Source organism: Phragmites australis, chromosome 12, assembly GCF_958298935.1.
Source record: "Phragmites australis chromosome 12, lpPhrAust1.1, whole genome shotgun sequence".
In the NCBI taxonomy this organism is placed as follows: domain Eukaryota; kingdom Viridiplantae; phylum Streptophyta; class Magnoliopsida; order Poales; family Poaceae; genus Phragmites; species Phragmites australis.
In genome coordinates this window covers 19,018,937-19,091,025 of record NC_084932.1, presented here as the reverse complement: position 1 = coordinate 19,091,025, position 72,089 = coordinate 19,018,937, and the positions used below count along the sequence as shown (strand labels likewise).

At 43.0% G+C, this 72,089-nt stretch overlaps 2 protein-coding genes, 1 long non-coding RNA gene and 1 pseudogene across 12 annotated transcripts; all 4 read right to left on the bottom strand.

Annotated features, from left to right (window-relative positions):
• Positions 1–11,416: 11,416 nt before the first annotated feature.
• LOC133886872 (cytochrome P450 78A5-like) lies at positions 11,417–14,090 on the bottom strand. The gene is made up of 2 exons (XM_062326767.1): positions 12,917–14,090; positions 11,417–12,245 (listed from the first exon to the last, which is right to left on the bottom strand). The coding sequence occupies exons 1-2, from the start codon at positions 13,865–13,867 to the stop codon at positions 11,625–11,627; spliced, it is 1,572 nt and encodes a 523-aa protein (XP_062182751.1). The 5' UTR covers positions 13,868–14,090; the 3' UTR covers positions 11,417–11,624.
• A 15,525-nt stretch (positions 14,091–29,615) lies between these two features.
• On the bottom strand, positions 29,616–40,821 carry LOC133886034 (uncharacterized). Of its 5 annotated transcripts, XR_009903320.1 has the most exons (5): positions 40,420–40,821; positions 39,209–39,294; positions 35,982–36,136; positions 34,657–35,864; positions 29,616–29,775 (listed from the first exon to the last, which is right to left on the bottom strand). It is a non-coding gene; the product is annotated as an uncharacterized LOC133886034 (long non-coding RNA). The 5 variants fall into 5 exon arrangements; XR_009903318.1 differs by lacking the exon at positions 40,420–40,821 and having other exon boundaries at positions 39,209–40,056; XR_009903319.1 differs by lacking the exon at positions 40,420–40,821 and having other exon boundaries at positions 35,982–36,127; positions 39,209–40,056.
• A 7,007-nt stretch (positions 40,822–47,828) lies between these two features.
• LOC133887191 (6-phosphogluconate dehydrogenase, decarboxylating 2, chloroplastic-like) lies at positions 47,829–49,934 on the bottom strand (annotated as a pseudogene).
• A 7,254-nt stretch (positions 49,935–57,188) lies between these two features.
• Positions 57,189–66,253, bottom strand: LOC133886948 (bifunctional dihydrofolate reductase-thymidylate synthase-like). 6 transcript variants are annotated; one of them, XM_062326858.1, is made up of 13 exons: positions 66,138–66,253; positions 62,687–62,764; positions 61,767–62,293; positions 61,269–61,668; positions 61,150–61,194; positions 60,585–60,650; positions 59,580–59,641; positions 59,420–59,494; positions 59,174–59,339; positions 58,817–58,940; positions 58,105–58,211; positions 57,860–57,972; positions 57,189–57,525 (listed from the first exon to the last, which is right to left on the bottom strand). In XM_062326858.1, exons 2-12 carry the CDS (start codon positions 62,750–62,752, stop codon positions 57,862–57,864), a joined length of 1,749 nt encoding a protein of 582 aa, XP_062182842.1. In that variant the 5' UTR covers positions 62,753–62,764; positions 66,138–66,253; the 3' UTR covers positions 57,189–57,525; positions 57,860–57,861. The 6 variants fall into 6 exon arrangements, with proteins under 6 accessions (XP_062182842.1, XP_062182844.1, XP_062182847.1 ...); XM_062326860.1 differs by having other exon boundaries at positions 57,189–57,516; XM_062326863.1 differs by having other exon boundaries at positions 62,709–62,764.
• Between the last annotated feature and the right edge of the window lie 5,836 nt (positions 66,254–72,089).

The window sequence follows — 72,089 nt, the reverse complement described above, 5'->3', positions numbered from 1 at the left end:
ACTGCACCAACAGTAAAGTAACATGAGAATTGAAATAACCAACACTTCACATCTAGTAGTATACAAGATATGAACCCGTACCCTTCCTATATGTGCATGTGTGTTAAGTTAAGACTTATTTTGCCTAGAATCTAAAGCCTAAGCTCTGATACCAACTGTAACACACTAGGGACCACAAAACATAACTATTACATAAGCAAGATAAAAAAAGATTATCTATCCCATAGGACATGATATCAACATCAATAATTGAGTTAGGATGTTCTCTAAAAAAAGATTATCTATCCCATAGGTTACCCGAGAGCTAATCGACATAGAATATTCTCTAAACATCCTCTTCATGGGTGCACTCGATGCGATGCAGATCTCTCGATCTTCCATCAAGCCAGTTACTCATGCCTTCCATGGCATAGCACCTAGATCTTCAGCCATACCTATCGGCCAGATATCACTTCCTGTCACCTTTGAGAAGCCTGACAACTTTCGAGCATAGAAAATTCTGTTCGGAGTGGTCAATTTTGAGATGGCATACAATGCCATCTTAGGATGATCTATCGACGATTGGTGAACCGTCAATCTTACGAACTTACAGAATAGATGAGGGGTGCTAAGCTCCCCCCCCAGTACGTGAAATAAAGCTTTGACGAGTTAAGTACTTGACCAGCAATGATAATCATTATGTCTGACCATTTTGTCGAGTAGGACTCAGTTTTCTGATTAGGATGGTACGTCTAATCGGGTTCCCTTGGGATCTCAAACCATCTACTTAGGGTTTTGAATACCTTCGAGTTCACAAGCGAGCCCTCTAGCAGGTCCAAGTGGGAGTGCTGGTGGTGGCGGCGCATTGCAGGCCACATCCCTCGCCAATGGCACAGCGCCAGAGGGTGATGACTGTGCGGAGGTTGACTCGCCGACAGGTGATTCTATGCCTCTGATGCCAATCGCTCGAGCCCCCTTAGCTCCCACCGACCCGGTGCCCTCGAGAAGACAATCAAGATGCAGCGTCCCTCTTGATCCCGATGAAGCCTTCCCTGGCCAAGAAGTGGCTTAGGTATGGCGTAAATTTCTTTCCTATGTTGATAGGAGAACATTGTCCAAACTCATCCTTTTGTAGGAGACTCAGAGCATCGCTGATAGCCCCTAAGCCCTGACCCCCTCAATCCCCAAGTGTCACCTCTTTTGAGGGAGTTAGGAGCAAGCCTAGCGATCCCCCAATATCGTTGTCTAGCAACCGGGAATTGGAGATCATCGCCCCAGAAGCTGCCACAACACTTGTGAAGGGGATGTACGGCATCCCTCCAGACGCCCCCGATCGGCCCAACAGAGCAGCCCAACCGACCTGTCTCCCTCTTCTCCTTCCTCCTCTCACGCACGTAGCACGCGTCGTGCCTACCGCTCTTGTCCGAGTCGCCAGCCACTGAACCCACCGCCAGCCGCTGTAACATCGCCACTCGCCACCAACCAACTACACGTTTAACTTTGCCGTCGCCGCCTCGTACCTCCATCGGAGTCGGCCGTTCACACCGCCCCTCCCGTGCCGCGCCTCTCATTGCCGCCACACTCAGAGACTGCGTCGAGAGCTTCACCGGTCCGGGCACACGCGCAAGGAAAACATCGTCGTCTCGACTACCGAGCCTATCCTTCCGCGCTACGCGAAGTCCGCCGCGCTACACCACCGCTCATTAACTCCATTTGACAAAGCCTCACGCCGTACCACATGTGCATCATTGCCGTGGACCCCCACCGCCGACCACGGTAGCTCCATCGCCCCTCTTTAAAAGTTGGTACACAAATACTGTCACACCCGGTTTTAACGGCCAAAACCAGATGCAGCTTATGTGTGCCCAGGATGTTCAACACACATAAGGACGTCACAGGTGAAGTAACAAAAGCAATACTTCTATTAAATAAACGTTAAACTCTCACAGCAATTGACATATATTGTCTTCTATGAAGATATCTGCAGCGGAACAGAAGCACTGGTGCCCAACAACACCACAGGCAACCGATCGGGAGACACGTGCCTAGAACCTCACAACCTCGTCTTGATAGTCTTCAACATCTTCACTCACTGAGCAGCAGCATACATGTCGCATGGTATAGGGAAAATAGCAAGTGTGAGCACATAAAGTACTCAGCAAGTGGGGGAAGGTAATGATATGCAGGCTTATATCAAGAATAGGCTAACACATGGTATATTTGCGTAAATGCGAGTAATAAAAACATATTTGGACTCAAAAGCATTAAGTAATTATTAAGTGAATGTAACCCATACAGTCCAACACGCAGCATACAAGGCTCCCCACCTTGCACACCATAACCTTCTAGTACTCCCTGTACTATAGCCAAAATCACAACCATCTAGTACTCCATGTACCAGAACCAGAACCACAACCATCTAGTACTCCCCGTACCAGAACCATAATCACAACCATCTAGTACTCCTTGTACCTGAACCATAACCCCAACCAAACCCATAACCACAACCAGACTCATATCCGCAACCCACTAATCATGTGAGGATCCAAGTCTCTCATATCCGTGAGCACGGCTGTTATAACAGTTTTACACTCTGCAGAGGTTGTCCAGCTTTCCCCACAAGTCAGTAAATTCCATGTTGCTGTGTTCGTGAAACACTTAACACACGCCAGTTGTATGCTACCAAGAATCACTGTATGACATTTGCCACTAACCAGAGATTAATCCAGTATGTGTCTGCCCACTAGGTTTCACCGCCAGGCTTTACGCAAGCTAAGCTCCTACCCAGAAACCCTCTTTTGTGCTGACCCAACACACACTGGATAGACTCTAATCAGTATGTCACGCCCCATATCAGCCTCGTGGTTGGTACGTTACTTCTTGGGTTGTCGCTCCACGAACCGGTCCTTAATTAGGTTACTTGAGCAAACACTAAACCAACATCGTAACCACTTTGCTTAAGGCCTAAGGTTCCATGTTTCTATACCATTAACAAATTAACCACTATTGTTCCATATGTTAATTAGTCAAGATTATGATACTTCCCAACATCCCAAAAGCATGGCTAAGCAATCTACCCACCAAAGATACCTAACCATAAACCATCTAGGTTCCAAGGGATGATAAGGGAAAATCTAGGGAAAACCCTAACATAGGTGACTACCCATCATATTGACAGACATTGCATGCAATTTTGTAAAATAAAACATTTAAAAACATAGGTTCAATATGATCAATGACACTTGCTTTTTTTCCCAATGTTGCAAAGTGTTGTTGAAATCTTGGTCTTGAAGTCCCTCGAACTGCTCCGGAATGTTATCAACTAATCGCGAGAACTACCGACAAACAACGCAAAGCAAACACTAAGAACAACATACCAAACATCATTAAAACACTTTAAAAACACTATGGTTGGATAGGTAAGATTTTAGAAACGTTTAGATGCAAGAATCTTCTAAATCGGAGTTAAGATGAAAAGAGAATAGCTTTCGAGAGATGGATTAGACTGAAAAAGAAATACTGATTTTCCAGAATTATCTTCCTATAGGAAAGACTTTATTGCACAATCACTGTGTTAGGCTCAACAATATTATTGCACAAGATTCAAGAAGTGTAGGGCAGACTAGACTTCATTGATTAGGCTAAGGAGAATATTGTGGTGCTGACTTGGCATGCTATGCAAGTACCATTTTGGATTAAAGAAGGGATACGCTGAGATCTAGTATCGAATACCTATGATGGATTAAAAAGGCCGAAGGTTGCGCTTCTAGGTTTAGGATATTACTAGTGACTCTATGTAGCGGTGGTGGTTTGGGTTTCATCAGAGATGGCGATCGGGCGCGTGGCCACAGACATCGATGTCGGCTTCAGTGGTGTTTCAGCAAAACGAGGGAAGCATGGCATAGAACGCGGAAAGACTAACTCAACGGTATGGTTGGTTTTGGAAGGGGTCATCGGAGGTAGCGGCAAAACAGCGATGACTGCTTCTAGGTTTGGTGGTGACCGCGAACAGATTCAGGAACGAAGATGCTCGCGTTCCAGGAGATTGGCTATGAAATTTGGGAAACCGTTTGAATAGAGATGTTCATATAACCCGGGAACACAATGCTACGTCATAGTTTTGGGTAGATCATCCACTGAGAGGAAGGATGATCAGCATAGATGAGACGGGTGATGGCTGCGACATGATGTGGTTGGCAATGGTATCCTGGTCGTGTCGCTGCACAAACGGGGATGGGCTCCTAGGGTAACGTAGAAGACTCCATGGGACACGTCGTGACGTGATTGGTGCATCCATACGACTTTCGGATTGACGAGGGACGCGAATGCAAATCCGGTGCGTGTGCAGAACACGTCCAGAAACCGGGCAGCAGGTATGTCGACCTTTATTTCGATAGTTTGGCTAATCTATTGGCCGAACCGGTTGGTGAGGACGTAGGGAACATCATGGGACATGCACCGGTGAAAAGGCTTGGTTATTTGACCTCTGATCGGTCGGGAACATCGATGCCAATCAGCTATAGCGCGGCTGTCCCGCGGCTGTCCGCGACGGCGACAACCGTGGCGGCGTAGATCGGGCTTTGGACGGGGCTAGGGCTCAGCTAGGGACTTAGTATGATGCTAAAATAGTAGTAAGGGAGGAGAAGAAGGGGTCCTCACGTTGCTTTGGTGGTCGAGGAAGAAAGATTCGTGGAGAAAACGACGTAGCGCATCACGGGCGGCGGCGGCGGCTCCGGCGAACTGCGGCGGCTCTGGCGAACGGCGGCGCTCCGGCGATGCACGGACAGGGCAGCAGTGACTTTTAGAGCTTGGGGGGCGTGCAATAGGGGTAGGAGAGGGCGTGCAACTCATATATATAGGGCTAGGGGCGGCTGGTTGAGGTGGAGTCTAAACCGAACACGAATCGGATTCGAGTTCGAGTCGGTTACGATTTCCTTTTTCGCAGCTCTATATTCCGATGATGATATCTCCCTCGTCCGGACCCAAATTGGATGTTTCTTGATTCTAAATTATAGTACTAGAAAAGATCTACAACTTTGGTAGTCATTGTAACTTCTGAAAACGCCATCTTGATTTCCAAATATGCACCACAAGGTAAACTGTTTAAACTCGGACTTCTCTGCGCAGCACTGATTTCGGGGGCCATAACTCCCAGCTCCATTATCCAAAAGAGGACTTCCATAGGTTCAAATCGAAGCTCTCGACGAGACCTAAAACTTTTGTATTGTCAAGATTTGCATTTGAGGCCATTTTGAACTCCGAAACGTTATGCGAAGATGAGGCTATCCAGAACTCCGCGAAAATTTGCAGATTTCATGGATTCTTTGTTGGGCCATCTACAAGACTTGGCTAAGGATTTGGACTTGAGCAAGATTGAGCCCAAAGACACTTTAGGTATATATAGGGTTCAGAAAAGAAACTTTTACAGAGAAATTTGAATAGGATTTGAATTTGAATTGTGTTCAGAGTGAATTTAAGAGAAACGAAAAAGATGAGGTTGAACAAGAATATGACTAGATAAGGAATTTGGATTTGGATTTAGGTAGAATTTGAGAAAGAGGAGAGATTGACTTTAAACAAGAATTTGGATAAGATTTGAATTGATCTGGAGAATGATCAGGTATAATCAAGGATTGAATAGATGATGAATTCAAAGATTTTGAATTCCAACCATTAAGATCCTTAACTTATTCACTACTGAGTTTTGTAAAAACATTTTCAAATTTTTTTTCACTCAAAACACCAAAGAGAAAGAAAAAAAACTCTAATGCATTTACCTGACTCCTAGCAAAACTCAGTATGCAATGCACACAAAATAATAACCAATATTGATTGATTGATTAAGAAAATAGATTTTAAACCTATACTACTAGTGAAGCTATTCAATACTCTTGAAAAATTTTAGAAATTTGAGAAATCTGAAAATAAGGGTGTTACAAATACCCACCCCGAGCCACTCTCTACAAATATCCACCGTCTTTCCCATCTACGATGAGAAATCATCTCTGTTCCGGCCATCTCTGTCGCTAACACGCCCCACCTTCACCTCCTTCGTGTCGCAAGGATCGCAGTGGGCCATCTCTCGGCCCAATGCATGGCCACGAGCAACTGGCGGCGTGTTTTTCGGCGAGCTCCTACCGCGAGTAGCCTCGCACCGCCGTTCCGGCGCCGCCTGGCAGTTCGACCGTCGCCGCCATCTCCCTCCTCTCTCTATCAACCCGACAGGTGGGCCCGACTTATGACGTCATCAAACGTCGCCGTTACTTCCCGCCAGGGTCAGATTGGGCCGCCTCGGCCTAAAGGCCAGCCCAGTAGCCTTAAAGTCTAGCCCATGCCCGCCGGTGATACAGCCCAAATGCACAGTAACCCAGCACAGTATCTTTCTCTATTTTTTGAAAATCCGATTTTCAAGGAATATTCTAGGAATATTCCTCCCCTTTTCCTTTTTTCAGATTTAATTTGCCGACTGACTTCCGAAGCCCATTTCTCCTCCGTTTCAACTCTGATTTCAACGATTCTTCCGCCGATATTCATCTAAATTCAAGCTCTATCTACTCATACCAATTTCATATGTATTCCAAATTTATTTATATTTTTGTATTTATTTGTGTGTTGTGCCGTTCCAAATTTATTTATACTAAGACGATTACCTTGTTGCTAGTATGCTTAGGATGGTAATCACTACTGTTACTTCATGCTTAAACAAGAATAGTTTTGCGAACTGTGTAAAACTTGGTGAGTGGTGATGCGTGAGTTGTGGGATGGGATAACTTGTCAGATGATGATAACAAATGGGAACCAGTTAGAGCTGGGGCAAATCATGGTTCCATTGGGGACGCCTTGGGAGTTGAAGTGCTGTCTGTGTGGCAGACTTTGTGAGGAGTGCTGTCTATGTGGTAGGTTCCATGTGGAGATGTTTGCCCTGGTTCGCATAAGGACTGAGTTGATGTGATATCCTACCTAGTCTTCACAGTACAGCCACATGACCCTGTATGGGCAGGACTTAGCCTAAACCCCGCCAGCTAGTCTACTGTCGGCTAGAGGCAGTGTGCAATGGGAAATCATGGAACAGGTGCAGTTTTGGTGACCCGGTTGGAGGCCTAATCAAAGGTCATGAACCCCTGATTAGCTCCCATAGGCGGCTAGTGTGATGATGTTGTGGTGGGTAATGGTTTTGTTGAGCCGCACTACCACGATGGTGGTATGTTACCAAACTCAGCTTGTGGGTAAAGTGTACCACTCTGCAGAGGTTAAACTATTTGAATAGCCGTGTCCACGGTTATGGACGAACTATGGTTTGGTCCCAACAACTAGCATGGGTTGTGTGCGTTTCCTTGGAATGTGAGTGGGCAAGGAGTGCCCATTTTTGGAAGATAGGTTCGGCCGTGAGCCGTGGGTTGCCGTGGACAGGGTGTCCAGCAACAGTAAAACTTAGGCCCTGGTGACTTTCCACCGTGGCCCAAAAACCCCCGTCATTCACTAAATGATGCTATGTTGATTTCATAAAACTTGCCTAATGGAAAATAAACCGTGCATGTGTAAACTTAGCCTTTCTGCAAAGTTAACCATACAGCTTTATCCTTGTTGATAGCATATGCATGTATATTTACCTTGCCGTAGGGCAAGGGTTGAGGTTTGCTGAGTACTCTTGTACTCACCCTTGCTCATGCTTTCAGAGGACGATCCGAACTTCACCAGAGCTGATGGTGAGACTGACGAATAGGTCTCAGCCGCGTCCGCACCTGAGTTACCTATGGAGTGGCGTGGTCTCCATGTCGTTCCTGATGTGCTCTCTGATAACGTGGATCCTATTGAACGCTAGAATCCTTTATGTATTTCTGGGATGGTGGGTCATAACCACCACTCCCCACGTATATGACTAAGATATCATCTATTGTAAGACTCTTATTTACCAACGACTGATCTAGGGACTGGTATAATAATGGTTTTAAGCATCGGGGATGACCTGGGGCACTTCATCGTCCCTCGTTAGAAATTCGTGTATATGTTTTCCCGATCGAGCGCTTATCGACGTTCATTGCGTATGTTAGAAGAAGAAGTGTTCAAAGAAGACCCTAAGGACCGGACTACAAAGAAGAAACAGACGAGGACTATAATGAAGGCAAGTCCTACACTGTTGACCATTTTGCACCCATGTTTTCAAACACAACCAATAGAGCCCTATTTTAAACTATAGTAATATGCATGCCTAAGTTATTAACTCTAATTTAAAATGCATAGATAGTTATGATCTAACTTGTTAAAGCCATGCCTTGTTATTGATTACTTGTATTCCATTGAAACCCTAGAAAGTCCCTAACATCAACTATATTGATCGTTTTTTCCTATTAGCATGCTTATGACTGCTTTGCTTAAACAAAGTAATCATTATAACAACCTGAATCTTGTTTTTTGAAATGTGTAAAATATGGTGTGTGTGTGTGTGTGTGTGTGCGCGCGCGCACGCGCTTGGTGGTGTGAGTGAGTGAGTGTGCTAATAAGAAACCCCAAAGCCCAAAGATGATTTGACGGGGGTGAGTAAGATGAGCATGACGCTGGGAGACACTCACCTTAGTCGCATAAGGACCGGTTCATCTCACCTAACGACCATCATGCAACCACACGTCCTGTATGGGTAGGACTTGGCCTTAGACCTCACTAGCACTTGGCTCGGTACCCACTCAGGAGGCAGGGGTTACTGCGGGAACCAGTAGAAGACTCGGTTTGTGCGTAGTCCGAGGTTTAACTGGTGCTATGTTGAAGGCCGTGTTCAAGCCATGTTTTAATGTGATCTAATGCTTTAGACCCCTCGTGGTCTCGTGGGTGGTTATCATAGCAATGTCGGTAGGTATGGACCTCATTATGCCAGTTCCAACCACGGCGGTGATGTGGGTCTATGCATATCATATGGGAAAAGCTGTGCAGCCTCTACATAGTGTAAATCTATTTAAATAGTCGTGTCCGCGGTCATGGGTGACTCTACGGTGTGGTCTTAATGATTATCTCTATGGTGTGGGTATTCCTTGATGTGTGAGTGGGCAGAGTGCCCATGTTTTGAAATACAGGCTTTGAGCCTTGAGTTGGTAAGGACGTGGTGTCCACCAACCATAAAATTTGGGAACTGGTGGGACGGATTGCATCTGCTTCAGGGCCAACAACCCCAAAATAATAAACTCAACTATGGTTTTTCTCAACTTCTTTGAAAAGGTCTTTGAAAATTGAACCCCTGCATCGAAAACTAGCTTTCCTTAAAACCTTAAGACTCTATAGCCTTATTCTTGTTCTACCCTTATGCATCTATTTATTCCCCTTTAAGGTAGGACTCGCTGAGTACCGTATGTACTCACCCTTGCTTTGTTGGAATTCAGTGAAAGATTCTAAGAAAGACTATGTTGATGGCGATGAAGAATAGAAGACTAAGGTTTCGTCCGCACCCAAGTTTCCTGTAGGGCTTGGGTTTACCCATTGAGTTCCGCTGCATTGTAAGACTTTAATTCAGGTATAGTATTCAAAATATGTCTGTGATATTTATTTCTGTTGAAATTATGCGTATCAGCTACTGATCTAGGGCCTGATATTGTTTACGCAGGGAGACACAAAGGTGGGGTATGACACACAATTTTCTGCGCCAGTGTCTTGTCGCATTTAATGCTCAAAATCTATTTTGACACATGCGGGAGCAATTGGAACAGAACCCTAGGGAAGTCGACACACTACCCCGTCGGGCGCGCAAAATTTTCAAACGTCATCATGATCCTCTATTAGGGAGAGATTCTCTTCAAAACTACGCAACTTTTCTGCTGCGACAGTTCAAATTTACGACCCAGCCAGCAAAGAGTCTTTTCTACCCGATGAAATATGCACTCAAGGGCTCACATGATCACCCGGAGGTGTTTGAAATCCCGACTAGATGACTCGAGTACTTCCGGACATCCGGCTGGATGTACAATCATATCCGGGGACCCGAGATATCACTCGAAGCAGCAGTCTGACAAAACGTTTCTCTTTGTTGGGTTAAGTTTTTTATCCGTTGTAGCCTCATTTCACATACCGATTGGGGCTTGATGATGAGTAGTATAAAACTATTGTCTAGATTGTCTTATATGTATATAGAATTACAGATCTCCTGGGGTTTTGTAACAGCCCAAAATTGGAGTACTTAAAACTTTTTTATGTAAAGAAAATCAACAAAACTCAGTACATAAAACCTATATAGGTGTATACCCATATATATATGCACAAAAGGTCACCAAGTTTAGGTAGCAAATGTTTGAATTAGGAGTTGTTTGCATATTCCTTGGTTCATCGAGTACATATGCATGTACGTATATGTATATAAAGGGAAAACAATAAAAAACCTATGATATATATATATATATATACATATATATATATATATATATATATATATATATATATATAAGGTTCCTAATTTTGTTTTTGTTTTGTTTGCAATTGTCTTTCTTTATGCTTACATGATTTTGAATGTATATATATAAACTATGTGTAGTGAATACATAAATATATGTTTGATTTATAGGGTATACTTAATAATATGCCACTGTATACATAAATGAGAACATGCATGTATATAGTGTATATATACAAACATGTATAACATATAAAGTAATACAAGAAAGGAAGAAGAAAGGAAAAACCCTAGGATATTTTGGCCTAAACCCTTCTTGCTTCCTCTTTATTTCCCCCATACCCTCGTAGCCAGAGCTCTCTCTCAGGCCAAGAGCTAAACCTGGCCCAGTTTTCTCGATCGCCCTCCTGTCAGCCCAACCTCCCTCCCTGTCATTGATAAGGTTATTGAAAAGGAATAAAAAATACTTGAGTTAATAATGAAGAATGCAAATTACTTCGGGGCCTTGATCTTGAGTTTGAAGGATTGCTTCACTTTTAACCTCAGAGAAGGAATTCCCAAGTCGGCAGGTCGTACGCTGGACTCAGAAGCAGAGATCGCCAAAATGGCACTCTCCACTTCAGGAACTGACAGTAATAAAGAGCATATAACTGACGATTCATAACACAAACCGGTAAGGATGTTGTATTGCCGGTTCATACCACAAACCGGTAATGATATGCTCTTTATCACTGCCAGTTCCTAGCATAAACCGGCAGCGAAACATCGCTGCTGGTTCATAACAAGAACTGGTACTGATAATAGGTATCACCGTCAGTTCCAATAGACCCAATAATTAATTTGGCAGTTAAAGGTTATGAAATGACGTAGATATCTTGTTAGTACCGGTTCTGTAGTATTGACACTTATCAATCACCAAAAAATGGCTTGAGTGCTTTCTATGTTGTCAATCTAGAGTAGGGAGAGGCGAGTAGTCTACAAGTTCAATTCAGGCCTTTTCTGATTAGATGTCAAAGATCTAAAGAAGAGTGGTCAAATCCAAAGCAGATATGATATTGGTGGTGCAAATTTAGTGACCAAGACTTAAAATTTCCATACAAGGTTGATACATACAATACTACGTACAAACTACTCAGGTAGTCTAGCCACCTATGCCATATGGCTAAATAACTACGTGACATACAACCTTACGTATACAGACACAATTACACAAACACCCCAGGTTAATCTGCACCATTGCGTCGTCCTCCTTGGAACGGCTAAACCTAGGTAGCAGCTATTTCGCATGATCTGAAGCAGCTTCTCCACGACGAACCGCGCGGCAGACCAAGGGCTTCTTCATCTCCATGGACAGGCGGAGGCGCTCCGCGAGCTTGATGGGCTGCGCCGGCGACCATTCGTACTCTTGCAGGAGGCGGCCCAGCCACAGGTGCACCGTGGAGAGTCCCATCATCCGGCCGGGGCATATCCTCCGGCCGGACCCGAAAGGTGCTAGCCTTAGGTCGGACCCCAGCACGCTGACGTCTTCTTCCTCCGCGAACCTCTCTGGCCGGAACACCCATGGGTCTCCCCAGATGGCCTCGTCGTGCGCTATGGCCCACATGTTCACCATCGCCGTGGTCCCCGCGGGCACGAGGTGCTTGCCCACGTGGGCGCCGCGCACCGCGAGACGGGCCCACGAGAGGAGTGGGCCCGGTGGGTGCATGCGGAGAGTCTCCTTGACGACGGACTGGAGGAAGCGAAGGTTGGGGACGTCGGAATCGGTGACGGGCCTGGGGCCCACCACTGCATCGAGCTCTTTGTGGGCCTTGGATTGGATGTCCGGATGGAGTGCGATGCGAGCCAGGGCCCACTCCACAAGTATGGCGACAACGTCCACGCCACGAAAGATCATTTCCTGCATGCATATGCAAGATCGAGTATAGAGCAAAGTTAACATGGGGAACTATATTCCTTTTAATAACGTATAGACTAGTCACTGGCGTACATATAAAGTTCAAATTGATAATGAGGCCTCTTTTGCCATTTATTCATCATGCCATGTTTATAAATCTTAATTTTGGATGACTTGATTTTCTCACGATGGTAATGAGCTTTTCCGGTAGCCGACCGATAAGTCATTAAAAATGGACTTTTTATGGACGTTAAAGATCAAAAAATAATTGACCCTACTGAAATATCTAAACTCCTGAACTTGCAGTGGTCGCTCAGGGGTGAGCCCTAGTTCATCTAGGATCTTTACATTGGGTAATCTAGTCAATATACATGTGGCAAATTTTTCACAAGATATTTGGTGATGAGACTAATTATTAAGCGGTATATTAATGTGCGTCGGACGTTGGTGATGTGATTATTAGATCGTGCATGTGGAAAATTTTGTAGTCACTTTGTGAACAAGTATGAATAATTTAACCACTAGATCAACATCTAATTAAAAGAACGCTAATCTCCACACAAATGCAATTATCAAGAGAAAAAATATTTGATTTTAAGAAAAAAACAAGCAACTAATAATTAGGAAAATAATATATATATATAAGGAAAAAGATATGACATCAGAGTCCTCACCCAAAGCACAGCTATGGCATCAGAGTCCTCCAACCTCTCCTCCTTCGGCAGTGCAAGCATGTAGCTGAGCAGGTCATCCCTCTTTTGGCAGTCCCCTGCCACCCTCCTCTCCTCAATGATCTTCCCAAAGTACTCCCTAACCCTAGCTGCTAGCCTCCTGCACCTCGGCCCCACCCCCCAGAGGTCCATCAGTGGGCCCCACAGTGATGTGTAGTAGTGGTCTCCCAGGTTGAACGTGCCCACAAGCTCGTACCCTTCCCTCACCATCTCAGCCAGCTGCTCACTTGCACCACCCTCGAGGCCCAGCACACTCCCTGCCATGCTCTGCAGGGAGGCGCTCTGAAGCACGGCTCTCATGGCGACCTCCCCGGACCTCTCCATCTCGCTGCGGATGTTCATGGCCATGCCGTCGGCGATATGGCGGCGGAGGCCTTCGAGCGCCGCGATGCGGCGCGGGGAGAGCATGCCGGCGCCCGCGACGCGGCGGAGGCGGCGCCAGTACTCGCCCGCGGGCGCGAACCCGATGGCGCGGCAGAACATGAGCTCCCGCGCCGCGGCCTTGGGCGGGCGGTCGACGAAGGCCGGGCCGGACAGGATCTCCCGCGCCGTGTCCGGGTGGCTGCTGATCACCACGGGCGTGGCGCCGAGGGTGAGCGACATCAGGCGCCGCGCACCATGCGCGTCGGCTAGCGCGGTGAGGCGGCGGTGCATGAGCGGGCCGGACACGGCGGGCAGGGAGCCCAGGAGCGGCCACCCTCGCGGCCCCGGGATGGCGGCGGCGGCAGCGCCATTCCTACGTGCAAGGGCATGGCGATTGGCGACGACAAACGACATGGCTAAGGAGAGAGACAGGAGAGAGAGGAGCCATGGAGGCTGCACACTGGAGTTGATTGTGGTGAAGTGCATGATGAAGACACAGGAGATCATGGTGGTGACCAGTTCAGTCCTCATGGCTATAGTTTACCTAACTACACTCTCTCTTGTGTGTGTGAACTATGTAATTAACCTTAACTCTTGTGATTAGCGACTAATGCAAGTGCTATGATGGTTGCTAATTATGCAACTACTACTTGTGGTCAGGAGGGGACAGAACAGAAGAAGAGTTGTTATAATTAGTTGGATGAAGAAGTGGGCACAAGGAATTGTTTGGGACAAAAGAGCCTATTTATAATGAGGGAGGGGGCTTGTAGTTGGCTGGGAGAAAGTATGCATTTTGCTAGTGCTTTCCTCTTTTTTATGCCGTTCATTGTTGTTCTAATGGCTAGGTAGTATATGTTAGGATATGCTCCCTTCGGATATAAATATTTGTCGTTTTTTATTTTTTATTTTTATCTTCGATGTGTAATTTTGATTATTATTTTTTATTAAAATATAATTATATTATCTAATAAAAATATAATATTATGAAAGTATGGGTTTAGTCCAATATATTTAAGTACAAATAAATCTCAAAAGTCCAACAAGTGAAGGTGGGTGTGTATCTTTTAGTCCTAGCTAGTGGAGGTGGAGGGAGATCAAGTTATAAGGAATTGTTTTATCCACTCACTTAGTATGTGTGAATGAGAGAATTAGAAGAACGCACACGCTCGCTCGCCGGGCCATGGCGGGGGCGAGGGGTGCGGACGCACAGCACCTAAGTGAATGGTCCGTCAAAATCGCGTCTAGTTGCTTGCGCAGGTACAACCTCTTCAGATAAATATATGGAAAATGTGTCGATTAAGAATCCTAATAAAGTCCGATCGTGGTGTGTCTCAACCGCACGATGCTCCCTCTATATATATGACAGCCGCTGCCGCAAAAAAAAACACACATTAGGGTTTTGCCTATTTTCTCTCTGTTGCACCATCTCATATAGTCTACTACATCCCGCTGCATTAGCGTACACCGACAAATGGGAGAGCAGATCTCCGGAACCCGTCGCTCTTGGGATCCTGCATCGGGAGAGAGCGAATAAGCTTTTTGAAAAGCTCTCGGCGTGGCTGCTCACAATCCGCTTCCTCTACATCATCGTGATATACATCGTCTACGATATCGTCATTTGCTGCATCACCATCACAGGGGCTTCTGCATCTCACGCTTCTGTCGCGTGCGTACACTGTGATCTATTATATATTAGGTACCTTATCGAAATTCTTCTCGTAAACTAGTCGGATCTAATCTAGGTTTGTCGGAGCTTGTCAGTATTCTATTCAGAAATCTAGTTGGGACTTATCGGAACTAGTCAAGAACCTAATCGGAATTGATTTTTTACATCTGTTCTTATTCATTTATATTAGAAGTTGAATTAAATTAAATTTGAAAGTGCTAATTTTCCAACAGTATAGGCATAGATTAGCCAGCCTCTAAGCTTCGACTTATGTGGGCATGGATATCGTCTAGTGTCGCATACCTGCAGGCAGAGCTACAAGATGCAGGACAGCTTTATATTGGGATAGAGTTTCTATGGCATTTGTTTGTTCAGTATATTTCACTTTGGTAAATGTACTTTACTTTTGATATCTACGTAATTGTCTTACTTTTAAGAGCTGGTATTCTAGTCAATATATACTACTACACATAAAAAGATGTTGCAATTAGCTAAGATTTACCTTTTGACGGGAAATTAACTAAGATTTATTGAGATGCTCCTTACAAATCATATGGCAAAATTAAAGAACCTTACAAATTGATCATTCTCCTCATAGAGACTTCACATTAATCTCTTAAAAACTCTTTCTAATAATATTTAAAGATTAGTGGCATCACAAGCAAAGATTTGGTCTCAAAAAGAAGTTTGAAACTGCAAAAGGTAGCAGCTCTATCGTCATTTGTGGCAAGGTACGTACGTAGGGTCTATTTCAACAAAATTGCTTGTGCTGCTCTTAAAAACTGGTTAAAAATATGTGGCTGATAAACGGGACCAAGGCTAACTAGTTTTAATTAAAACCATGTCTTAAGTTTAGATCATTAACATGTGACCAGTCAATTTCGGTTTTAAAAAAAAAAACAGAATGTCTTGCCTAGATAGTCCCATTATCTAGAGAAACATTCTTCCCCTTACCATTTTTCTTGTCATTCTCCACTACTACAGAACCGATCAAAAATAGTGGCTCATTAGTGTCAGTTGCTCAAGAACTGGAACTGAAAATGTATCAGTGCCGATTTTTAATCTCCCGTGCGTGAATAATGATTGAGCCGCTAAGAACCGACACTGATAATCTGTTTCAGTGCCAGTTCGAGCCACCAACCGTCACTGATGTGTACAGACCCAAAATTTTCCTCCAATGCAATTTTGACTCACGTCCGGCTCCAGCTTATTTCTCCCTTATCTCTTTCCTCACCACAAGCTTCTCTCTCCCTTATCTCTTTTGCTCCCGCCGCTGAAAGTGCATTTAGGCCCCCTACGTGGGTTTTGGCTAATTGATGATAAACAATTAAGGACTAATGAGTTTACTGAAGTTATGAATAGGTTTTAAGTCTCTTTCGAGAAGTTAAACGACGTTGACATACCTCTAAAATATAGAGAAACGGTAGTTGCTCAATAGGGTTTAATTCTTTTATTTTTGAATTGAGTTTAGAAATATCAACATATTTCTCAGTGCTTAAAGTATCCTTTTAGAACAAAAAATGAGAGACACAATCACCCACAAACACTGAAAAAAAGAGAAATGTTTTTTGAACCCGGAGTCTCCGGGTTAGCCCGGATACACCAGATTCTGGTGTTTTTCCCAGAGTCTCCGGGTAGAGCTCCGAGAGGGGGCTCTCGGTTTGGATTTATTTTTTATCCCGGAGTCTCCGGGTTAGCCCGGATACTCAGGGTCCTGGAGCATCAGGACTCTACGGGTAGGTTCTAGACTGTGCTTTCGGCTGGTGCTAAGTGTTACCCGGAGTCTCCGGGTAAATCCAGATACTCCGGGTCAGTTCAAAAAGGTACAATAACGGTTAGTTTTTGAGAGGGTGGGTATAAATACCCCTCACATCTCTATTCATTTGCTGTTGAAGAACTCGTGGACAAACGCATCTATTGTCATTCAATAGACCTCCTAACTCCTTGAGAGTTTTGATTCTTGCAAGATTTGGGGATTAGGGTTGCGAGAGTGAGATTAAGTTCTATAAAGCTTAAATCCCATCCTTGAGCACTTGAGTTCATCATCAGGCTTTTGATTTGCATTCTTTACTCTTAGAATTTTAGGCTCCTAGTCGGTTGGCATCGCTCGGAGAGCACCCAAGCTTGTGGAGAGTCCTAGGAAGTTTGTATTACCATTAATTTGAGTAAGCAACCCTAACTCGATTTTTGTGGTCGCTTGGGTGAGGAAAGGTTTGAAAGAAACCTGGCTCTTTGTGAGCTCCTCAACGGAGACATAGGCACTTCTTTGTGGAGTGGCCGAACTTGGGAACAAATCTTTGCTCGTGAGTTTGTGGCTGCAGGTTGTTGGTGAAAAGACTTTTAGGCATCTCTTAGAACTTGTGGTAACATATAGATCTATCTAGACTTGCTCAAGTTCTCTTTGATTTTGAAGTTCCTATATAGGCTGGATAATTTGGGTGAACTCGGAGACTCCAAACCCTGGAGTATCCGGATTGAACTGGAGTATCCAGGTACTGTTTAATCTGCTATAAAGTTTTTTTTAATTTTCTGAAAACACCTATTCACCCCCTCTAGGCGACATCAAGTACTTTCAATTGGTATCAGAGCCTAATCTCGTACAAGGCTTCGCCGCTTGGAGGATTTGAAGATGTCGGCAGTCGGGGAGAAGAGCTCGAAGAATCTGAAGGATGAAACTTTGGGTGATGGCTCAAGAAGGCCCATCGAGTTGGGTGATGCTTCAACAACAATTGGCTCCAAATATAGAAGGGGAGTCGAAGTTGCTTTTGATTATAATAAATTAAATTCTCATTCTAACAACTTCATCTCCGTGCCTTCCGGGCATGCACCATTCTTTAATGGTACACATTACGCTGCTTGGAGGCACAAGATGAAGATGCATCTAATCTCGCTCCATCCGAGCATTTGGAAGGTTGTGTGTGTAGGTCTTGATATTCCGGTGGAAGACATTGAACTCACACTAGAACAAGAACAAGCCATTCGTCGAAATGCTCAAGCTACAAGTGTTCTTCTTAGTGCTTTGAGCCCCGAGGAATTCAACAAAGTAGACGGGCTTGAAGAGGCTAAAGCAATATGGGACATATTCCAAGTCTCACATGAAGGTACTATGAGTGTGAGAGAATCCAAGATAGAATTGCTTGAAGGCAAGTGAGGAAGATTTGTGATGGAGGATGATAAAACCTCTCAAGCCATGTATGACCCAATGATGGTGCTAGTGAACAAAATAAGAGGGCTTGGAAGTGAAGAGCTTGATGACCACAAGGTGGTGAGAAGATTGTTTAGAGTTTTTGCACCAAGAAATCCACCTTGGTCACACTCATCTAAGAGAGAAGGGATTACAAGAGGCTCACACTAAGTGATAGACTTGGGAGAATTCTTGCTCATGAGCTTATGGAGGAAGAAGCAAATGAAGTCAAAAATCTTGTCAAACAAAACTCCACCTCCAAGAACAAAAGTCACATTCAAGGCAAGTAAGAGCAAGCAAGTTGTAGAATCAAGCTCAGGTGAAGAGAAAATCTCGGATGACAAAGAGATAGCCTTCTTTGTGAGAAAATTCAAGAAATTCATGAAGAAGGGGGGCTATAGCAAGTACAATAGGGATATGCCAAAAAGAAGAACATCCAAGAGGGTTTGCTATGAGTGTGGTGAAGTTGGTCACCTCATCGTCGAATGTCCTAACAAGAAGAACAAGGAAAAGGAAGAAAAGAAGAATAAGTTTTTCAAGAAGGACAAGTACAAGACCAATAAGAAGAAATATTCGGGCCAAGCTCATATTGGCGAAGAGTGGGATTCCAACTCCGACTTTGACTCTGACTCTGATGGTGAAGGAGTCGCCACCATCGCCATTCGCGCCTCTACACCGACAAAGTCACTTTTTGGTGACATAAGCGACGACGACACTCCAAAGTGTCTTATGGCGAAAGGGTGCAAGGTAAAATCACAACTCAAACTCCTAGATAGTGATAGTGATAGTGATAATGGTTGTAAATGCATGCTTAAAGGTTTGAGTAAAAATGCTATGTCTGAGATGAAATAGCTTATGGATACAATAGAGAGTCAAGAGGAGATTCTCGTGAAGCGAGATGACTTGCTCATCCTTGAAAAGGAGAGAAACCTTGAACTTGAGGAGCTCCTTACTAAAGAAAAGGAGAAAGTTGAGAAATTGATCAATGTCTCAATTGCTAGTCTTGAAAGTAGCAATTCTATACATCAAGAGGAATTCTCATGTTTAGATAAAATTCATAAAACTCTTGAAGTGCAAATTGACACCCTCAAGAATAATATTCCTACTTCTAATGATGCAACCTTACTTTCTAATGCTTCCACTAGTAATAGTTGCTCTCAGTGTTACAATATTGATATAAATGTTTGTGCTACTAATGTTGAATCTTTGCAAGTATTATAAAAGAAAAATGAGAGGCTAAATGTCTAGTATGGGTGCATCAAAAACTACAAATCCAAATATGCACTATACAAGACCATTGAGGCTAAAGATAACAAGCAAAAGAGATGTCTTGGATTTGATATGTATGCAAGCAAGCCTAGTGAGCATGTCATGATCAATGACAAAGAGTGCCTCAAGTTCATCAAGGGAGGCAAGAAAGATGATCACACCGCTCAAGCGAAGCAATCCAAAGGCCATGCACCTCAATCCACCTTTTATGCTTCTTATGGTAAAGTGGTTGCTCTATGTGTTGGTGCCCGCACAAAAGATAGAGTTGTAAAAAGGAATGTGTGGGTGCCTAAAGTGCTTATGACTAACATGAAAGGACCCAAAGAAATTTAGGTACCTAAAACAAAATCTTAAACTTGTTTTGTGGGTGTACTCCTCCGGTGGATCAAATTGGGTGCTTAATAGCGGTTGCACTAATCATATGACCGAAGAGAAGGAAACGTTCTCATCATTTGAGGAAAATGAAGGCTCTCATGAAAATATTATTTTTGGTGATGATGGGAAAGGAGAGGTAATCGGCTTAGGTCAAATTGCTATTTCCAATTATCATTCTATCACAAATGTCTTGTTAGTCAAATCTCTTAGTTACAACTTGTTGTACGTCAAAACTTTATGAGATGGGCTACAATTGTCTTTTACTAATGAGTGTGTGACCGTCTATAGAAGGGAAGACGCCTCAATAGCTTTCACCGGTCGATTGAAGGATAAGCTTTATCTTGTTAATTTTTCAACGGATGAAGTGAGGCCAAAGACTTGATTGCTAAGTCTAGCATGGGTTGGTTATGGCATCGCCGACTAACCCATATTAGCATAAGGAATTTGTCTCAACTTCTAAAAGGCAAACACATCTAGGACTAACAAATGTTTTCTTTGAGAAAGATAGGACTTGTAGTGCATGTCAAGCGGACAAGCAAATTAGAGCTCCTCACCCCGCCAAGAATGTGATGACGACCACAAGACCATGGGAACTCCTTCATATGGACCTATTCGGACCAATAGCCTACATAAGCATTGGCGATAACAAGTATGATTTGGTTATTGTTGATGACTATTCTCGTTTCACTTGGGTATTCTTTTTGCATGACAAAAGTGAAACACAAGCTAACTCAAGAAGTATGTGAGGAGAGCTCAAAACAAATTTGATGTGAGGATCAAGAGGATAAGAAGCGACAATAAAAGCGAATTCAAGAATACACAAGTTGAAAATTTCCTTGATGAAGAAGGGATCAAGCATGAGTTCTCGGCACCCTACCTACTCAACAAAATAGGGTTGTCGAGAGAAAGAATAGGACTCTCATAGAGTTGGCAAGGACAATACTTGATGAATACAATATTTTGATCAATTTTGGGTGGAGCCCGTCAACACCGCGTATCATGACATTAACCAGTTGTATCTCCATAAGATCTTGAAGAAGATCGCTTATGAACTTTTAACCGGTAACAAGTCTAATGTTTCATACTTTAGAGTTTTTGGTAGCAAATACTTCATTCTAAATAAGAAAGTAAGAAGTTCCAAATTTGCTCCTAAGGTAGATTAGGGTTTTTTGCTTGGTTATGGATCAAATGCCTACGCCTATCGTGTTTTCAACAAAATCACCGACTGTTCTGAAATTGCATGTGACATAACATTTGATGAATCTAATAGCTCTCAAGTGGTGCAAGTTGATCCCAATGTTTTAGGAGATGAAGAAATTCCAAGCAAGGCTATAAAGAAGATGTCAATAGGTGAAATCAAGCCTCAAGAATCTCAAGAGAAACAAATGACCAATAATGATCAAACTCAACCATCTTCATCCACTCAAGATGAGCCATCAACATCAATTCAAAATCAAGATCAAAATCTAGTACAAAATCAAGAGCAAGAACATGATGGCTCCAACAAATTTCTTGATGATGACAAAGTGGAAGACACTCAACCCCCAATCCCAAGTGCCACACCCAAGATTTCATCAAAGTGTCTAAAGATATCGCCCCGTTGATAACATCCTTGGTGACATTTAAAAGGGGGTAACCACTCGTTCTAGAATTGTAAATTTTTGTAAATATTACTCTTTTGTCTCCTCTTTGGAACCATTAAAATAGATGATACTCTTAGAGATTTGGATTGGGTGATGACCATGCAAGAAGAGCTCAACAATTTCAAGAGAAATGAAGTATGGTTGTTGGTAGAAAGGTCCAATCAAAACGTGATTGGCACCAAATGGGTATTCCACAACAAACAAGATGAGAACGGAATCGTGACAAGGAACAAGGTAAGATTGATTGCTCAAAGATTTACACAAATTGAAGGTTTAGATTTTGGTGAGACTTATGCTTCTATAGCTAAGCTTGAGTTAATCCGAATATTACTTGCCTATGCTACTCATCATGATTTCAAGCTATATCAAATAAATGTGAAGAGTGCATTTCTCAATGGACCAATTTTTGAATTGGTGTATGTGGAGCAACCGCCCGGATTTGAAGATCCCATGTATACTCAACATGTTTATAAACTCCATAAGGCGTTCTATGGGCTTAAGCAAACACCTAGAGCATGGTATGAATGACTTAGGGATTTTCTTGTCAAAAAGGACTTTGAAATAAGCAAAGTTGATACTATTCTTTTCACTAAGAAAGTTGATAATGATTTATTTGTTTGCCAAATATATGTCGATGATATTATATTTGGTTCTACTAATCAACTCTTTTGTGAGGAATTTAGTAGGACCATGACTAAAAGATTTGAAATGTCAATGATGGGAGAGTTGAAGTTCTTTCTTGGGTTCCAAATTAAACAACTCAAGGAAGGCACATTTATATATCAAACCAAGTATATCAAAGATATGCTCAAGAAGTTTGACATGGAGAATACCAAACCCATCAAGACACCTATGCAAGTAAATGGACATCTTGATCTTAACGAAGATGGAAAGATCGTGGATCAAAAGGTATATCGCTCTATGATTGGTTCCTTACTTTACCTTTGTGCATCTAGGCCCGATATTATGCTTAGTGTGTACATTTGTGCAAGATTTCAAGCCATTCTAAAAGAGTGTCATTTAGTGGCTGTTAAGAGAATTCTTAGATATTTAGTTTATACCCCTTTCCTTGGCTTATGGTATCCCAAAGGTTCATCTTTTGACCTTATTGGCTATTCGGATTCCGATTATGTCGGTTGCAAAGTGGATAGGAAGAGCACCTCGGGGACTTACCAATTCTTGAGTAGGTATTTGGTGTCTTGGTCCTCAAAGAAACAAAATTACGTAGCCCTATCCACCGCCGAAGTCGAGTATGTTACCGCGGGTGCTTGTTGTGCTCAATTACTTTGGATGAGGCAAACTTTGAAATATTATGGTTATAACATGACCAAAGCCCCACTTTCGTGTGACAATGAGAGTACCATCAAAATAACCAACAATCCCATGCAATACTCAAGAACCAAACACATTGACATCCGACACCACTTCTTGAGAGACCACTCAACAAAAGGGGATATCAATATTCGCCATGTGAGAACTGAAAGAAACCTAGCCGATATCCTCACAAAGCCATTAGATGAGCAAAGGTTTTGCGAGTTGAGAAGTGAGCTAAATATCCTAGATTCTCGCAACATGGCTTGATATGTTGTATACAATTAATTGTTTTTAGCTTAATAGTTTTGGTAGCTAGAAGTTTACAAAAATGTCATTTTTGTGCTTTTTCGAAAAGATTTGTTTCTTTTATCTTTAGATCATACTTTGCTACTTGTGATCATAGTTATGTATTGTTGTTTGTTGGTTGATCACAAGTGGTAAGAAGGTCTTATATGTCCAAAAATCATTCTCTCAAAATTCCTCGTCAAATATCAGCTCGGAATCTTGTCCCTGTCAAGTTCCAGGACCCGGAGTATCCGAATTCTGGACATTCTTAGCGCTTTGCTGGTTCTGTTGAGTGGATAGAACCCGGAGTCTCCAGGTTCACCCGTATACTCCAGATTCTATCACTCAACCTAGAGGGTCCGGGTCACCCTCCGGGGAGATGGTCTCGGCTAAAATTCTTTTTCAACCCGGAGTCTCTGGGTCCGACTGGATACTCTGGGTCATCCAGTGGATATCCTTCTCCAGTGGGAGTTTCACCTCTTCTATATATTCTTTCTCTCCTCTCACTCCCTCACACTGTGGAAGAGCTCCTCTTCGACAAGATCCTTCCTCCACTGTGGGATTTGGGAGTTCTTCATCAAATCAACAACAACTCTTGGCAGGATTCTCCGACCTTCCCTCCGGATCAACTTTCAGTGCATCGTTTGCCCTAAAGGTACTCATCAAGAATGATTCACCTGATCTCTAAATGTTTTGCTCTAGAATCAGATTCCTTTGGTAAATGTGTTCCTTATCCATCCTAGAACCACCTATTTCTAGGATTTTGCAATGCCTTGATCAAATCTTCAAAACCCTAAAAAGCTACCCGAGTCGGAGAACCCAAAGTATCCGGGTTGGTCTGGATATTCCAGGCTATCCAGTATCTGCAAAAAAATTTGTTCATCAATTCCTTTTTTTGTGAAAACTTTCTTCTTTCTCAAGCACATCTCTCTTGTGTTTCTCAAAACTTGTTGAGATGGGACGTGATAAGGGTCATGCTTACCAAAGGAAAACAAAAGCCAAGTTTGATCCGTTTACCCAAAGTGATGTTTCTCCACATCAAACTGAGAGCAATGGCAGTAGCAATGGCAGTGGCAAAGGGAGTGTACATGGTCACGCTCACACGGTTGTTCGGAAGATGCCGGTCTCATCAGGAGGCATTTGCATTAATGAGCCAACTCAAACCCCAAATGTGCCTCACGGTAGAATAAAGATGGCAGCTATGAGAGGAAGAGGAAAAGGAAAGGTTGTGGTCTTCGGTCCTAGAGCTCTAAGGCAAGATGAGGATGTGAGTCAAGATGAAGAAAGAACCCCTGTGCAACCTTTGAAGCTTCATATGCCCTACAAAGGAGCGAGATTTGGTGAGCTAGGCAAACACGTGGTTCACTACACAAAAAGGACCGGAAAAGTGAAGAAGGAAAGATATGAAGATCCTTTTGTTTATGAGAAGAGTGCACCTGATTATTGTTTTTGGAATGAATTCCAAGCAGACTTTTATGAAACAGTGATTCTGAAGAAAAAGAAGCCAGTCACCCTAATGCAGTGGATAGATTGGGATTACATGGCAAGGAAAGATGATCCAACTTTCAACGAGGCCATTTCATGTTGTGAGGAGAGAAGGGTCAAGGACATCATAACATTCAAGTATGACTGGAGTGAGGAAGTCATTGCTCAATTTTATGCAACACTGGTATGATCATGAGGACAACCAAAGTATGTTTTGGATGATTGAGGGAGAAAAATACAAGATCACATATCGGAGTTTTGGTCGTTTATTTGGATTTGATGTCCGTGATACTCACAAGACCAAGATTCATAATGAAAATCAACTCTCCGCTGAAGATATAGATTTCATGTATTTGGATCATAGAAAGGTGACCCATGGCACTATTACGGGCATGAGGCTATTTTACAAACGTCTAAACTCCTTGTTCTATCTTTCTTTGGCTCCAAAAAGTAGGGACGCCACAACGGTTCAAGGTATATCAAGAAATCTTCTTGCTAGAATGTCCAATAAGGGTAAATCCTTTAGTGTTGTGGATTTCCTTTGGAAAGAAATTCACACTACATCTCACACCCCTAGCAAGAGTTATGCCTGTGTGTCGTATATCATGCATATGATTGAAACAGTCACAAAGAAGAATTTCTTTAAGGAAGTAAAGCATGAGCCCTATAGGATGAGACTAGTGAGCATAAAATCATCCTCTACCCCACCCTCACCTCCTCCATCAACTCCTAGTGCTCAAAGGGCGGCTCCAAAGCGTATGTCTTCATCACATGGTTCTCCCTCTTTCGTTAAGAAGGCTCTCAAAGCTATACTCCATGTTTGCACCCACAATGCCATAAAGATCAAAGAGCATAAAGACAAGACAAATGAGAGGTTGAGGAAAATAGAGGAGAGGCAAAAAGCTATTCATACTCATTTGGGGATTCAACCCTCTTGCTCTCCCATTGTATCCGAAGAGGAAGCTAGCGATCCGGAAGTGTTTGATAACCCCTGGGCTTGTTATGGTAAGGCCCAAACAGCTAGAGAGGGAACCTCCTAAGCTCAAGAGGTTGATGATGATGAGATAGAGGAAGAAGAAGAGAATTTGGGAGGAGCCAAGGAAAGCTCTCCGGAAGATGATAACGGTTCTGATGATGACGATGATGAGTAGAGCTTCATTTCTACTTCTCTTTCTTTTTGGTGCTTGATGTCAAAGGGGGAGAGAATACATATCTTTTTTCTCCTGCTCCAACTCGGAGTCTCTAGGTCTATCAGTGTCTTAACCGTTATCGTTTCGTTTCCTTTGGACATGTCAGACCTATGTAATAATTTGTGATGATCTATGTGATGGTGTGCTTGTAGTCAAACTTTTAAATTTGTAAGGCAATGTTTGTGTTAGTTTGATGCTATGAGTTGTTTGACTTGTAATGTTTGTTTCTCTCTTTCTTATGTTTTGTAATATATCTTGCCATATGCATCGTATCATCATGTTCACTCTCTTGCACCCCACGGATGCTAGGATATAGGGGAGCTCTTGTAAACATTCTTTTTAAATATGTGCATTTGATTTCAAATCATATTTCAATCAATGCACATATTTAGGGGGAGGTCACCATATATCTTAGAATTCAAAATCTTCATTCCAATTATCTTATGTAAGCTTTAATCATGTTATCATAAATCACCAAAAAAGGGGAGATTGAAAGTGCATCTAGGCCCCCTATATGGGTTTTGGCTAATTGACGACAAATGATTAATGGACTAATGGGTTTATTGAAGTTATGAATAGGTTTTAAGTTTCTTTGAAGAAGTTAAACGACATTGGCATACCTCTAAAATATAGAGAAGCGGCATGTAATTGCTCAAATAGGGTTTAATTTTTTTATTTTTGAAATTGAGTTTTGAAATGTTGTTCTATCAAGAGGGATGTGTAATGATAGTCTTGATGATGTCTTAGTGCTCAAAGTATCCTTTTAGAACACAAAATGAGACATACAATCACCCACGGACAGTGAAAAAAGAGAAATGTTTTCTGAACCCGGAGTCTCTAGGTTAGCCCGGATACTCCACATTCTGGTGTTTTTCCCGGAGTCTCCAGGTAGAGCTCTGGGAGGGAGCTCTCGGTTCAGATTTATTTTTTTTATCACGGAGTCTCCGGGTTGGTCTGGATACTCCAGGTCCTAGAGCATCCGGACCCTCCGGGCAGACTTCGGACTGTGCTTTCGGCTGGTGCTAAGTGTTACCCGAAGTCTCCGGGTAAACCCGGATACTCCGGATCAATTCAAAAATGCACAGTAACAGTTAGTTTTTTAGAGGGTGGGTATAAATACCCCTCACCTCTCTCTTCATTTGCTGTTGAAGAACTCGTGGACAAACGCATCTATTGTCATTCAATAGCCCTCCTAACTCCTCAAGAGTTTTGATTCTTGCAAGATTTGGGGATTAGGGTTGCGAGAGTGAGATTAAGTTCTATAAAGCTTAAATCCCATCCTTGAGCACTTGAGTTCATCACCAGGCTTTTGATTTGCATTCTTTACTCTTAGAATTTTAGGCTCCTAGTCGGTTGGCATCGCTCAGAGAGCACCCAAGCTTGTGGAGAGCCCTAGGAAGTTTGTATTACCATTAATTTGAGTAAGCAACCCTAGCTCGATCTTTTTGGTTCCTTGGGTGAGGAAAGGGTTGAAAGAAACCCAGCTCTTTATGAGCTCCTCAACGGAGACGTAGGCACTTCTTTGTGGAGTGATCGAACTTCAGAAACAAATCTTTGTCTCCTTAACTTTCTTGCTTTTCATTGTTCTAGTTGAATTTGAGCGATTTGCTCCGATCTACTTGCTCATGAGTTTGTGGCTGCAGGATGTTGGTGAAAAGACTTTTAGGCATCTCTTAGAACTTGCGGTAACACATAGATCTATCTAGACTTGCTCAAGTTCTCTTTGATTTCGAAGTTCCTATATAGGCCGAATAATCCGGGTGAACTCGGAAACTCCAGACCCCGGAGTATCCGGATTGAACCGGAGTATCCGGGTACTGTTTAATCCGCTGCGAAGTTTTTTAAAAAAATTTCAGGAAACGCCTATTCACCCCCCCCTCTATGCGACATCAAGTACTTTTAGCCACCCCTCACTCGATCAGGCACAAAACTCCCTTCCTTCCCAAGCTCCCTCCCCGGCAGTCGTCCCTCCCTCCCTAAGCTCCCTAAGCTCCCTCGCCCGGTCGCCATCCCTTCCTCCCCGAGCTCCCTCCCTGGCTACCATCCACGGTGGTGTCTCGACAAGGACCGCAAGGAAGCCCGCCTCACTGCATCGGGATGCTTCATCGCCCACAGTCGGGGCAGCTGCTGTCGCTCCATCAGCTTCCACGTGCCTCCATCAGTAGGGATCCGTTGGAGCGCAGGCCGCGGTAGTGGCGGGATCCCGAGTGAAGGGACGATGACCGGGGAGGGAGCTCGAAGGCACTCCATCAGGCACGACGAGTGGCAGTGGCGGTGACAGGATCCCGAGTGAAGGGACGACAACTAGGGAGGGAGCTCGAAGGCACTCCATTAGGCGCGACGAGCGGTGGCGGCGTGGGCGGCAGTGCTGGTGGCCTTCGTGATGTGTGATGTGAGCTGTGTGTTGTGGCGACGGTCTTCGTACCGTCGTGTTTTCTTGTGCACGGCGAAGAAAGACAAGATGTGGCACAACAGCGGCGCGGAGCGCACCAGTGGTGGCAGCAGCTGGGCCAGCTGGAAATCGAGCCGGCACGGCTGTCGCCACTGATGGCGTGCTCAGTCGCCACTGCCGTGCCACAGCTCGGGCTCGTTTTTATTTTCTTTTTGCTCTCGAGAATAACTATCATTGCCGGTTCTAGACCCTGCAGTGATAGTTATGATTATCACCGCTGAGTAAATACTGTCAGTTCCAAAACCGGCAGTGATGGGGTTTTGGAACCTGCAGTGATCAGCCTTTCTGTATTAGTGCTCCCACGTTTTAAGTCTGATTAACTTTGTTCTATTCCAATTGTTTTTCCAAAGTGTAAATTAAATTTCACCAAGTAGCAAATATATTCCCAATTTATAGTTTATTTGAATCTATTTGTACTTGTTGGTGCTTCACTAATTCGTAACAATAAACGACCCCCAGAAGACGTATTTTTTTGTGAGCAACAACGTAAAAAACCTCACTAAAAAAGACAAGTTAATCCCCATGCTCTTATGGAACTTATATATTTCAAATTCTAATATAATATTTATTTGTCACACTATTTTGAGAATTCTCAGTTTGCACTAAATAATATGATAATGTTTGAAAAATGCTTACTTCTACAAGTGCAACTTGATCTAGTGCTCTGCTCATTTCATTTGTACATCTGTTGGTGGAGAGGCGGCTGGCCTCCCCTTGTGAAGAATGGCAGCTACATAGATTGGGCTGTGAGAGTGCGCCAGAGAACGAGGAAGAAGTTAGAAGGGGAAGGTCTGGAGGGACCGAGAATTAATTAGAGTTAAATTTGGGGAGAAAGCGTAGGGGCTAGCTGTTTGATTGAAGCTGTAAACCACCAAAAAGTTTGTTATTGTCCAAATAATTCTAGCACCATTTGGACCAGTGCAGGAAAAAAATGGCATGGCTTAGGATTCTGGCAAGATTATTGTACTTTGTAAAGGCATGGGTGGGCACAGTTCATGACTAAATTTTGGTCAGGCAATTCTTACCTTCCTTCCCTTATGAAATATGTGTCCATCATGAAAATTTGGCTTATCCATGCAGCCTATTGCTTGGATTGGGACCAATGTTTTTTATCGTGTAATGTGATTTTATCGTGACAAAAAATTGGATGAGTAAATTGGGGTAATCCAAACAACAATGACGGGCAGGAGACTGAACTGAGGACCACGAAACTGAATTCCATTCTTGTGCCATTCTGTGCACACAAGGTTTCAAATTATGGATTATTAAATGACATGGAACAAATGAACTAGGTGGCTAAATAAGGGTTCACCTTACAGAATTTTAGCATCGAACTAAGCAATGGCCAAATCTGGATTAACTTGCGAAATTGTAAGGCAGATTTTGGCACTCTTGGACATGACCAAACAGCACTCCTGCAAACACTGTTTGAACGGTGGGATCAACTTGTACAAAGGAAAATGTATCGAAGATCCAACGTGGGCATTATCCTCTGTTTTTGCCACTAGTTAAATCCACAGTTCTCTCTTGCAGTATTGCCAGTGCGCTCTCAGTGACATCTAGACAGTTCTTCTCACTGCAAAAGCCAGTGAAAAAAGCAAATTTATCCCCAAAAATACATGACTTATGCTCAAAACCTATCGTGGTCGTCCTGCACGATGATAATGCTACTCACCTGCATAACAGACAAACCCTACCAAAAAGAACCCGCGGTGACATCGAAAGATGAGGTGAAAAGCACTCCTGCAGGTTGCAGCACTGCTCGCAACTTGTTTGGAGAGAGTTAACCTGATTGAGGATGATGCTGAGTTTACCATGGCTAGAAAGTTGACTCTGGAACTGCACCGAGATTTTCAGTAATTGATTCTTGGAAATAACTTGGTAGATCTACGTCGAACCACTACACAAGTGGTACAACATCCATTCTCTTTTTATTTATTATTTAGGATATCCACACGGTCTCTAACAAGCACATTTAACTATTATTTTTTATAACTACCTCTTGGTAAAAATTAATAACAATTAGATGATGTCAAAGTATTTTTTATGACAAATTCAGTACTATCATTTTATGTGCTAAATTCTAATAATTTTGTGTATATTAGTACTCAAAGTTTCTAAAATTTTACTTCACGTATTCTAACACAACATCTATTTAAGAACAGAGGTAGTATAATATAGTGACCGAAGAAGCATCTATTGAAGAATCCTGAAAGTGAAATGATGGATCTGCACCTTTATAATCTGTGGTAATCACCAATTAATTTTTAGCGTGGTTCAATTCTTTTTCTCGCTGCCTTTTATACAGGTTAATAGGAGAATATATGTGTCTCCAGCCAATGACAACCTCAAATTTTGAAGGTTCATTCCACATACTGTGGTCAGGGGCATTCAACTAAAATAACATCTAATTCGAGCGTTTTAAACACACTTACGCTACACCATCCACAAAGGTAATGGGCAGGTGAGCTGTCATTTTTCTTATCTCTCCTACTTAAAAAATCACTAATAGATCTATCATCCGCTTTTCTTCTACCACCCCTGATCGATCTATGCTCCATTTTTCCCTCCGCGTACGCCTGGTTTTTTTCAGCGCACCTGCTCGGTTCCTGCGCCTCATCTCCACCCGCATCTCCCATCCGTCGCTGCCTCCTTCCCTTCCACGCTGCCTCCGAGATCTCCTGCCTCCTCTCCACTTGCCCCACCTGCCTCCATTTTCACCCGTTGCCTCCTCCATTCCTCCCTTCCAGGTCCCAGCGATGGCACCCTCGCCCGCGCCTGGTGCCCCCTCCAGGTTCCAGCCTTCAGAGAAGGACCTCTTCCTCGCGACAGAATCTGATGACACCGCTGCGTTCGCCTCCCTTGCCCCCGTCGACCTTGTTGTGGCCCTCTCCCTCTGCAACGAGGACGACCACTCCTTGCTCCACATCATCGCCGCTGCTGGCCACCACTAGGCAAAGAGGCTTTCTGCTGTCTAGAATCGAATATGTTGGGTGTCTAGGTTTAGAGTTTTGACAGTTTTACGATGTTGTGGTGGGTTTAGGTGGTGCTCACGCTTGCGGAGGCCGATCGTGACGCCGCGGCCAGCGTCGTGAACGCGAAGGACGAGGAGGGGTGGGCGCCGATCCACTCTGCAGCAAGCATCAACGACGCCCAGATCGTCAACATCTTGCTTGAGCGAGGTACGAGATCATAGCTTTGCATCTAAGCGAACGTGCTCTTTTTGTGCAGCAAATTTCTGTTGGGGGGAATTGGTACATGATGAGTTGATATTTTTTTATGACATTGTTTGTATGAGCAATTTCTTGTGTGAATTTCATGCTGAATCCAACCTCTTTTTCTCTATGCATTCCTTGTGTGAATTTCGTGCTGGAGAATTTAGACTAGATCCCTCAAATTCCTTAACCTTATAAAGTTGCTGCCTTTACTGTGATTGGATTGTTGATATGTTGTGGAGTTATGGACTTATAAGTTAGAACTTGGTTCTATAAAATTGCAGCTAGGTTGTTTCGTTCGCTAATTCAGATATGTAGGGAAGATACAAAATTGAGTGTATTTTCTATTTCTTATGTTATCAATACATTCTGTATCAGTTATGTACTACTTGCCTAGAATTTACTGCAGTCTAAATGGTGGCAAATATAGCTTGGATAACCCTCTATGAGACCATTAGCTTATAATTATATCCTTACCTTCTTATGTCTGTCCATACACTCAACTTTTAGCTCTTCCTGTGGTTTCTTTTGTTGCGTTCCGTCAATCACATTGTATGGTTGAGACATGGTGCTGGTTGTGGCGATCCGGTAATCTTGACACTTTACATTTAGGGTTCTGATATGAGACGCATGCTATGGTATGTTTGGCATCATGGATTAACAACGGCATATTATAAAGTTTAGGTTAGAGTTGAGTTATGCGTACAGTCTTGTGAATGTTATGAAGCTTTAACAAAAATGAGTTGTACAAACTTGGATCCATTTCTGATTGCTACTATTTGGTCATTTCTGAGCAGAATTTAGAGTACCTGTCAGGTTTATCATTTTATTCCTTTTGGATTTCTTCTATTTGAACATACATTCATGAATTTGTGGTATGTTAATCTAATTGACATGGTATTATCAGTGTGGGGGAATTTACTAATCTCAGCAGTTGAAAATATTTTCCATCTAAACCGAACATAAAGAAGCCTAATAAAATCATAAAGAAAGTATTGTAGGTAACATGTCGTTTCTCTGCCAAATTATGCCTAGTATCCCACTTTCTGATCTTTGTAGTGTTGTAGCGCATATACTCATTCCTCTTATCCCTTACTATTTGTTGCAACTACGCTTTTGCTACATTTTAATTTTGTTGGTCAAGTGCTACATTTTCATCTACTTCTTATTTGGCGTTTTCCTCGCAGATGGCGTCTTCAAAACAAACCAGGGTCGCACTCCATTCGAAGACCTATCCAACACCACCAGCACAGATAAATCTTAAGAACCTCTATCCTAAGGTCTCATTTCATACTCTATGACTAAATACATGTTGTACCTTTCCAGATGGGGTTAGCAATATCAACGTTGGTGTACCCATGACATCCGCCACACATCCACCCATCGCAGATCCTAAATAACATAAGAGGCAAAGGGCATGGGACCGGTATGTGCAAATGTCTAGCTAAGAAAAAGATGAATTTCTAAAAAAAAACGTGAAGCGTATCATCGAAAGAAAGCAAAGCCACCCTTGAAACTGCGGAACAACATCAAACATCAACGCCCCTCCCAACTACATCCAACAAGGAGAACATTGATCCGTATGATAGTACTAATTGGTTGTGCAGAAATGATACGTACCAAAGGCAAAATGTTCCTCTACCATATCAGGTGCAAAAAAGCATTATGACCAGTACAGAAACAACAAAGACCCCTATTCAATTGCTAGGTATTGTGAATAATTATCAGATGATGTCATTTGGATTTCAAGATTTCAATATAACATCTGTTTCAAAAATAACTGAATTTATATTAAAAAGTGGATCGCGTTGTAGGTGACTACACATCTACGTATGAAGAGTAGCAATGAGCCTGTGCTGGTCCAGGTGGGGCAGCAGCAAGTTATTACAACCTTGAAGGTGTGCTATGCAGAGTGGTGCTTGGGTATGATAGAAGGAGGAGCACGCACATATCAGGTGGCTGGTTGTTCTAGTGTTGTGCTTGCAAACTTCAATGAGATACCAAAGGGGGAAGAAGGCAGTTTAGATTAGTGATAGAGAAGGAGCAAGTTGCGAGTGATTGTTGGTTGGGGAACGAGGTAAGTGTTGCTGTTATGCTCTATTTCATCATTCGTTTATTTAGCATTATATGAATGCTAAGTAATATTGGGGTTTCTCATTTTATTTCATGCCAAATTGCCAATTATTGAGCTGTGAAGTCATTACAATAGAGAATCACTCCTAGATACATTCATGTAAACAATATCTTCTACATATGTTTGATGTTATCTTATGCAACAACAAAAAAAAAAATTGTTACAACGCACGGACACTCAACTAGTATATTAATAAAGAGCGAGAGAACCCGCAAAGGAAGGAAACAAAGGGGGGGAAAAGGCAATAGCCCATAAAACAAAAACCTATTCTCTCCTAAGAAAGCGCCCAAGGCGCCATGCTCCCCCAAACTCTACGCTCCTTCTATACCTCCCAGCAGACAAGGATAATCAGCGACTGTAGCCCCTTCTTAAGCATGTTTGGCGCAGTAGACAGATTTGTCCACCATTGATGAGAAGAATCAGAGAGAGACCACGAGGTTGGTTAAAGTCACGGATGCGAGACCCATAGAGCCAAGGTGGACCCCATCGATCCCAGGAATTGGGCTTTGTAGGCCGAGGCTGCTAAGTACACCCCATCTTGTGCGAGTTTCTAAGTGATGGAATCGTAGGTATTATGTTTCAACTCTCTATTCTGACCCAAACAATACAATTCATTTCAAGATTCAAATTTCAAAACCAACCAGTGCATCCCAAAATACTAAACCATATTAAGACAAACATATTTCCTACATAAAAAGTTAAACATAAGCATATTTACCTTCCTCGGACAAAAAAAAGAGGATTTCCAATGCTGCTGAAACATTGAAACTGTGTGTATTTGCAGATTTTGAGATCGACTCCAGGCAGCTAGCTCTTGGTTAATGTATAAGAGTAAACTTGGTTTTGCACGATCAAAGGGGAAAAAAGAACTTCCGTCTAGGGTTTTAATAACTCTAACCAGCCGCAAAACCAGAGAGGTACTACTGGTTTATCAACCAAAACTAGCCGGTTCTCGGATAAAAACTAGCCAGCAGTATGGCCTGGTAGTATGGAAATTTTAGAAAACGTGTTGTCAGATTTAGTTCGAGTATAAGCTAAAAGTAATTATAAGATATTTGGTATAAAATTGACAATGAAGGATAGATATTAGGGCTTAGAAAATTGTTACCTGTCCAGTTCCAGTTTAGAGGCCAGTTTTTTTGGATGGTTTCCCGAACCCTGGCTCCGTTCATATCCATCTATAAAACAGGAAATCTGCAAAATGATTGATTAAAAGAAAGTCAACAGATGACAAAATTGCTGTAGAAATGCACATGTTTTCAAGAAATGCAGGAACATGTAGTTCAAAAATTATCACGAGCCATGATTTAAGGTCTTTTTGGAAAACAATATTTTTTACAGGGACATTGCAGGAAACAGAACAATTCTTTTGAAGTCCCAATCAAAACCTTCTGCTCCACCAACTGACTGGAAGGAAAGTGATTAGAAATCTGAGAAACTATCAAACACGTAATTAAAATTTAAAACATTTCAGCCATTTTTGGTATCTTACAACTTCACCTGAGAAACTAGTTATCAGCAGGTTGTCAACCCTGCTTGCACCAATGGTTCTTCACATATCCATCCATAATCTAAGGGAAAGAAAAAAAAAAGTAATGAAAAAGAAAAAACACAGCTCCAGAAATATAAATGCGTACAATTATAGTCACAACCAAACGCATGCGAACGCCCAAAAAGGCAGATCTAAAAGGTAACGTTTGTAGGTGAATGTAGCATGGAAAATGACCCAGCATTCAGCACCATCACTTTCTTTAGTTCCAGGGGCTGCAGCAGACACCACCCATCATCTGAGTTTACCCATCAAATTATCCCTAATCCCGGTCTTAGATTTGCCGGGTCGGCCATTACAGTCATGCTTAAGGTGCATAAAGACAAAAAAGCACAACGACAATGAACTCGCAGTTGACATCGAAAGCTTTGTGATAGACTCAACTAGTAGAGTACAACTCATTCCCCAACTTGAATGGTGAGAGCAAACCTCGCCTGGATGCACCTACACAGTCTCAAAAGGACATACCTGTACCTTGTACCTGTCGTTTTGAAGAAACAATAATTTGTGCTAATGGTAGTTCTGTGATAGGAAGAGTAAGAGTAAGACTAATAAAACTCTAAATGCGCACTAGATCTAATGAATCTTCTCAATTTCAGCTGGAAACAGCATTATGGTCTTTGACATTTTTTATCACTGACATAGGTGCCGCCGTGCAGGTCACCTGTCGTAAATATCACCCCCATCTTCACATGCATGATCCATCATCTGAACTGAAATTAGACATTCTTGACATTGTATCCTTCACAGATCTTGCACCTGGATCGCTGAAAAGACCAGGAGCCAAAGAGGAGAGCGATGCAGCCACCCAGGTGATCGCCTCAAACTTCAGCACTAGTACAACTTTAGACTAAGTTTTGAAAAACAAGGGCCGGAGGCTGTACCTTACGTCGTCCTGATTGTTGCAATGTGGAAATTCCAAGGAGTGATGTCAGTGTGCCAAATCCATTTCTGCTGGTCGATGCTGCGGTCCATGTAATGCTCAGCTGCTGTCCTGACGAGCATAAATCCAATTTCTTGAACTCGCGTTCTGAAATGACTACATCAAAGCTGCGTTAAAGGCATACCAATTTGGGAAAATAATGTGGGCAAAAATTAAAGAGGGAGATTGACTTGAATTGCAATGGTCAGAAATAATACAGAAAATTCACTCTGGACATGATTTAGAAAATCCACTTGTCATACCAGACTAGTGTAGACCAGTTTAATCAGAAAACCAACAACCAGAACCGGTTTATCCTGGATTGGCTAGACCGAAGATTAAATTATTTTATGAGCTATGGAGTACAACAAATTTTATATTGTCTTGGCCATGAAATCATGTACTTAACTGCTTAATGTTTCTAACATTCAAAATAATCTTAATATTGTTTTGTTACACAAATTCTAATATAGATGTAAGGATTAGAATTATTTCCATATATGTGAACTTCTCTGATTCAGAGTCCTCTTGTATCTTACATATATACTCTCTGTAGCCACTTGCACAAGATAGATGCATGCAGCTAGATGAAAAATTGAAACACCCTCCGCTTGTAGTTCTCCTCGTGTGTCCTGGTGTGCCCTTGTGTTTTTTTTCTTTCAGGTTTTGGGTTTTTCACATTAAGTCCGTTACGATGTGTTCTTTGCCATATTGATGTCAATAACCAGCTGGTAAGTACTGAATGATGCTACCATGTGTTCATGCATGTCAGTGGTTACTGTGGCAAGCTTAAGTGCTGGGTTCAAGGCCTGCTAACAGGGGGGAGGGGGGGAGAACTAGTACTGACCACACACCAAAAACCTATCAAAACTAGAACTTGTAGCACTTCTTGAATAGTCTAGAGCTTGTAAAGATGAATGTAATGGCTCCAGGCTGTTGCCAAGAGAAGACCCCAAAAAAAAACTCTGTACTAGGTGGCATTGTATATAAGAAGCAATAGGCATATAAATTCGAGTTGAAGAGGACTCGAACCTGGATAGCGGGGATGTACACCCACACCTCCCACCAACTGAATTAGGCTTAGTTCCTAAGAGAAGACCACAAAGGCTTCCTACTTCATTATCCATCAGTCAAACCCTGACATTGATCGATGTATACTTTATATGACTTAGCGACATAGATAGAAGTAGGGTTATAGAAACTGGTGGTCACTGCCTGAAGCCTGAGACCAGTTATCACTTGTTCTAATTATACTGTCTAGACTGAAATGCACTATGCCCAGCCGCACCACCACATGCTCTCTATCTAAAAAAATGGTTTCACATATAGCACCACTATAGTGGATTGATGGATTTCAGAACACAATATAGACCATATAGCAGCCCCATATGATCTAAAGAAACAGCAAACCCCTCATTGGATAATGATGGCATCCCAACAATGCTTTGATGGACTTCAGCCAACACCTATTGATCTATGCACCAGATTAGACTAATTTTGTGTGAACTCTTTTTGTTAGTTATTAGGTGCAATATTTCACAGTTAAATGATTCTTTTATTTGAAACGCACCGCTGAGTTGCCTACCTGCTAGAACCACCATTGTACACCATGCGGTTCTTGGCCAAAACCACTAGTCAATTACCACTTGCTGCATATGACCAGCCGAGTTGCTTGGTGTTATTTACAAGATCTTAATTTAATGTCAAAAGGCAGTCACTGTCTATCAGTATTTTGTCACCAATTCGGAATATTTCTTGCAAGGAAGTTTAAGTTTCTCTCTCTAAAAGAAAATCAATTGTTCATCTTTGTTTAAACTGATAGCAATATAGCTACCTGTGGTAAGATCTCTAAAATGACAAACTCGAAACATCATTAAACATGGACAGGATTGGTACTTCAGTTGTGCTGAAAATACCGAGATGCGAACTGTTATGTTCAACTTCCGAAACTCACCTGAAGATAATATTCCAAATCTCGTATGAGGATGTGCTGCCAAGCATTTTTGTTTAGAACCAGAATCCATCTCACTGTAGATTGGCTCTATGCGTTTGATTCTGATGTAACTTCTTGGGGGTAGCCGTGAGCTGTGGGTTCTTGCATGACACTAATAGTGCCGAAGGCAAGATTATCTTGGCAATTATTACTATTTCAATCCAACCATCATGTTTTCCAAAAGCTCAAGTAAAAAGAGGATGATTTTACATTTTTCACCTATCTTTAATCAATTTACATCATGGATTATGTTTTGCAGCCAAAAAAAAGGGTACTAAAGAGCCATAAAGAGGCAAAGAGATCTTTTAACTTGGTAATTAAGATTATTATGCTTAGAGATATATGCCTTACAAAGTATTGTAAGAAAGTGCAGCAAGTAGATAAAAAATTAAGCAGGCCCTAACCTCCAGAAATGTGGATATTAAGAAAAACAGTAATAGCCCTTAGTAAAAATCGTGGAAGTTCACATCAAAGAATCTGGAGGCAAAGCATAAATTAGTTGCCCCTATAACTTCTTTTTGGCGGTTCATATCACCTTATAGTAAAGTCGGACTCGAGGTTGATTGCTCACGCAGCTTAAGAAATCATTAGAGATAATGGGGAACATCAAAAAGTATGTGCACACGCTTGCTTGACGAATCATCTTGAAGGTAAAAAGGAACTTTGGTGTATAATCATAATACAACCCAGCGAATTAGTACAAGCCTCATTGGCTCTCTTCTGTCATTTCACTCTGCTCTGAGGGGGGAAAGTTGCTTCTCTTTTGCACAAGTGTAAAATAATTACAAGTATCGTCTATGGACCTAAAAAAGAAAGCTCCTTAGACACAAAGGGTAATGATGTGCTCTAGCTCTTTATGCACACAAACCTACTCAACTAATGGCTTCCAGTTCTCTTTATGTTAAAGGTTCTTGATGAGATTCACTTTCACTAATCGAAAGGTCTGGGCAACTATGGTCTGTGTCGCTCATCCTCTTCCGCCACCACATCGAATTGTAAGAATAAACAGCAGAAGAATCCAGTGAAAGAACAAACCAAACTTTTTTTAAAAAAAAAATCATCTACCACATTGTTACCATGACCTATGGGCGAATTACACTACAAAACATACAAAGCACTGAATAACAAGAATATCATAATCTGACACTGAGCAACGATCAGTATTACCTTTTTTTACGAGGTAGATCAGTATTTACCTTTATTTACACCGAAAGATCAATCCCCCAGAGCCTTCAGACAAGTGATTCACGAGGCCGCGGCCGCTGCACTCCCACGTGTGAACCTGAAAGGGAAAGAACCAGCTCCACCATTGTCAGGACCACCAACAAAGGGAGATGCTAGGTGTAAATGGACATCCTTTTCCTCTCAAAGAGCTAGTTAGCCATGCTATCTTTTTGAGTAGGTTGTAGCTGTGGTGGTTGAGCTGAGCATAGCAAGAATGTTAACATGCAACCCAGCAATTGGGGGAAGGAAAATTATATGCGAGTGGTGGGGCCATCGTGCTGTGATCAATGTCCAGATAGGTATGATCTTGTGGTGACTCATCCTCTCAGAGACAAGAAAAATGTGAAATTATGTGATTTGAGAAATAGTGATGCGACAGCAACCACAGGATCCACAACTACAATCAGGGTTCAATGTTCATGAAACTGTACCAATGGCAGGCAACATTGCTTGGTTCGGCTCTGCTAAGGCACTGTTGCGAAGAGCATGGACAGCACAGTACTCATCAAAGAACTAAATGAAGTTTCAAAAGAAAAAACACATAATGGAGGTGAACAGCCTTGATCTTCTCTTTTCTTCCAAAAAGATAAAATACAATTTGGATAGAACAAGCATCTGTGCTGGCTCGAAACAAATAACTCTAAACCCTTTAACCAGCCAGTTTTGAGAAAAAAATCATCAATGAAAATTAGATCCTCGTGATAACCAACTGATTGAAACCGGCCCACAGGTTTCCAAACCCTGAAACGGTTATATCTACTAAACAAGCATGGAGTGAGAAAATAGGGTTCTTTTTTTCAGTGACAATCACATCCTGTGAGCAGTACCAGATAAGTTTCAAGCTGCATAAGCAAGGCTCCTATTATAACAGCACAGATGGCAACTTGGCAAGCATCGAATAAATTACAGGACACATATAACTAATAAATGACACATTGCTAGCGACAGCCAGACGAATTGTAATTCTAAAATCAATGCCAACGTGCTGTTGAGGCTACTTGGAAGTTTGGAGAGAAGGCACTCAGACATAAAACAATTTGCCTTCAGTAAATGATAAAGCAGAGCACTGAAAAGAATTAAAGAAACTAAAGTTGCAATGGAAATAAAAGAAGTTTCGACCTTATCAAGCAACTTTTATATATAAATGTAAGGTACTCTCATTGATTTTTTCCTACAAACCTACCTTAGTGTACCAGAGGAGCCTGTCAATCATATTTCACTACTGTAGCTTGTATGGTGGTGGATTGATATGAAACTTTGTACTCTTGTACCACAACTGAAAGAAATCATGGTATTTTGGCCTGCAGACACCATAGACTTCAATAGATATGTGAAATTGTGTCCAAAACAATCGAGATGTTGGTTCTGGGGTAACCTAGCTGCATCTAAATTAAGCAAATCCAACAAACAAACTAACCATTTCTATACTGAAAATTCGACAATGTCCTCAAATCTCAACCTAATATGTTCAGTAAATGCTTCACTGACAGCACTGCCCTAGAGACCCAGTCAGCAAATAATGCAAATGTTCTTCTAAGATAATAATTCTATGTTAATTTACAACTAAAAGAAATGTTTTTATTTACTTCAAATAAAACCAGTTTATGCAATCTTTTTAGCAATTGAAAAGATGACAACCAAAGCATTGACTTCTAAAAGTCACTAAAAGATAAAACATATATGTGTTTCTACTAGATCATAATGTTTCAAGCGGGGTGAAGAAGCCTGGTCCCACATACCTCTACAACAAGATGGGAGAGCTCAAGAGACAGATGGAGAAAAAAAACCCAAACCAACATCAAACAATCTCATCGGAGCCCTCAACTTCACTGCTAATCCCACAAAAGAAAAACAATACAATTACATTGGACCCACAATCATGCATACTAATTGCTTAATTGGTCTCCTAGGATAGAAATTGGTCTCCTTTTGTTCCAGTAAGAAACAAGCATATTTTCTGTTCAGTACTGACTTTGTAGATGCCAATAAAATCCTTAACTAAATCCAAAATTCCAAAAAACTTCTAAAACTGAAGCATAGGCATTAAGGGTAACTTTTTCAAAATCTGATGCTGAATGGAACAAACCTAATATGATGTGTTGTTATTACCACCGCACTTATACCAATACCTTTTCCCTGCGCACACAGGCACAAGAGCATGACCACCCAGAAAGAAAGAAAAAATTGTCCTTCACCCTAAGCCTCACTCTAGGAATGGCAACATGCCCATTCCCCAGCAGTGGGCAGGAGACCAGCCCCTCCCCTGATTCCAATCCAGAAGCAAATTGTCCCCAACATATTGTGCAAAAACAATTTTTGCTGCTAACAATAGGTGCGCATCACAAATCAATTAAATCAGACTTTGTGTGTTAGCTGTTAACATCCAGACAACCTAAAGTAAATCACTTGATGTGTCAGCTGTTAGTATCACCACTATCTTGCATATCTATCTTAGGCGAACTAGTTCATGACAGTTAGGCTATTATTCACAAAGTCATACGAAGTAAAGAAAGTTATCACACCTCTATGATTGAATCAGAGTCACTTAACAACTATTATGTTTTGGGAGAAGTAGTTAACAACTTAACTCCATACAACTCTTGCTGCTCAACTCAGAACAACTTAACTCTATGATTGAATCACACTCAGTGATCACAATCTATGATTTGTGTTTCAGTTCAAATAGAGTGGACCAGTTGGCAAGACCATGAAGCTCCACCCACAGAAAACAAGGTAATCATATGATCAGTCATCAGAAACCAACCATGCGAAAACCAACAGATTCACACAACATACCCATCAACCTATTTTACCCAGGTAAGCAAAATGTGAGGATGATTTGCTAGAAAGTATCATCGCCTAAACTGCAGCCAATAGATAAGATCAAACAAGGCAAAAGACAGCACATATACATTTTTAGATCAGATCAAACATTAAGAAAGACAGAGCTCATATTAGATTTGGAATAACAAAGTTTGCTGCTTGTGGGAGAAATTTTCAGTAGCAACAACTACATACTGACGAGTACATGAGAATGGAGAGGGATGATAGCAATAAAGAATGCAGAATCTATACAAGCAACAAGTGAATATCATAGCAAAAAAGCTACTAATAAGTAATAATTGATAGACCACATATCAACTTGTTTGCGTAAAATATCAACACAGTGGCTCAAAATGATGTGACCATGGCACATATTCCCAATTAAACATTTTTATGCAGTTTATTATTCAACTATGAAAGTGGCATGGCATCTTTTCGACAAAGAAACTAGTAGATCTACATGAAACATCAACATCCAGCTCCAGCATATGACCAAACTTCTATTTTCATGAAGCAGCAGAATTCACCAGACAGAAGAAGGTGACAGGACCCTCACAACAAGAGACATTTGGGGTAATTTACAAGATTAGACGTTAGTAATTAGTACAACAGTTAAAGGGATGAACAGACGTGGGTATGCATACGAGACCATTTGCAATGAGACACCGAAAACATTGGACACTGGATATTAAACTTCATTAAAAGACGAACACTGTCAAATTAGACATACACATTGATACGGTAGCTGATAGGTAATGGTGAATTGGTGGAAGATAATGGCCCTAGTCGCCCTCATCACCAACAGGGCTTGTCCCAGCGGCAGGAGTCTCTTACCATGCCGGTCCTTTATTACACCTGATCTATTCTTTGCTTCCTGATAACAGGTACATGACTATATCTTTTATAGAGATGGCTTGACTTGACTTCCAAGAAATACATCTTTAAACTATGTTGGTCAGTTAGTAATGATCTAATTTGTTCCATTTTCTGTTCTGTAATCAATCTAATTCCTGACAAAAGAAACTAATCTATTTATTCCCTAATAAACCAATCTAACTTAAGGTAACTACAATATCCAATAGGCAGAGAGAACTGCTGCTGCGCGCTACAGTACTCAGTCTAAGGCCCATAACACACATTCCTGTGATTCTATTTGTCCAAAACTATAAATAACAACTAGGAAGGATAAATAACAAGTACTTGGTCAAAGTACATTAGTTGACCACTGCAGCCTGTCAAATTCAACACCAGAGCTCTGTTGTTCAATATGGAAATTGACAATTTAGACGTATCACATAGACATCATTTCTAGTTGTACAAAAACCATAAACAGCATTCAGGAAGGTTAAATACCATCAAGAAATTGGTTGGAGAACATTCGTTGACCATCACAAGCTGTCAAATTGTGATAAATATCAGAATTATCTGTATGTTGCATTGCATAATGCATATAATGACATTTATAGGACTGCACCAAAGCTCAACTAACAGAGATAGCTTGAATTAATCACATAAATGTTGAGTTTCAAGACCCGTTGGACCAGCTTGGCCATGTGTGGTGAAAGGGTCTCAAAAATGGTGGGTTGGCCAGTTAGTAATTAGCATCTCGTGAAAGAATGGTCAATTTAAGCCCCAAATGTGCATCTAAACAAACAAAACACAGTAATCAGTTCTTACTACTACTCAAGATCAGTCCTTATGCAAGAACTGAGATGAACACGAAGTTAACAAGTGAAAAATGAAAAATACCAAAAGGTTCTGCTATCTTAAAAAGCAAGTAACTTAGCCCCACGAAATTAACAAATGACATGGACCTGGAATATGTAGCGCTATGGTTATTAGGAATAACCATAGCGCTCAATGGGAAAAGCATGCCAACACAAATGTCCAAATCTCAAATGATTTGACAAAATTGTGCAGTTATATTTGAAGAAATAACATCAAATGATACCAATTGAACCGGAAGCAATGTTTAGAATAATTCTTGTAAATAGTATCCCCAAAATTAATTTGCATTTATTCTAATTCACTTTTTTTACTGATATTGTACATCATAGGAAATTTATCACTTGATTATTGGTGCAGAAATTGAACCTATCATCGTCAGGTCTTCTGCTCCTGGAAAATGTAATGAGCTAGAAATGCATTTCGAAATCAATATCCTTAACAGCACACTGTCCCTACCACATATGTTTTGCACAATTCTTAAAACTGATTGTTATAATAACCCAAATACCAAAGCAACACATCATTGTCAACATGTGCAAATTAGAAATAGAAAAACTCACAATCAAACATGATAAACCATAGCACGGTTAGAGTTGCAAATGGTTTTGCTATAATGCATTTTGAGTTGACCCATATATGTGTAGTTGAGTCATAAGGCTCATAAATGTAGTTTCAGTCATTAAAAAAATATCCCTGCAACTGACACAACAATAGATTAATGGATCAAACAAGACATGAATCCGATTTGACTGAAACCACATGTAGGACCTATCAAGACCTACATAGCTCATCTCTGAACCCGATATGACAAACACGTAAAATCACTAACACAGCATAAATCCGATATTACACAAGAAGCTCTGGCATAAATGAACATGTTATTAATCATGAATGTTGGAATATCTATCGTGACTGTATGGAAAGGATCTTCATGTATAGAAAGGATTCGCATGTATAGAAAGGATCCCTAGAAAGGGTAGCTGCAGTTTCCTAGTTTAGAGAGATTGATCCCTTACCATGTATAGCTCATCTCTTACCTAGTTTAGCATCATGTACAACTATATAAGCCAGCCGGCTCCAATGAGAATAGTCAAGCCGAGTATTCCCCCATCTTTATACTCTTTCATGGCATCAGACTAAGAGTTCCCCCTCCCCTTCCCTCTCCTTCGCCTGTCAGATCTGCACCCCCTCCTGCACAGCAGCAGCACTGATCTACTTCACCATGGCTAACACCCAAGCTTCCGCTCTCTCCACCATAAACGTGCATTAGCACATCCCCTTCTCACTCGAGCTTCACCCATTGAATTACTCCCACTGGCGCGAATTATTCCAAGTTCTCGTCGGTGAGTTCAATGCCAAGGGCCACATCGATGGATCATCCCCCAAGCCGGACACCAAGATAGGGGCAAATGACGCCATCTCCACTTGGGAGTCGACGGACTACGTCATCCTCTATTTGCTCTATGCGTCCATCTCCGATGAGATCCTCTCTATCGTCATCGTGCCTAGCGCTTCTGCGCACGCTGTTTGGACCGGTCTGGAGGGACTGTTCCGCGACAACAGGACAGTGCACGCCCTCTCCCTTGAGGTGGAATTCCGCAGCCTGGCTCAGGGCGATCAGATCATCTTGGTCTACTCCCAGCGCCTCAAATCCTTCGCCGTCGACCTCGACTAAAAGGTGTCCGAGGACACTCTCGTCCTCACCATGTTGCGCGGTTGGTCCAACCCCTTCCGTAGCAATGCCACCATCATCAAGACAAAGACGTCGTTCCCGACATTCCTCGAGGCTCGCTCTCTTCTCCTTGATGCGGACCTCAAGATTGGTGCGCCCACCAGCTCCTCCACAGCTCTGGTGGACACCACCAACGCCAAACTTGCTGGACATGACTCCTCCAGCCACTCAACTGGCTATGGTGCTGGCACCAGAAACCCATCCACCAGCTCGACGTCAAGAACGTCTTTCTCAACGGCAAGCTCGAGGAGACAGTCTTCTACCAGCAGCCCTCTGGCTTCGTCGACGCCGACAAACCAAATTACATCTACCATCTCAACAGACCGCTCTACGGTCTGAAGCAGGCTCCCTGCGTATGGTACATCCGCTTCCAGACTTCGTGGTCTCCATCGGCTTACGTGGCTGCAAGACGGACTCCTCCCTCTTCGTCCACCACTGTGGGACCGACATCGCCTACCTCCTGTTGTACGTAGACAACATCCTAACAGCGTCAAGCACGGCCCTGCTTCAGCGGATCATCACCGCCCTCCGGAACGAATTCACGATGACCGGCTTGGGCAACCTCCACTACTTCCTCGGCATCTCAGCGCGTCGGGACTCCCGCGGCATTTTTCTCTCAAGAAAAATATGCTGCGGAAATTCTTCAGCGGGCCAACATGTCTCCATGCAACCCGGGCCCCACGCCGATTGAAGCACGCTTCAAGCTGGCTACCGCAGCTGGTGCTCCTGTCTCCAACCCGACTTTGTACCGTAGCCTTGAAGGTGCTCTCTAGTATCTCACCTTCACCCGTCCCGACATCACGCATGCTATTCAGCAAATCTATCTCCACATGCACAATCTGCAGGAACAACACTTCCTGCTGATCAAGCGCATTCTGCGATACGTCAAGGGAACAATCAGCAACGGCTTGCAACTCTCCCACAACTCCTCCCACGACCTCGTCATCTACTCCGATGCAGACTGGGCAGGCTGCCCCGACACTCGCAAGTCTACTTCGGGCTACTGCATCTTCCTCGACGACAACTTGATCTCCTAGTCCTCCAAGCGCCAACACACCGTCTCCTGGTCTAGTGCTGAGGGTACGGAGCTATCGCCCGTTGCCGAAGCTTGCTGGCTATGCCAATTCCTCATCGAGATCCGACGCCCGTTGACCAAGGCCATCGTCGTCTACAGCAATAACATCAGCGCCGTGTACCACTCCACAAACCCGGTCCAACATCAGCGGACTAAACATGTGGAGATTGACTTGCATTTCGTGCGCAAACAGGTGGCCCTCGGCGACGTCCGTGTTCTACATGTCCCGATAACCCTTCAGTACATGGATATCTTCACTAAGGGTCTGCCAACCACGGTATTCCAAGATTTTCACTCCAGTCTCAACATTCGCGATGCTCCAAGTTCACACTACGGGAGGGAGTTGGAATATCTATCCTGACCATATGGAAAGGATCTTCATGTATAGAAAGGATCCGCATGTATAGAAAGGATCCTCATGCATAGAAAGGGTAGCTGTAGTTTCCTAGTTTAGAGAGATTGATCCCTTACCATGTATAGCTCATCTCTTACCTAGTTTAGCACCCTGTACAACTATATAAGCCAGCCGGTTCCAATGGGAATAGTCAAGCCGAGTATTCCCCCATCTCTATACTCTTTCAATGAATATTATGTTAGCCAAATTAGAGAACAAAAAATTAAAAAATAGATCATTACTAAACGACCAAAAAAATCATGGTTCAGTGTGAGAAGTCAACTTCTCAGTAAGCTTGAGGACTTAACATTATAAATTCGCAAATTAGATGTCTTAGAAACTACATGGGAACTTAATGTACCAATTCATAATATATACACTTAAAGTACCAGTTTCACTAAATAGAAATATTATAAGGCAATATTTTTTTCTGGCAAAGAATGGGTTGTTTATGCAGACTTCAGAAAGTTATTTCTGATGAGCATAGCTAACGCAGGTTAAAAACTAGTATATCACTAGCCTAGGACTATAACTTTTTTACTTCCACACGCTCAACATATTTTTTAAAAACAAACCAGGCCAGGATCACTGATTTATAGGTAGAAATCCCAGGCAACCAGGTTTGTCAACGTAATATTTTTTGAAGATCATATATGACTTATGACGGTACTAGAAATAGCTCTGGCAGTAGCGTGCTGTTATACTACTGCAGAAGAACTACCTTCAATACTATGGCATTAGGCAAAATTCACTACTCTTAGTAGCTATCTCAACACATTTCAAGTCACTCTTCAAAGACAACATTGGGATTTGAGAGGCATTATAGAGAGCATTCCAAAATTAAGAATACTTAGTGTACCAAGACCACAGTAAACCTGAAGCTACACAACGTTCTTCATGTGCAAACCGCACAAGACAGCATTATTCAAAGTACACAAGTCGGATCTAGAATCATAAAGACAACAATGTGAAATCAAAGAGAACCCACAAAGAGATATCACCCATAGAAACTGACAGCACTGCTCATACCATCCAAGTCCTCAGATGGCACCATTGCTCCTCCTCGCCAGCTTGGTCCATTCAGTGTGGAATGAACCTGGACGGTCAATGCGCTCATAGGTGTGTGCCCTAAACAGGTCCCTCTGTGCTTGGATAAGATTTGCCGGCAATCGACTGCACCTGTAGATATCAAAGTACGAAAGGCTAGCAGACATTCCTGGAGTGCTAATGCTAGCCTCCACTGCTTGTGCCACAACCCACCTCCATGCATTCTGCCGCTGCACCATCTCCCTTGCAAACTCCCTGTCCACAATCAAATTGGTCAGCTCAGGGTTCCTGTCATACGCCCTCTTGATCCTATCAAGAAACCTTGCTCGGATGATGCACCCACCCTTCCAAATCCTCGCAAGCTCAGCAAGGTTAAGATTCCATCCCTTCTCCACGCTCTTTGCTCGTATCAGATTCATACCCTGTGCGTAGCTGCAAATCTTCGAGGCGTAAAGTGCCTGCCTCACCCTATCCACCAGCACCTTCTTATCAATGTTAACTGTTTCCAACAGCCCCGTTGGCATCCCCTCCTCCAGCACCCCAGCGGCTGTGACCCGCTCGTCCTTCAACCCTGACAAGTACCTCCCATCCAGGGAGGATGCAATGGTGGGGGCAGCCACCGCAAGCTCTGCTGCCTGCTGCACCGTCCATTTTCCAGTGCCCTTCATCCCGGTCTTGTCAAGAATCTTGTCAACCAACGCCCCACCGCTGCTCCCATCCAGCGGGTCAGCCACAGTGAATATGTCAGCCGTCATCTCAACCAGGAAGCTCTCGAGCTCCCCCTGGTTCCACTCAGCAAACACATCAGCAATCTCCGAATTCGACAGCCCACCAACCCGGCGGAGCACGTCATACGCCTCAGCGATGAGCTGCATATCACCATACTCGATCCCGTTGTGCACCATCTTGACGAAGTTGCCAGCGCCGCCGGGCCCAACAAACGTGACGCACGCCCCGTCCTCCGTCTGCGCCGCTGCCTTCTCGAGGATGTCCCTGATGTTGTTGTAGGCCTCGACGTGCCCGCCGGGCATGAGCGAGGGCCCGTTCCGCGCGCCTTCCTTGCCGCCGGAGACTCCCATCCCGAGGTACAGGATCCCGCGCGACGCGGCCTCCTCAATGCGGCGCTCCGTGTTCTGGTACCACTCGTTGCCGCCGTCGACGATGGCGTCGCCCTCGTCGAGGTAGAGGGCCAACGCGTCGATGGTGGCATCGACGGCGGGGCCCGCCTGGACGAGGAGCACCACGGTGCGAGGGCGCGCGAGCGACAGCACGAACCCGCGCGGGTCGCGGTGGCCCAGCACGGGGAGCGCGCCCTCGGACGCGGCGCGGGAGACCGTGGCGTCCACCTTGGCGGGCGAGCGGTTGTAGACGGAGATCGGGAAGCCCATCTCGGCTATGTTGAGGGCGAGGTTCTGGCCCATGGTGGCGAGGCTCGCAAGCCCGATGCGTGGCGGAGGGACTGCGCCACCGCGGCGGGGACGGCGCCGGGGAGTCCATCGGCGGCTAGGGCTGGGTTTTGGTGGGGCGCGGAGGCGCTAGCTAGGGTTTGCCTCCGGCGACGAGGTGGCGGTGGAGAGGAGAGTGGGGAAGGGAAGGGGAGGAGAAGATGGGGAACCGGTATGTCAGGACAGCTGTCACTTACATGTGCGTTGATATGTGAGAGATCTATATCAGCGGTAATCGCTCTCTAACGCTATATTAGACGAGTCTTGTGAAGAAATAGGTGTAAGAGATAGAAATATGGTTTGGGATTTTGGTTGGGTCTTTGGAGTTTGGGGTAATTCAAGAAATAGGTTTTTAAGAAAATTGTAGACCTTCTGTCGATTTTTTTTTTCTTTTTCGCTCTTAAGTCATCAGATTGGACTTGGATGAAAATAAGAAAAATTTGCCATATGACACTCAAAATATGTGGCTTCTGCCGAGAGACACTTAAAAAAACTAATCTTTATTGTATGATACTACAAAATTGTATACATTTGTTGCTAGACACAATGTAGCGTCCAGCAACAAATGTTGAAAAAAATTGATCTTTGCTAAAAAAAAAGACACTAAATTGTGTCCTTTAGCAACTATACACAATTTTTTAGTGTCAAACAGCAAAGATCAGATTTTTTATATCTTTCAGCAAAAGCCAAACATTTTGAGTGTCATGTGGCAAATTTTGCTATGAAAATATCATTGAAATAGCCACCATCAACTAGCTACACAAGAAATGATGAAAAGAATATGCATAATCAATTCGTAAGTGATTAAAAAGTATAGCATCATGAAACACATGGAGCACATGGTGTTTAAGTGGCCGGGGCAGGCATCTTCAGTGTTGGCAATGAGTATCACCTCAAACCCCCAACGTATGAGATGGCCTCCAACTCTGAGGACTATCCCATTTGCTCCCGTCAAAACAGTTTTCACCTATTTTTATACATTTCCTGCCATATTCCACACAACATCAAAGATTTCACAACCATCACAGAATTTATAACAATCAAAGATTCATGGTATATGAGTTATCATTGATAACAGTTAATCGATATCTCTGAAGAGACGTATTTTAAAAGCAACATTTACGAACAGGTGTATTCCATCCTAAGCATGTTAGATATCAAGGCGGCGTCCATCATTAATATATTTAATAACAGTACTCCTAGAGTGATATGTATTCTGGATGATGACATGTAAGGCATGACAGTGTTGATAGGATTAGCTACTATAAGTAGTTTGAAGAAAACGCGATACATAGCACATGTGATAATAAGTCTAGCTTTAATTGATTATGTAGATTATTTGAAAATATAGGTTTAATATGATCAAGAAAATAGAACTTGCCTTCTCCGAAGTCTGCTTCAAAATCTTGGTCAAAGTTTGGATCTTCCACATTCTCCACGAAGTCTTCTGATTCTGCAAACGCGACTACGATCAATAGTGGACTACTAGAGAAGAAACAATTAACACCAAATGAAAAGCCAAATCGGCCCTAAAGGATATCACACTGCGATAGACAGGTAGATCTCGAATTTAGATGAATTTCAGCAAAAGAATCATCAAAATCAGAGTTGAAACGAAGGATTTATAGACAACAGAACATTTGCCGTAAAAGAAATCCTAGAAATTAGAAAAGAACACTATTCTACGAACTTGGTCCATGGATTTGTGAACCGGAGGGAGATTTGTGAGTGGACTCCACGGTAGACCGGAGCCATGGGTTGGTGGGCTACATTGTTTGGTGAACGTGGTGTATAGGCCGGTGGACCGGAGGGGAGCTCGGGTGGTTGATTCACCATGGACTTGTGGGCCGGTCCGGCCAACGGGCCCACAAGGCAATGAGGGGAGGTGAGGCCAAGAGATAAGGTTGGTGCGGCCGTGAGGCGCTCAGGGGAAGAGAGAGAGAGAGAGAGAGAGAGAGAGAGAGAGAGAGAGAGAGAGAGAGAGAGAGAGAGAGAGAGAGGGAGGGAGGGAGGGAGGGAGAGGGAGACCGGAGTGAGGGAGTGGGAGCCCAAATGGAGATGATCGGCCAGGGGAGAAGACGGCGGTGGAGATGGAGACGGGCCGAACTTGCTGGCGGTGAACTTCGACCAAGAGGCTGGCGCGACTGGATACGGGGATGGGGTACCGGGAGAGATGAAGGCCAAAGAGCGGCGGGTTTTCTCGGCTGGATGGAGAGGAAGGCAAGTCAGCGGCGCGGTGGAGAAGGTTTCGGCCAAGTGTTAGCATGAGCCAACGATGCGAGGGTGGCGCGACGGTGCGGACCAATAGAGAGGAAGGTCGGGACGGTGGAGAGAAGACTGGAGTGACGGCGCAGGCTAGAGCATGACCGGGGTCAGCGGAGCGACATAGTGTGAGTGTCGCTACAGTGCGGTGCGTGTACACGGTGTGGGAGAGGCATGCATGGCACGATGGCGATCGAGACGGTGGCGTAGGAGGATGCACGAGTGGCAGCACGACTGCGGCTCGGCTTAAGGCCTAGCTATGAAAGGATGGAGGTGCAACGCGGCGACCTTGTGCAGGGGAGCGAAGGGTGCAGCGGCAACAACATGCGGGTAGGACGGCACAGCGTAGGAGGGGCAGAGGAGGGTGTCGAGGGTGAGGCAAGAGGGGAAGCTCATTGTGGTGTTGGTCGAGATGGTGGTGGCTGGAGGAGGTCAAGCATGGCGACTCAGCGGCGTAGAGCACAATGCAGCGGCACGACGACATGCGCGGGGAGGCTGGGACGGTCGCGTAGCGGCTAGACGGCACTGTTACATGGCTGCAGTGGACAATGGCGCATGCGAGCTCGAATGGCATGGACCCAGCTCGATGGCAGTGCGGCCGAGCGTGCGCGTGCATGAGTCATAGCACGGCGGTGGAGGAGGCAGTGTTGGGACCCGTGTTGTTGCTGTCACTTGTGTATGCTTGTGTGTGCTATGATTGTGTGTAGGTGTGTATGTATGGTGGGGAGAGGAGGAGCAAAGGCTTACAGGTGAACGAAGGGAGGAGAAGGGCAAGTTAGTTTTGGTTGCCTGCTAAAAATATCAGAGGAGTGAACACCAGTGCTATGGTGTGACATAGGAGGATAGTGGCGGCGCGGTGATCTTTGGCTATTGCTGTAGCGAAAATGGCCCTATTAGGCTATGATTGTGATTTTGGTGGTTAATGACAATATAGTTAATGCTTGTCAAGTATATGCTTTAGTAGGTCTCATGAATACAACAAAAGAAAATTCACCGAAGCCGGAACAAATAAATGAATGAATTGGACTTATTCAATTTTGATGTGATCAAATGGGATGGATTTCTATATAATCTTGTAGAGATTTTTACAAGCTTTCTATAGAGTCCAAGATCATCAAAATCGGAGTTCGAAGTGAAAACTTATGCCCAAAATACATAACGTTGTTCTGCTAAAATTTACCTGACCCGATAATCCAGTGCTCGCATCAAAATTAGTCTGATGCTACACCGGATAATCTAGTGAGAACAATGAAAAACAGTCTGATGTTCACAGAAAGTTTGAAGTGGAGTCTTTTGCCTCACCGAATGATCTGGTGTTAATAAAATGAACACACAGGACAATTATTGCTAGAGAGCTCTAAAATGAACATATGCATATAGGATAATCCGATGCATGTGTCTGGTGTTCAGTAAGTTATCACAGGATAATTCGGTGTTCATAGATGAGTCTAAGTGGGTTCTAACGAATAGTTTCTTCTGCTATACTCACCGGATGATCCAATGTTCATAAAATAAACACACCGGACTATTATTTTCAGAGAGCTCCAAAATGAACATATGCACATAGAATAATTCGGTGTATTTGTCCGGTGTTCAGTAAGTCATCACAGGATAATCCGGTGTTCAAAAAGGCTTGAGTGGAGGGTTTCATCGACTAGTTTGTGAGAGTGTACTCACTGGATGATTCGATGTTAGTACTATTGTTAACACCGGTGTTGACAACTTTTCTAAGCCATTGGATTAACGGCTAGTGCGCGGATTTAAGGCTATAAATACCCCTCCACTCAGTCATTTGATGGTGTGACGTGCTATTGAAGTCCTGAGAAGTTCATATACACCTGAGAAGACATTCAAGCCACCAAAGTGCTTAAAGTGATCATCCAAGACGATTAAGCACACTATTAGAGAGTGATTAGTGTTTATAGGCATAGAGAGTGTGTTGCTATGTGATTGCTGCCTAGAGAGTGGATCAAGGAGTGATCCAACAGTGTACCTCTTGATACGCAAGCACCTTGGAGTCTTGTTAACTTGTCAGCAAGCTTGATCCGGTGTTGACCCTTCGACTTGGTGTGAAGCGATGGTAAGGCGATTGTGTGAGGATGCGGGGACCCTTACCTTTGTGGCTTAAGCTCCGAAGTGATCACGATGGCAAGGAACCGGAAGAGTGGCTAGTGGTGAGACTTTGCCTTGGTGGCTCATTCGGGAGGAGGTCTTGTCTTTGTGATTTGGTGGCTCAAAGGTCGTGATCGGGTGCCGACCGAGAGCATATTTTTTGTGGAGCTTCAATGTGGATTAGGGGTGACATTCATGCCATCGATACTATGGGGGAAAAAAATCCTTATGCCGAGTTTGCTCTCTCTACCTCATTTACGTTTTCATATTTACAATTTTTCAATTTACCTTCTTAGATAGATTGCAAGTGCTTTGATCAGTAGAGTAGACATACTAGATAAATCTAGAGTACATCTAGATAGAATTTGATATAGGTTTATCTTATGTTATTTTTGGAGCCAAAATAGTTTTAAATATCCTAATTCACCCCATATTAGGACGTCACCGATCCCTTTAGCTGCTGGTGCTGGGTGGCTGGTGGCCGTGTAGTAACACAGAGAGAGAGAGTGAGAGAGTATGTATGACAAATCAATGAATGAAAATGAATTTGATCTTGACTTGTAAAAGTTCAATTTGAGTAATATGAAATGGATCGGATTTGGATGATTCAATTGAATATATTTGAATTGAAATGAGATTTATTGATGTTTCGAATAAAATTATTTGGAATTGAAACTAGATTGCAAAGATTCAATTTGAATAAAATGGATTGGATTGGATTTTGAGATTCAGGAGAGGATTTAAATTCATTTTGATTTGAGTTGAAGGAAAACTAATAGTAGATTTGAAATTTAGAGACATTCAATTTCAAATCTCCACACAAAGAGCCATAAAAACCTCAAATCAATGTGTATGAACCAATTCAATGCACGGAGAAGTTTAGAAATTATCGTAGTGCATTTTGAAATTCTTAGCCAAACTAACATATATGAATATATACATACAAGTATATATATATATATATATATTCATATACATAATTCTTTGATTTTAGTTAGCTTAATTAATCATAAAAAGTTTTAATTTGAAGAGAAATTTGTAATTAATTAATATGCTAAAATTCAAGATGTTACACTCTTGCGCATGCTAGAGTTGATTAGTATTGAGGTTGCGCTCGTCTGCACACATCTCTTGCGGTGATCCAAGGTTTGGAACCTTTTTATTTTGTTTTGGTAAATCTTGTATGTCTTGTCCTCAGTGTTCTTCGTCTTCACGTGCTCTCGCAGGTTCGACGAGATCCTAAGGTGATGGAGATACGTGTCAACTTGAAGATGAGAATTATAGCCTATGTTTATATAACTTAGTCTCCAAGATCTTTTTGTAATACCATGTTGTAATCATTGTCATCACTTTAATATAATTCATTAATGCCCTCTTCGAAATAAAAAAAGTATAGCATCACGGGCGTACGGTAAAGCAATATTGCCTATTTGTACCCGACTGCAAGAAATGATGACAAGAATATGCAGTATCATAGCTTCACAATGAGTACCGGCCAACTACTTCCATTTATACCCGATAGCAAGCGTCGATTGGTTGAAATGCAGTTGCTTGAAGAACCCATGCAAAATTCGTGTCATGAAGATATTCTCAGAAGGTGATGTTCGTCGCAATGGGTTCAATGGTTTGCATTTTCGCGGAATAGGTCCATCCAGCCACTCCTTGCGTACGAGCCAGCTGCGACTCATTCTCTCAACTTAAATTTCATTAGAGAAAACGCCCAAGGTCCGCGTAAAAATAAATAACCGGTTGAGCAAATATCACTTAGGTCGAAGTAAATTAACGCCCGTTCATAATTCCCCCCAGCAGGAGGAATAAGACTAATCCTTGTAATCCTAAAAGGAAGAAATAAGACTAAGACAAATAGCAGAATCCAGATGAACTCAAGGTGTTCGCAGTAAAATAGCCTTCCCTGCAGCATCCATACTGCCCGCTGGCTCCGGGGCGGGCGGACTGGTCGAGGCGGTCAAAGGGCGAAAGCAGAGATGGTCAAATGGATCATTCGGGTTGGTTTGTTACAGGTTCAGCTACAGTACGTCTCGAACGGCCCGATTACGGTAAAGGATCGTGTCATGCTGGTTTGCATGCCTCCTCCTCAGCTCACGGCACAATCCGTCGGCCATCGTGTCTTGTTGGGTCAGTTTGGGTACGATTGCGATTTGGCGGCACGACCGGTCCGACGGGCACGGCACCATAGGTGGCCCAACGGCACACGGACGGCTTATCGGCACAGTCGGCTCGATAAAATAAAAAAATAGCTACAAAATTTAAAATATACAGAAAATAGATAAAAATATAGAAAATACATAAAAAATAACTCCAAATTAAAAAATAAATAGAAACTAGAAAATAGTCAGACCCATACGTGCCGGACCGGATCGTGACTAGCCGTGTCGTGTCCGTGGCTGACAATGCCGCGCGCTCAGTCCAAGCACGACCTATAACCTCATACCGTGCCGACCCGACCCATCTCGCCTCGGCTTGGACCGTGCCTGGATCGTGCGCCCAGTAAACACGGTCATTTAGACATCTTTGGGCGGGGCAGGCTGCACTACACAGGGCAATTCTTTATCCCTTCAGCCCCTCGAAAATTTTATATTCCCTTTCTGCAGCTTGGACCAATCGGCCGAAGTTGCCTGGCTGTGGCTGCTCGGTCCGTCCAAGGGCCAGCAGGCAACAACCAACTTCCGTTCGGCTGCATCGGAGAGGAGGCGTCCCAACTCTCGCTCGTGCCCTCCCTACTCCGAGAGTGCGTCCCTTGGCAGCGGCCGTGCGTGCTCCAACCTCCAACATCCCCTCGCATGGAACAACGTGATTGCCTTGACGAGGCAAAAGCCATATTCGCTTCCCATGCGAAAACTACTCCGATGAGTGAGGTTCTGTATCCTGACAAGAGGGAACCGGGACAGAACGGAAGAAATGCTTGTTCTCGCGTATGAAATTCTTCCGCTCCAAACATATCTCAGCGTACTGGTCAAGTCAATTCCTCCGCTCCAAACAGATCTCATCGTACCGGTCCCTTCGCTCAGCCTACCTGGTCGAGCCCGAAAATCGGACCAAGCCAACCATGCTAGCTTCTGCACGTTGCAAGAGCAGCACGGTTTTTAGTTGGCCTGGCTTCAGCTTAATACTAACGTTGAAAAAGGAAGGTTCCAGATTTCATTTTTATTCCAACTGCAAGCGCAGCCATTTTTAGTGCCTTCGTCAAGCACGGCAGTCACATTTCTCCGCCACAACAGAAGAAAAGGTGCAGCAGAGCTTCAGCTTAAAAAACCTGCAAGCCGTTGTCTTCTGCTGAAATATAATCAGCGCACATGTGATGTAGACAACCAGATACCAGACAGTATGGAGTTTTAACAAGCAAACGATTTGAGTTACATGGGTCTCACGGGGCACACACCAGTTGGCCCTTCCAACAGGGTGTACCCAAAGCAGCTCTCGCTCACAAAGTCATCACTGCTGGCTTCCAAATAAAAGGGGAGCCAGTTTTGTAAAGTTCGGTTCCACAACCAAACCATAATTGCAAATAGGCGGAGAACGTCTCCCAATGAACATTCAGCACCATCACCGAAAAAAGGCTAGTGCGATGTTCGGTTAATTTACTTATAATAGTGGTCCGAGTAATTTCCCAAGCTCATTGACAGAGGCTCCAGCTGAGCCACCTGCGAAACCTGCGAAATTGAAGGGTACAACGGAAGTCAAGGGAAAGCAATGCTTGTACTTTGTATATGTAGCAAAAAAATTAGTAGTCTATATGCTGCTTGTTCTAGCTTGGTAATCAGGATTGTGGGTGATGAGTTATCATGGATGAAAAGGCCAGTGTACACTTCCAGCACAACTCTAATATCATGGACTAAAAGAGCAGTACACTGATGGATAAGATCCAGCTCAATGCACTACTAACAGCCAGAAGCACTGGCACTTCTAGTCTTATACCAGCGAGTAAACAAACTTAGAATGACAAAAGAAAAAGATTATCTATCAGTAGCAACGACAGAATGTTACCACTATATTGCCATTTTCATTTCTATCTTCTGGTGAGGATCATAGCCATCCAGCTTGAAGTCTGATGCCACGAAAGAATCTATATCCTTCTTTGAAGGATTTATCTTCAAAATCTGCATATAAGACCAACATAGAATTTAACAGATACATATGCATCAAAATTTCCACAAAAAGCACCAAAACCATCTTCTTTTTATCTGCAAATTTTTATTTTATTTGTAATAGGTCTGTTAGGAATTTCTCACTGGAAATGGTTTAGGTATCTTCTGAATCTGCTCCTCCAAAGCTCGAACATGAGTTCTATAGACATGAGCATCCCCAATAACATGGACAAAATCACCAGGGGAAAGGTCTGCAGAACGAAGAAACAATTGATACAGGAAAGAGTATATGACTGGATAAGATTATTGAGCATCTTGCAACATTAAACACAAGGGAGAGTTTGCAGAATAATTTATCCTAGTTATTGTCGGTTAGATGCGACAAACATACTAAAAAACAAAGGGAGAGTTTGCAGAATAAGTTACCCAAGTTATTGTCGGTTAGATACTACAAACATACTAAAAAACAAAGGGACAACATACAGGATGACATCGCACATTCTTGCATCAAATATATTATCTCAGAATGTGTTACGCAAACATTTAGAATATAGACTCAACTCTTGTGTTACACAACCATTTAGAATATAGACATCACACATCCTTGACATCTCACAACCATTTAGAATATAGACTCAAACTCTGGTGTGTATAGTATGGCAAACAGCATAATTCATGAAGAATTGTTGCGACTGTAAGGAGAAAAAATTTCTAAAGTCCACAACAAAATGTCTCCCAGTGGAACTAATCAAAATTAGCACACTGTTATACACTACAACAAAGAAGGCCTGTATTAAGGTGCACAATAAGCATTGAGGTAAGCGGGAATCATACAATAAGGTATATAAGAACGTACCGCAAACTTGAGCAATCATGTATGTGAGAAGAGAATATGATGCGATGTTGAATGGAACACCAAGTCCCATGTCTGCAGAGCGTTGATACATTTGGCAGGATAACTCGCCGTTCTCAACATAAAACTGGAAGGCAAATTTTGTAAGAGGTAGAATGCATGTGCTCTTAGTTGGTAGAGCTATCACACGTAAATAAGCAAGCAATGTGTTTTGTTGTCTCTTGCAAAAATCGCTAGCACAGCAAAATTTATGTTTGTCATTCTACTGTAATAAAAAATGTAAGTAACTGATTGTCAAATTATAATGAATCAGTACGAAGATGCATAACATGGACTTGATGCTAGACAAACTATACTAACTTGCGCAAACATATGGCAAGGAGGAAGGGCCATCTTTTTGAGATCTGACGGATTCCACGCAGATAAAATTATTCGCCGATCGTCAGGATTATTATTGATCTTGTCAATCACATCCCTTAGCTGATCAAAACCTTTTCCAGTATAGTCAGCATGCATGTCAGTATATCTGCCAAATATGTCACTTCCAGTTAGAAACACATGGAGAGGGAAGGAGTGAGGGAGGCAGGGAGAACAATGTAAGCTTACTCAGCACCGAAGTGTCGCCATTGAAACCCATAAACTGGACCTAGATCACCTTCCTCCCTGTGTGCCAAGCCAACACTAGAAAACATTGCCAGGTAGATTAGGACTCAAGAATCAAAATGGCCGTAATGTCCATTCCTAGCAACTTATATCCAGGAGATACCTGTCAAGATACTCTCTTGAAGCATTGCCATCCCAGATATGAATACCTCTCTCTTGTAAAACCTAAAAATTGAATATGATATATCAGCATACCAAATTCATGATAAGCACATAAACCTAATGTGAGAAAACTAAGGGCATGTTTGGAATACAAGAATTTTGAGGAAACAGTTCAATTCCCTCAGAAATTGAGAAAAAAAAATCTAGCATTTCAATGGAGCCTAAATAACTAGTAACAGTGGCTGCTGCCCCAAGCGCTAAAAAGGTTGAACATACCAACCCAACAGAAACGACACAGGAACTAACTTCATGAATATTATTGAATCAAAAGTAGAGTGCTGAATAAGGGCTATTATTTAAAATTTTGAATCAAAAGTATATATATCTTAGAAAGAAACTAAGTTAAGAGTGATCTTAATAAACCCTGTGTACAAATATCGTTGGCAATAACCCCTATAAATTCTCTCTGTTTTGCAAAACCATCACCACGCTAACAAAATCAGATAGAGTTTTCACCTTTATGATAAAGGATATGGTGTCCAGAAGTAAATTCTTATCATGGATTGTCAAATGTTTTCAAACTGGGGGCAATTTGTTTGACATCCAATGGATAATATTGACAAATATTCACTAATTAATCCAGCGCCAGAAAAGATTTTGCAAAGTACACATAATTTCTGTAATATTTTGATTTACTGAAGAGAAGATGACAGCAGGCACTAGCGGGTATTTCAAAATGAAGGGACTTGAGTAGATAATTCTAGAAAACAAGTTGCATGAGGTTTATCAAAATTGCTTTGACTTGTAAACGGAACTTGTTTGTGCCTGGACATGTAGGATGAACAAAGATGACTAGATTTGTATACTACAAGTAAAATGGCATAAGCATCATGGCCTGTGGGCTCTGGATATAGACTAAAGTATAAACATCAACATTAACCCAGTGTATTGCATAAATTAGGCTTATGACAGCAATAGATCCAGCGAAATGTTTGAGCATGTGCACCTTAGCATTTGTTGAGCCACTGATGAACCACATGAGTTCTTCGACAACACCACGCCAAAATACCTTCTGGTAAAGAGCACATGTAATTACATTAGTGATCAATAGTAGCTAAAGATGGTAACATAATTATGCAAACTCCTTTGTTTGAAATTCTGAAGTTAAAGAGAAGGGAAAAGCCTTAAAGCTCTTTATACACATGTCAAGGGGAAAGTTTTAAAGGTAGTATAGAACACAGAGCATTACAATGTGGTAATATGCTTGAACAGAATGTCACTGGATCCGCAAATACTGTCATCTGTGTAAGACTTGTAGAACAACAAGAGAAATGCAGTAGCCAAGACCTATACAAAGACAATGCAGTGCAGGATCACATGTGGCAACTCATAGTCTCGTACAATATGGCTATCTTATTTTCACCTAGTATGTGCTATAGATATCTTGTATAGACAATAACTAAGCTAACTAGATGATTCAACAAAAATAAACAACACGCTATTCATTTCTACTGCATGTGCTGATTTAGTGTTGTTAAGTTTCAAAACTACAAGTATATATGTTTACGTACCTTTGTTGTCAACAGGGGAAAGTTTTTCCTTAAGTTGAACCGCATCTAATAAGCAAAAGAAAGACAAATTATATTTTCATGGTTGATCACATTAAATATACAAAGTTAAGGAGAAGTACCTGACAACCAAATTTTGACAATGTTCCTGTTCCTGTCCTGTCACTTTTCTGAACACCAGTCCTTATAATATCTTCAACAAGATTGAGATAGTGATACTCCTCATGACGATCAAATATCATCTTGGGAAGAAAAGAGAAATTCTCAGTTTCAAACTTGTCATTCTTGGTATCAACCTCAGTTGATTCCTTGCCATTTGAGACCTGAGTTTCTGCCGCAGATTTTCTAACACGAACAAAGGTCACAAAAGAATGCCTAATGTTGCTTTCTACCACCGGGAAGGATGAATACCATGGCTGGAACACCGAGAAGTCCAATGGAGGAATGAAAGTGTCACACTCAATGCTTGACTGAATGTCAGTTAGATGGATGGCTTCACATGCAGGTCCATTAAGGTACTCCCTACATAAAGATTTTCAAGAAGGGTGATTAGCATTGCAACACAGTTACATGCAACATAGTACATGCACAATATGTTCCTGCAAAAGGTAATAACTCACCTCAGTATCTGTCCACCCCCTATTACAAAAACTTTCTCAATCGATAAGCAATATGGAGTTGATGCTAGCAGTTCTAAGGCAGAGTTCATGCTTCCGCAGATAACAACATTTTCTACTGTTGCAAAATCAAAACTACCAGATCGAGTAAGTATGACATTCAAACGACCAGGCAATGGCCTTGACTTAACAGGTATGCTCTCCCATGTTTTCCTTCCCATTATAACTGCATTCTTCTTGGCGGGGTCAGATGTAGTTAGTGTAAGCTCCTTGAAGAATTTAAGGTCACCACGAAGCTTCCATGGCAAGACCCCATCCTTCCCAATGCCCATGTCATGAGTGGCAGCAACAATGACCTGATAGTTTCTCTGAGGACCATTCTGTGAATCACCACTGGTGGGAGTTGTAGCCATCGCTATTAGTCGGGATTGATTAAAGCACTCAAACTTTAGTTTTCTGCGCACGTCCAGAAATTGAGGGATTTTAAATCGAGAAATGGGTGAACAACCAATGCTGGAAGATCTTGTAGCCTGAATTTGAGGGAGCAGAATATAAGCGGGGAATTTGATCAACCATTGCAAATTAAATCATACAGAAATGTAAACAGAATTTAAACTGCAAAGGCCCCGGTATTTTCCAGAATTTAATACAAGCAACTGTATGCATAAGTCATCATGTTTTCGAAAACTCTACTAAAATGGGAAAAAAGAAAAGGTACAGAACCATCAAAAGTCAATGAAAGCATCCACAAAACAGGTGTTCAGTAATATTCTCCTACAATTTGTTCCACAAAGTACAGTCCACATGATCCTTCTTGACTTGTAGGTCTTGTCCTACAAGTCAAGAAGCTGTACTTTATTATAACGGAAAAGCATGTTACAAGATAAAGGCTACCACGATCCATTTTGCTAGTATGTATATACTTTGTGTGCATGTCGAGAAAACCTAGAGATGTACGCTCCTGCTCTGAGCACCTCTGCAACTAACATCTGGACCCTGAACTAAAAATAAAAAAAATCACCATGGTTGGTTACACTATTGCAGCAATGGAACAATATAAAGCAGTGAACTGGTTAAAGCAAGAGAAGACAGCAAAGCATCCTGATATGTGCATCCAAAATGCTGCACAAGATTACAAGTTCATCCTAAATTGGGGAAGGAGTTGAATTTTAACAAAGGCCATGTTACAACTAAATAGATATAATAGATTGCCGGCACAGAACTTTGGTACTAGTATGTACTTTGCACGCACCCCAAGAAATCCTAAGAGTGCATGACCCTGCAGACCCAACACCTTTACCACTGACAGAGAAGTACCAATAGCAACTGTAGGATATGTGTCGAATAATTGTCTGTCCGGATCCGTTACTGAACCCGCTTATCGTCGTCAAACCGCCCTATACAACCCACGAGACCACGTGCGTCACCAGACTCTGCCCACCTTCAGAAGCCACGCGTACCCGACCTGACACCATCTCCCAACGGTCTCAGCGCGTGCTTAGGCTCCCATGGCCTCTAAATTTGAAACTATCCGAGTCCACCAGCTGTACAGTTCCGTCTGTACTGTTCTTCCACCGTGGAACGTCTGGACCTCTCCAGCACTCTGCCAGGTCATGTGAGCGCATGCATCTGGTTGCCACATGGACCAAATCCTAGTCAGTACAGGAGCCTACCGACTCGGACTCCACTGACGCACGCCCATTCGAGCCGCCCAAGCTCCCGCACGGCTCAGCGTCATCCGATCTAGACTCCTGTCCACACATTGGTCCACCAGGTCCTCCACCCGAATGCCTCTCAACCACACGTGTCCGGGTCTGTCACGCACCGCCAAAACGTAGAGTCCAAATTGGATCGAACCACCTATGAGATCCTCTCACATGCAACATGTGAATCTGCATGCATTCCTTTTTCTTTTTTAATACCGATCTCGCATGCAGCCTCCTCGCATGGCACATGCATGCATGCATGATTCTTTTAATCAAGCAGCCATCATGCCATGCCGCACTTTGGTCCACGCACCCTGCCATTAGATGAGCCTCACCCGCAGGACCGTGCACCCAGACCAGCCGTCCAAGCCGCCTTGCCGAGCACACCACAGGCCGAGCCGCCTCTTGCTACTGCCTCCGTGTGCTCGCGCTAGGCCACCAGACTAGGGTGATTAGTCTGGTGTTCAGTGAGATGAGATCGTAGTTTTGGTCAGTCGCTGGATGGATTAGCGTACAGGTGACAAGTCGTGTCGTGTGGCCGTGCACGAGGTGCGCAGGTGTTGGAGCGCGACAGGAGGTCACAGAGACGCTGATGAATATTGCACCAGGCGGAGGAGAGGCAGTCGACCGGTTGACCAAACCTCAGGCCGGTGTTGCGGTGCTCGGTGATGAGCATCGGATGTCGATGGTGTTTGGTCGTGATACACATGACGACTGATGAGAGTTCGACAGTGGTGGCCGGACAGTTTGCGGGCACATGGCAGACGGTCCAATGAAGGCTGGCAGATAGTTCACTTGGAGGGTGAACATACTGTGATGCAGGGCGGACAAGCTAGCGGCAATAGGCCAGTCATACCGCGGTGGCAGAGATGAAGAGACTGGCAATAGCGATATAGGAGCGTGAGGGCTAGTGGTGGTTATTCTCTGTAGCGTGGCAACACGTGGCGCGAGCACAGGATGCAGGATGGCATTGGAGAGAGCTTGCGTGTTTCCAAATCAGCAAGGGCACGGATCAATTCGAGTTGTACACGTACGGGTTTCTGAAGTGTGGATCGATGGGCGTGAAGAAGCTTCAAGGGCTGAATTGGAAGGAAGTAGAGATTGTGGAGATCTTTACTTGCAGCTGCAGTAATCTGGTTGGTCTGGGACTGCAGGAGGCTACGGTGTAAGACGTCGGAGAATCGTAACCTAAACAGTCAGGTGAAAGAGCAATGCTAGTGTGGCAATTTCTATGTGTGGCTCGGAAAGCAACATTGGATTTCTCAGTATCAAGAAGCAGTCAATTGGGAGCGTGGATATCAGATTCAGTTGGTTTTTTCATGTGATGCCTAACAGGGAATCTGGCGATTCTAGTTGTATCTACTTATGTGACGATGCAGGCTACCGTGCTGTTGGAGTAAGGTACTATCAAAATCAAGATCTATAATGGAGTTGTGTGCTTCGGGGAGTCAGACACGTGTCAAAGCTAAAGAGGAATCTGATTTCGCTTAAAGAGATTGTGTTGATAGAAGAGAAAGATGCTCAGTTGCAGGTGGAGTCATGGAGACTGAAGTTGTAGGGATAGCAGAGTCTCTGGAAGGCGGTGAGTCTGAGTAAAACTCATCAGGCAGCTCTCGTTGAGCGGCAAAGGTGACAACTCAAGTCCGATGTACATAGAGGTTCGCGCATGACGACTTCAAGATGACAGATTATTTGCCAAGGTGGAGTTTCTTGGATATGTGTCGAATAATTGTATGGAGTTGGTTACATATAGGACTTTATGTTGTATTAGTGGTACAAGATAGAATCCTAGTAGGACTCTAGTGGAAACCTATTAGGACTCCTATATCCAGGCCTCCTCATAAATATGAGAGGAGGCCCGCTGTTTGTAACCATGACGGCATAGTGACAGATTCGCAGGGGATAGTAAGTCTACGGGAACCCTGGGAAGCGGCCGGTGTTGCTAATTAGGGAGGAGTGCTCGTGGTCATGCTCCGGAGATGTAGACTTTGGCTAAACCTCGTTAACAAACACTGTGCCTCTGGTGTCGTCTGTAATCATGTGTATCATCTCGGTAAATCTATCCGTTGCTTTCGCTGGTGGCTTATTTTTCTAACAGCAACAACTACATCCGTTGGTGCGAACTAACAATCACAACTAAAACAGTTGGTGTCATTGCTTCAACAATCAAACAGGCAGGAAGAACAAAAGGATTGAAACCGACAAGATAAACTTCTAAATTTCTAAAATGCAGGAATTGTTACTATTATGCAGGGAAAACAACCTGACAACGGGCCATGAAAAGCCACGAGATGTCCTCCAATCCCCATCATAAAGAAAAACGCATGCGCCCTGTGGAATTGACATCCAAATCTATCCAACCCAATCAAAATTTGCACATCCACAGCCACAAAGCGCAACCAGTACCAACACGATGAACGGAGACACGAGCACAACAGACCCACGGGACTCCTAGCCCAACGAGCACGGGCACACAAGACGCACAGAATCGCACCCAGCCTCGTCGCTCATGCACCCGGAACTCCCCACGGAAGCATCCTACTCAATCTACCGCACGAACGGCCGCCGCGCTAGGGTCGTCGCCGCGATGGAGCGGAGGAGAGCGCGCGGGGAAACGGAGAGGGTCCTAGGAGGAGGAGGGTTAGGGGCGGCGGGAGGGGGATCTCACCGGCGGCGAGGGATCCGGCGGTCGCCGGCGGCGCGCGGCCGGAGAGGACGCGGGCAGGGCGGGGCGGGGAGGGGAAGGAGGGTTTGTGGGGAGGGGAGAAGGAAAGGGGTTTTGGAGGGGTTGGGCAGTGGGAACTGGGAACCGGGAACCGTGGGCTTTGTTGGCTGTTATTGCGGAAAAGCCCCTAGATTTTGCCAGATTTTGAGTTCTCTGCTGGATTACTGACACGGTGACGTGTCACTGTGAAGTGGCGGACGACTCACGGTACGCGTGTGGTGAGCCGACGTGCTCAGCATCCGACGGCTGAGATCAAGTGGCATCTCAAGAGCGAGTTCAAGCACATCGTTCAAAAGAAAGAGAGCGAGTTCAAGCACATCGTTTAAAAGAAAGAGAGCGAGAAGTCCAAACATTTTAGTACATACTTGGACTTGCTCTTTTGTTTTTAAACGATGTAAGTTAGAAGTCCAAACAAATAGATTTATAAAAAATAATTTTTAGAGAAATCAGAAGTTTGCTTATGAGAAAATAAACTAAAATCAGAAAAACTAACTGAGAGTAGCTTTCTGAGAAATAGTGTGTAGAGAAGTCAAAAAATTATTGTAAAATTCAACAGCTAAAATCCAAACAGCTTAAAAAAACGTGGGAGCCCTTTGACTGATGTGAAAATGGGTTAAAATTTTAAAATGGTGCGATTTTTTAAGAAATTTGAATGCAAAGTACTAACGAATTATCAAATAAATGTGAGCTATAAACAGGTACATGTTCTGTAGAGTATAGACATGCAAACGCATTTTCAGAGCAAATTCAACCCCATCGGCAAGATGAAGAAAAATTATACTGTAAGTGTAACGGCGCAAATGTACGAGGGCCGAACTGTACACCATTTGGGAGAATTTGTTCTTGAAAATTGCAAGGCTAAAGAACGAGCTCTTGCCTATAGCTGGAAAAAAAAAATCTATACAGCGGTGCAACACTGCCTAGATGGTCGATATCTGTCCCCAACTTAGATTTCAAAATGATGGATCTCGTCCAAATGCTACTATTTATGCTTTTTTCCCAATAGCTAAAGTTACCAAATAAGTTGTTACAACTTCTACGTATGCTTTTTTTTAAGAAGAACCCATCACATGATATGCTCTTCTGATTAGGTGGTTGGGAAACATGCATGCAATATAACGCACTTGGCTGCGATCTGGTCACCGGAATTAGAGGTACTACAGCTCGGTAGAAAAAACTAACCGGGGAGACCTGTGAGGCCCTCGCGTCATCTTAGCAGGGGTGACTGAGATTCCCTGCCTCCCCACCCCTCAAACCAGATCGGTGCAGCCGCCGCCATCAGTGGCTGGTGGTAGCAGGGGGGCACCTAGCGACGGCTGTTGTAGTTCCCTTCCTATCCCTTTCTCCTTCCTCCCTTTCCTCCTCCCCCTACTTCCCAACTCTCCTTCCAAATCTGGTGGCGGAGGTGCTCATGTTGGTGACTGTGTGGAGTTTAGTGCGGTGATGGCTAGATCGGCGTGGGAGTGGTCGGTTCTTTGTGATGGCAGCCGTGTCCACCGCTGGGAAGCCGATCCACCTCTCCGTGGTGCTACACCACCGGGAGGATCCACGGCGATCGTCGTGGGATCCGTGCAGTGATAGTTGGGATAAGCAGGATCTACGCAGCGCTGACTCCTTGCCAGTCACATGTGATGGACACCGAGATCTGCAGTCACCGACCCTCTACTCCCTGTGGCACTCGCCCGCATCCTAGCCTCCTGGCAAGGTGAACTCGAGCATGTGGGCCACCAGAGACCTTGACAGGGGTTGGCCCTCAAGCAACGACGCACCCGTTTTCTTCCTAAGGTGTTCGCCCTCATCTTAGTCTCTCCGACACCACATTCTGGGTGGAAATTCAATTCCGGCTTTCGGATGGGCGACAACAGCGTCTTCAATGTCATGTCCTTGGAGGCATCACCTTGGAGGTCCTTCCCTGTGCTTGGATGGATGTCAGCTTGGGTCCAGCGGCGCTCAAATCAACAAGGATGTTGACCACAACAGACCTAGTTTACTTAGGTAGTTGGTCAAGTGATGCGATTTGGGTCTTTCGGTGGTGCTCCAGGCCTAGTTTAGCTAGGTAGTCTATGTTGGGACCGGTGTAAGGAAAGTATATTTTATGTTAAGAATTAATCTCAATATATGGAGACTTCATAGATGACAACACAATGTTATTAACTTAATGTAGGAGTGATTATTAAAAAAAGACATTAGAGGGTTAAAAGGCAGTTAAAAACTCAACAGCTAGTGGGATCTTCCTTTATTCCGAGCATCTCAACAGATAGTGAACAAAGAGCACCACCTTAGAAGCTTCAAGAAAATCTTCAAAATCTTCCTCAACTTAGCATTATAGTTTATAGCAAGTATGAGTACATCTCATACTCCACAAGTTTTGGTGAATATGCGTATGAAGGCATTCAACAAGAATAAAGCTAACATGGGCTTATTTGCATAAATACAGAATTTGAGTAAAAACAATTATTAAAAGAGAGTAATTAAATTAATGGACAATAAATAAATAAATAACCTCAAGAATTTCTCATATTGACTTAATCAGCTTTCCAAACATCTCAGCCACGGTTCCAACTACCAAGGTTGACCACCTCAAATATGATTCCCGCAACCATAAGTGACCAACAAAAAAACTAGTGTGGCAATTCTAATCATGTGTGGCATTCCATATCGCTCATAACCACGAGCATGGATAATTAATCAGTTTTACATTCTGCAGAGGTAGTACACTTTACACACAAGTCGTGATTTCATGTTTTTCCCATGTTAGCTAAACACTTACACGCTTTCGAGGTGTGAGGCTAGGAAACACTTCTTTACAAAGTCTCTCTCAACACCTGTCTACCCGCTAAGGTTTCACTACCACGTGAATAACTCCTTAACAATGGAAGCCCTCTTTTGCGCCATACAGATCTAGGAAATTCACTATTTCATTACCTGTTCCACCAACTGGTCTACACTATGTTGGAAGAAAACTAATTAATTGGCCAGACCGCACCCATAACTTAGCTTATGGTTGTACTGTAAAGATTGGCCCAATCGCACCATGAATTGGTCCTTAACCAATTTGAGCAAGACTACCACCAACCCGCACTATGCAACCCACACCATCCTCTTGCTCAAATTTCTAGTCCATGTAGCTAAAACATTATCACCAATTTTATCTCAAGTTACATAGTACCATTATCACATTTTGTCAAGCAATTATATTTACCTAAACTCCCAAAGCAAGGCTAAGCATATCTACCATTCTATAAAACCACCAAACCAAGGCGACAAGGAATAATATGGAATTATAAGGTAGATCCTACTTGGGATTCCCATCAAATTATTGGCATGCAAATTTGGAAACAAGACATTTATAAAAAAATAGGAGAAAAATATGTCAAGAGCAACTTACCTTCCTCTTGGTGCTCAATGGGTTCCTCGAAATCCTCATCTTGAACCCCGCAAACTCCTCCTCCGGGACATCGGTTTATAAGCACAAAATAAAATATAGCAAATAAACAATTAAATAAAATCTACAGTAGTTAAACCTTATTTGTAGATTTATTGAATTAACCAAATTGTTTTTCTAATGGGAAAGGGGTTTATTGCGTCAACCTAACGTTAGCATGGATATTTAAAAGAAAAAGAAAATTGAAGAGCTGACTGGGCGATGATTAGGCTGACACGTTGGATGGATGGGGTTGGTGGACAACACATGGCATATATGATGGGCTGGTGAGTCAAATCAGGCTTCATAAAATCTGGGCATCCATCTCACATCCCACGGTTACGATCTAAAAGAGCAAACTGGTACAGGGCGATCTAATCCTAGCCATTAACCTGAGATCAGACGAACATGGAGTGGCCTACCTCAACTTCGGTGATAGACGGTGTCGGCGCTACATTCCCACGGTGGCGCTTCGTCATAGGAGAGTGGAAACAGTGCCTTCTCAACCAACCTACATCTACCGAGGCTTCATCGAGAACATCGTATTGATCCCTGTCACTGCTCTTCCCCAAGCAACAAAGATCAATCCAATGGCATCAACTAATTCCACATTATGACTATGTATTCATGTAATTAGGCTATGCCATTAATGTCAACCAAGTTAAATTTAGCTAACATTTGGTATTAGAGCCTCCTAGCCTAGTTCTTGAACCTCTAAGACCCCTAAGTGCATTGATTTACCTCGAATTAGCTTATTTTTCTGGTTGATTATGCTTATGTTGATGTTAATTAATGTATTAAGCCCTTAATTATTGTTGGTACGCATGTAGAATGAGAGGATTTGGGCGACATTAGAAACCATTAGGCAAATTTTCCATTTTCCCCCAATCTGAAACCCTACACTCCCAAAATCCCCAAATCTGTTGATGCTTGGCCCCATCTCTGGAGCAGCGCGTGGCATCAGCCTGCCGCGTGTGCCTGCCAATGTCGGTTCTACTCCATCCTCTTGTGTTGCCTCCACCGTCACCCCTCTCTCTCGCTTGTGATTTTCTTGGGAGAGAAATAGATAAGTGTTAGGGTTTCCACGGGTTTTTGATCCGGCCACGTGAAATGACAGCCATTCAATTAAGATCTAGCGGAGGAGATTGACGGCAGCCGTCGAGCGGTGATAATGGGCAAGATTGAACCGGGTTACACTGAGTAAGGTTGGGCCGTGGGATAACGCTGGGATGCACATGCTTTTGGTCCAAAAAAGGGTTTTTGGGTCATTTTCATATGGGATTAAATTTTCTTTTTAATTTCTTTCTGTTTTAACTTTTTCCTTTGTGCATTTATTCACCATTGCAAAATTATGATTATGTATTATATTAATTGCAAATTTTAATTATGTGATAATTAATTTTTTGAGTGTTATTTATATCTAATTAAAGTGGAACAAACAAGAAATTTTAGTTCAAGATTTAATTTAGGAATTATGTAATTTATTTACATGGACATAATTATGTTATGACCAGCATTGATTATAATCATGTGTCATTAAATTAATTTACCAGTTAGTTAAATATATTGTTCTTTTTTATTTGTGCCTACAGTAATGCGAATTTGAAATGTCATTAGCATGTTATTAATCAGACCAACGTAGGGTTAATCCTATGCCAGACTTTATATGTTTTATTATGTCTATATAATTGCTAGCAATATTTTATCATTTAAATTAGAACAATGAACCCTTCATCTGTCACTGGTTATTTGAGTGGCATTGAGCAGTTGACTGGACTAACTTCCCCTCCTGGAAAGAATGAATTCTGATTGTCCTTGGAGTGATGTATCTCGATTATGCTTTACGAGAGACAACTCATGTTAAGCCCACTTCTGATGCCCTTGGCCTCGCTCAAAGAAAAGAGAATCTATGGGGCTATGAAAGAAAATTGGGAGCGATCTAACCGCATATCCCTTATGATTGTGAAGAACACCATTATTGTTGGGATTAGAGGAGCAATCCTCAATTCAGAGTAAGCTAAGACATACTTGAACTCAGTGGAGGAGCAGTTTAAGATCTTCTCAAAAGTTTATGCCAGCACACTTATCATGAAAATACTGACAAGTATGATAGGACTAGTGGTGTGAGAAAACATGTCATGATGATAAACAACATGGCTTCTAAGCTTAAGGGCATGAAGATGAAAATCTCTGAGGGATTTTTGGTCCATTTCATTATGACTTCACTTCCTTTTGAGTTTGGACCTATTAAAAGTAACTACAATACTTAGAAGGAGAAGGACCATGAGCGAGCTCACCGCCATGTGTGTCCAAGAGGAGGAAAGGCTAAAGACCAAAAGGAAAGATTATGCACACCTTGTCAGCACCAACAAGAGGAAGTTCCAATGGGATTTTAAGTCCAAGAAGAAGCTACATAAGATGGATGTTAAAATTGCATTCCTTAATGGTGACTTGCATGAGAATGTGTACAC

What these genes read in the sequence shown, in the direction of transcription:
- LOC133886872 (XM_062326767.1), bottom strand. Translation starts at nt 13,867, where the DNA reads ATGAGGACTGAACTGGTCACCACCATGATCTCCTGTGTCTTCATCATG. An exon ending in ATGCCATAGCTGTGCTTTGG is followed by an intron (nt 12,246 to 12,916) that starts GTGAGGACTCTG and finishes ATATGCATGCAG; the next exon opens with GAAATGATCTTTCGTGGCGT.
- LOC133886948 (XM_062326858.1), bottom strand. Translation starts at nt 62,752, where the DNA reads ATGTTAGTTGCAGAGGTGCTCAGAGCAGGAGCGTACATCTCTAGGTTT. An exon ending in GTGGCTCAACAAATGCTAAG is followed by an intron (nt 59,642 to 60,584) that starts GTGCACATGCTC and finishes TTCAATTTTTAG; the next exon opens with GTTTTACAAGAGAGAGGTAT. An exon ending in CATGATTGCTCAAGTTTGCG is followed by an intron (nt 58,212 to 58,816) that starts GTACGTTCTTAT and finishes TTCGTTCTGCAG; the next exon opens with ACCTTTCCCCTGGTGATTTT.